Source organism: Mirounga leonina, unplaced genomic scaffold, assembly GCF_011800145.1.
Source record: "Mirounga leonina isolate KUSES-001 unplaced genomic scaffold, KU_Mleo_1.0 Mir_168, whole genome shotgun sequence".
Lineage (NCBI taxonomy): Eukaryota > Metazoa > Chordata > Mammalia > Carnivora > Phocidae > Mirounga > Mirounga leonina.
In genome coordinates this window covers 16,914,587-16,984,292 of record NW_023270426.1, presented here as the reverse complement: position 1 = coordinate 16,984,292, position 69,706 = coordinate 16,914,587, and the positions used below count along the sequence as shown (strand labels likewise).

At 50.0% G+C, this 69,706-nt stretch overlaps 2 protein-coding genes across 14 annotated transcripts in view; one reads left to right on the top strand and one right to left on the bottom strand.

The window, feature by feature from the left end:
• PDLIM4 (PDZ and LIM domain 4) overlaps nt 1-6,312 on the bottom strand; it is a 15,093-nt gene extending 8,781 nt beyond the window's left edge. For all 3 annotated transcript variants that reach the window (XM_035014089.1, XM_035014091.1, XM_035014093.1), the window contains exons 1-2: nt 6,137-6,312; nt 1,146-1,297 (exon numbers count right to left, since the gene is read on the bottom strand). In XM_035014089.1, the coding sequence (XP_034869980.1) occupies nt 1,146-1,297; nt 6,137-6,229 (245 nt within the window). In that variant the 5' untranslated portion in view covers nt 6,230-6,312. The remainder of the gene's footprint in view (nt 1-1,145; nt 1,298-6,136) is intronic.
• A 10,992-nt stretch (nt 6,313-17,304) lies between these two features.
• On the top strand, nt 17,305-61,802 carry LOC118016615 (prolyl 4-hydroxylase subunit alpha-2). Of its 11 annotated transcripts, none has more exons than XM_035014081.1 (16): nt 26,945-26,965; nt 28,166-28,302; nt 35,824-35,947; nt 36,579-36,675; nt 37,028-37,179; nt 40,289-40,426; nt 43,966-44,205; nt 45,472-45,665; nt 46,680-46,856; nt 50,751-50,821; nt 51,067-51,166; nt 56,703-56,756; nt 57,277-57,342; nt 59,075-59,143; nt 59,482-59,578; nt 61,330-61,802. In XM_035014081.1, the coding sequence occupies exons 3-16, from the start codon at nt 35,866-35,868 to the stop codon at nt 61,398-61,400; spliced, it is 1,608 nt and encodes a 535-aa protein (XP_034869972.1). In that variant the 5' UTR covers nt 26,945-26,965; nt 28,166-28,302; nt 35,824-35,865; the 3' UTR covers nt 61,401-61,802. The 11 variants fall into 11 exon arrangements, with proteins under 11 accessions (XP_034869973.1, XP_034869972.1, XP_034869975.1 ...); XM_035014084.1 differs by lacking the exon at nt 26,945-26,965 and adding an exon at nt 27,547-27,630 and having other exon boundaries at nt 28,169-28,302; nt 35,848-35,947; XM_035014077.1 differs by lacking the exon at nt 26,945-26,965 and adding an exon at nt 27,547-27,630 and having other exon boundaries at nt 28,169-28,302.
• Nucleotides 61,803-69,706: the final 7,904 nt, after the last annotated feature.

Here is a 69,706-nt window from a genome sequence, read left to right as displayed (position 1 = left end):
GGGAGGACCTCCACCCTGCCCCCATCCTGCTACCCTCCCCTGACATTATTCCCTCTGGGAACCTCCTGACTCAGGCTCCCTACAAGCCCCTGCTGCCACCCCCACCCCACTACTACCAGGGCTTCCCTTCTTTAGCCATGCAAAATCAAGGCCGGAGGTGAGTCAGGGCCCAGGAAACCAGCCAAGTGGGGCGGCCACAGAGGCCACTCGTGGGCAGAGCAGTGCTGATGTTTCCCCCAGCCAGACTGTACCTCAGTCTGGGAGAGGGTGAAGAATGTGATCCTGTTTGGTGGAGAAGGAAACCCAGGCTCACAGAGGTCATCCGGTGTACCTAAGACCCCACAGAGTCTGGATTACACCCAGCTCTGCTGAACTCCCAGGCCAGGGCCCACTCCCTTTGGAGTTGCACTCAGCTCCAAGAGCACAGTCAGGGGTCCTGACCCCAACCCGGACCCAGACCCGGGCCAGACACACGTGGAGGCTATCTCAGAAGCCTTGCTAACATGTTTGATGGCTCCCAGCCCTGCCAGCTCTAACGCATAGTTAGCCGTGTTGTGGTTTGAGGAGGCTTTGCCGACACGCGTCCACAGGGGAATCATGGAAAGTCCCTGTTAACAGTGAACGTGGCAGAGCTGAGCAGTTATGTCTGACTTCCCTGGATCCAAGCAAGACGGGGGGGAAGGGAGATCCCACTCAGCCAGGACCTGGCCAACTGCCTTTAGAGCTGAACAAAGACCCAGGGCCTGACTAGGGCTGCAGAAGCCTCAGGTGCACCTTCCATCCTAGACCATTTATAAGGCACACATGGGGCTTGGGGATCCCCAATCCTCCCCTTCATGTAGGCTGTATGGCATGATACAGGCCATAGCATCCAGATTTACCCAGGGCAGAGGCACGGCCCGTAGCGGGGCCAGCCGAGGCAGGACAGCCGTGGGGTGGCAGGAATGGTCGGCAGCCACTCCTAGGAGTGAGAGAGACCCGAGGACAAGTTTTGCTTCCCCACTCCCTTGCTGTGTGACTTTAGGCACCTGCTAACTGTTCTGAGCCTCAGCTATCTCATCTGTAATACAGGGACCATACCAGGAGACTGAAATCACCCCGCCCCCCGCCCCCCCTCACCCCGGCCCAGCCTGCCCTGTGCGTACCTGCTTACAGAGAGTGTGAGGTGGTCATGGCAGCCCTTGATGCGGTTCTGCGCCTCCAGGTGCGTCATGAGCTCTGTGCTTTCCCCATTGATGGCCTGGATCAGGTCTCCGGGGCACAGGGCGGCCAGTGCGGCCTTGCTGCCGGCGTGAACCTGTAGAGGACAAGCCAGAGGCCTGGACGTCAGTCATTATGTGGCCTTGCTGCAGTCTCTGCCCTGGACCCCCTCCAACCTCAGAACCTGGGCTGTGCGGCCCTCCTGCCCACACGACCTGGGCGGGGGACCAGCCCAGAGACCGGTTGAGTCCCCAAGTGGTCTTACCACAGCCTCTGCTCTAAACATCCCCAGTTCCAGCCCCTGAAGCACTGCTAGGGTGTGAGGGCGTATAAGAGGGGCTTCTTTGGGACTGGGACAAGTGGGATGTCACTCTTGTTGCCTGCATATGTGCCGAAGGACATGCAAGGGACACACGGGGACACATGTGCTCCAGATACATACAAAGCAGGGACATGTCACAAATACCCTCCATAGACAGGGCCCTACCCAGACATACTGCACAGCAGCCCCTTGGCCTGATATTTCCTTGTCTCCCTACTTGTTTCCTTTCATCCCTACTCCCCACCCCACATTCACCTCCACCTCCCCACACTCCATCCCGACCAACCGAATATCCAGGGGTTACCGACAGCCCCGGATAGTTCTCACCTCCACGCTTCTGCAGATGCTCTTCTCTCGACCTGCAACACTCTTCCTTTTGACCTCAAACCCTAAGTACCAGCTTACTCCTCCTCACCTTCATGCCTTAGCAGACAGGCCAGTCCCCTAGGAGCCTCTTCTCTGGGCTCTCACAGTACTCTGTGCACCCCATTTACCACTTTGCTCCCCTAACATTGTTAGAGCTTCGTTCTGGGTCTGTGTCATCACGTCCCCAGCAAGTCCAGGACCACGTACTTCCAGCTGCCCACTTGTGCTCCTGAGTCACAATTTTACCCCCACTTCCTCTGCAGGACAGACACTCTCTCAGGCCACCCCGGTGCTACTATTGATTAAAGGCAAATGGTGTCCAGATCTGGAGCTTCTTACAATGTTGGTCCCTGGATGAGGACCACATGAGGTTGCGGATAGGCGAACAGGGAGGCCTGAGAAGGGGGCCCAGGGGTGTTCAGGCAACAGGGCACCCTTCGCCCTCTCCCTGGTCTCCACACAGACTTTGGAAAGAGACTTTAGGCACCCTCATTAAAAAAAAATTTTTTTTAAGTAATTTCTATGCCTGATGTGGGGCTCAAACTCATAACCCTGAGATTAAGAGTCACATGCTCTACCAACTGAACCAGCCAGGGCCCTGTAGGTGCCCTCATTCCTACCCAGCCTCCCCAGTGGTGCCCTCAACAGCTTCCAGTGACCCCGTTCCTACTGCTGGAGTTGAGAGCTCCTGGAAGCCCAGCTAGGCTCAGCTTATCCAGTTTTCAGTAGTGAGTGGACAAAGCCGAGGTGCTGGCAGCTCCTTGGCTGGAGTCCTGGTGTGGGCAGTGCCTAAGCTGACCCGCCCTGAAATAGGCTGCCCCAAGGAATGTTTTTCTGGAGCATGACCCCCTCAGCCAATAGCCCATGAATGCTTATCCACAGGGCCTGGGCACCCGCACAAGCCTGTCATCCTGGGGGAAGGACCCACTGGGCATTATCCCACCCTCCACTCAAGGCCCAGCTCCAGGCCCCTCTCCTTCATGGACACATGCTCTGTGACATGGCCTGGGCTCTGTGCTTTACCCATAACTAGTTCATGGCAACCTTTCAACCACTGATGAGACAGAGGCTGTTCTCATTCCTAGAGATGAAGTAAGGGAGGCCTGGGGGAAGGGACACCTTGCCCCAGTCCCCACGCTGGAGAGCAGTCTTTTTCTTCAGGGGGGCGGCTAGCTGCAGGATGACTCAGCCAGTACAAGGGGTGCATTCAGGACCCTGTGGGTGGAGGAAGTTCTTGAAAGCTGGGGTGGCTGGGACTCTGCCAGCTCCACTAGCTCGAGGAGTTCTGGTCAGAGAGGGCATGAGGCCAGGAAACCGTGACTCTCCCAACTGCCTTTATATGCATTGTCTCATGAATCCTCCAGGATTGGGTGAGGTGAGGAAACCGAGGTCCAGAGAAGTGCAGAAGGATGCTCAATTGATAAATGGCAGAGTTAGGATTTCATTCCAAGGCAACCGGTTCCAAGTCTTATCCACTAACCACTGTGTGATTTTCTGCAGAAAGGGAGTGAGGGGAGAGAGCATCCCAGGGGAGAGAGAGTGTCGCAGGTAAAAAGATCAGCATGTATAATGGCTCATCTGGGAGAGAATAAAAGCAGTCTTCTGGGGTTGAAGCATCATTAGTGAGAAGAGAGCAGAAGGAAAGTCAGAGAAGAAGCAGGGACCAGACCTGCGGGCCTTGTAGGCCCAGGTGAGAAGCTGGCATTTCTCCTGGGTGGTTGGGAACTATGGAGGGTTCTAAGCAGTTTAACTCAGGCCTCTCCCTCTGGCTGCTGACTGCAGGATAAATAGACAGAAGGAAGGGAGAGGGGTACAGCGAGGTCAGCTGGGAGGCTGGGGCACGAACCAGCCCCCTCACCTGCAGCAGCTACATTCCCGGCCCCTGCTCCACTCTGCCCAGCCTAGACACTGTGGCAGACTGGGAGTCACAGAGTCTGGGGCCGTATTGTCCCATACGGTCACAGCAAGTGCCAGACAGGCCTGGGTTCCTGTCCCTGTTCTGCTTCTCTGGATACACCACCTTGGCCTCTCTGAGCCTTAGTGTCCCCAACTATAATGTGAGGCCAGAGGGAGTCCTTACCGGTCAGGACTCTCAGAGGACTACCTGAGACAATCAGGGTAAAAAGTCCCCACAATGGGTTGAGCACATGGTGGTGCTCACTCCAGGCGCTGGTTGCAGGGGAGCTGGTACCAACACCCATTGGGGTGGGGCCTGGAATGCCACGGATGCTCAGCCAGGGCCAGCAATCACCGTAGTTCATAGGAGAAGAAGCCCGGGGCAGTGTTCTTGGGGGCTCTCTGAGGCTTCATGGGCTGAGGTTGTAAGGCCCCAGCTCCACCAGGCAGCCAGCCTTCTCCCTGTCTGAGTGTGGCTGTCACCGCAGTGGGGTGGGCAGGGGGAGGCCCTGGAAGCATGGAAAAGGTTGGGTCTCGAGCCCCCTTGGTAAAAACACTCCCACATATCATCTGCCCTTGAGGTACCTGCTGGGCAAGCTGTGGCCTGTGTCTCCCAGCCGCATACGTCTTCCCAGATCCCACCCAAATCCAGGCTCAGGCATCCTGGTTCCTTGGGCCTGAGCTGCTGCCGCAAGACTCTGGGGGACAAGGGGTGGTTCTTTCTGGCAAACCTTCTCCCAGCCTGCCTGCCTGCCTGCCTGCCAGGAGCCTGCATCCCGGTCAGCTCCAAACAAGGCCGCCGGTGGCTGCCACTGTGACGTGTGGAGGCCTTTTCTCCACGGGCAGGCAGCCGCGTGGGCAACAGATGTGTCTGCTCCCTGCCGCCTGTGGCCGTCAGCCGCCGCCACTGAGCCTGTCAGCGGCCTCACGCCCAGGGTGCCTGGACTGCTGGCCGGCACAGCACCCCCACCAGCCCGCCCTGGCGGACACACAGCAAGGCATACATGCACACATGCACGCGCACACACACACACACGCACACATGCACACACACAGCCGTCTCCCTCAGGGAAGTGGGAGATGAAAGGCTCCCGGATGTGTTAAAGGCCCACCTCACTCAGCCCCAGGAACCTGGTGGCCATGGGTAAGGGCAAATGTGGGAAGCCTCCCAGGACAGCTGGGCCTGCCTGTCACCCTGGCCCCCAGAAATGGGATTCCATGATTCTCCGCTCCACCGGGTGCCCACCCCCTCCCAAGCAGTGGAAAGAAGGCTCTGAAAGGCCAGCCAGCTTGGTGCAGACTCCACGGAGAGGTGGCAGTACAGTCGGGGAAGGTGGTTCTCAGTTCTCCTGACTCAGGCCCCCGAAGGCAGCCTGTGTGGGGATAAAGGATGGCCCTCAAACGCCCCCAGGGCCCCTCTGCTCTTTCCTCCAGAGTGAGAGCTTTGTCCCCTGGTTCTGGGATCCCCAAAGGCAGAGTCTGACTCCCCTGTTTTAGCCCTTCAAACTAAGGGACCCTGAGGCGGGGCCAGGATCCTGTCTCCCTGAGACTGGGCACCCCTTCTGACAGGGCCTGAATCCCTTCCTCAGCTCCTCTGTCCTCCTCAGATTAGCCACCACCCAGGGCTGTGCCCACTCCTCTCTCTCCTCTGTCCTAAGCCTGGGGCAATGCATGGCCCTGGGAACCGGAGGAACTGGGCTGAGGCTATAGTGGCCCCTGGCCTTGTGTGGTCTTGTGGGGAGGGGGTCTCACAACCTCACAGTCAAGTCTCCCCATCCCCTGGAAGCCCAAAATTCCTCTTGGTCACTTCCCCTTAGGACGATTGAGGTCATAGATGAGAGTCTAACCAGAACTAGAGTGAGGAAGTGGATGGCTCTTCTTTTCACATTCAGAGAGGACCCCAGACCTCCCTGGGGTCACCCAGCTCTACTGGCAGGGACCTTTGATAGGAGAAGGGGCTCTCAGTCATTTTGCCCCAAATGCTCAGGCTGGGTTCAGTTTAAGCAGCAGTGTTTCTGGGCCTCTGTAGATCTGTCCAGACCCCTGGCCCAGTGCACTCCTTCCCGGGCCTGCAGCAACTCCCCCAAAATGAGACCAGCAGGGAGGCTGGTGTGTGAACTGGGGTGGGGGGGGGCGGATCCTTCAAGGGATAGGGCAGGCAGGCCCCGCGCAGGGAGGGAGGGGGTTGGGGCCGCACTGCCCTGCCTGGAAGCCTCCAGAGCCCGTGTGTCGCACTGGCCAGTCCTTGGCTTTCGAACGTCAGGGACGTCGGGGATCCGGGTCTCGGATGGACCGCGAGGACAGGGTCTCAGATCGAAGACCTCCCCGCCGCCCCGGGGCCGCCGGACTCACCCGCGAGATGGTGAGGGGTGCGCTGAAGTCCCGGCCGCCTACTAGGCGGAAGCCCCAGGGCGAAGGGCCGCGCAGCGTCACGGAGTGGGGCATCGCGGGCGGGAGCCGCAGCCGGAGCCTGAGCCGGACACTGAGGAGCCGGAGCCGCCGCCGCCGCCGCCGCCGCCGCCGCCGCCTCAGCCTGGACGCCGCGCCCCGCCCCCGGGCCGCCCGCCCCCGTACCCCCCTCCACCCGGCCCCCGCCCCCGCTCCCCTAGCGCCCGGATTGGCCCCGCGGCCGGCCCGCCCCGCCCACTTCGGGGGGCTCTGAGGACCCGCCCCTCGGCCCGCGCGTCTGGAGCCCGGCACCCCCCGCCGCGGTCGCGGAGACCCCGGGACCAGGACAGCCCCGACGTCGGGATCCTGCCCTGGCCTCGCCCTGAGGGCCTGGACCCTTTCGGGCACAGGCCCTTTGAAGTCCCATCTACCCGGCGGCGCTCCAGCCTGAGGAGGGATGGGGGGCGGCCCAGATGCGGGATGGGGCCTGCCTTGCCCCGAAAACTCCTCAAGGTCCTGGCAGGCCGACCTGCCTCCTTACCCCTCGCTGTGGTGCGAGTCCTCCTCTGCACAGCAAGCGCTGACGAGCAGCCTCCGGCCTGAGGAGGCCCGGGCCAGGGACACAGCCCCAGGATGACGGCAGGCAGTGCCAAGTACGGGGTGAGAACAGCAAGGTCCCCAGACTCGTTCTGGGAGGCCAGGAGGTCTGTCTGGAAGAAGCGGCCCCTGACTCGAGTCTAGAAGCAAGGTGGCGTCTTGTCCTTCCAGGTGTCCCTCCTTCCCCAGCTTCCCTCCTCTCTCAGGCCCTCTACCAGGCTGCACTGCCTCTTCCCATCCTCCTTTGCAGGGAGTTTTGTTTCCCAGGCTTCCGAGAAAAGGAGCAGCTAAGGTGGTTGGGGTAGTAGCAGCACCACTGAGGGGAGTGATGTATTTGAGGGGCATGGAATTGTGGGCAGGCTTTCGCTTGAACGCCCTTCCTGGTGCTGTCTTCACTCTCGGCCATTGTGCTCCACGGATGTCCTTGAACGGTCCTTGCAGGTGCCATGGCTTGGCTCCCCTGGACACTTCGTGCCTGGCTGTGTCAGGAAAGCACTGTTTGTTTGGCATTTTTTCCCCAGGTTCTGAGGAGGCCCCTAATTTAGCCATTCTTGACAACCCTGTGTGCCCTCTTAGCCAACTTTTTGTAAGGGCTCTGCCCTCTGGAGGCTAACAGGCTATGGGGTGAGATGTGTCCATGGGGTCTCTAACAGCCCCAAGAAGGGAGGCCACATAAGAGGCACAAACTCGGGTGCCTGGGTGGCTCAGTCATTAGGCGTCTTCCTTTGACTCAGGTCATGATCCCAGGGTCCTGGGATCAAGCCCCGCATCTGGCTGCTTGCTCAGCGGGGAGCCTGCTTCTCCCTCTCCCTCTGCCTGCCGTCCCCCTGCTTGTGCTCTCTCTCTGTCAAATAAATAAATAAAATCTTAAAAAAGAGAGAGCAAGAAACTTAGGGTAGTCCAAGGAATGGGGGGTGCCTTCACAGTGGAACATGGGTTCCTCTCTGGGGGGTGGGGTGCTGCTGTCTGTTCAGTTGGCAGAGAAAGTTGAGCGGTATGAGTGGCAGTGGTATGTATTGGGGGGGCGGTGTTCATACCCACAGAGTGCCAGCCACAGTACTGGGCTCTCAGTCCTGTGAGGTGGAGGTTTCTGTTCAGCCCCATACAGGCCTGGAGAGGAGTGGACTTGGACAGAGTGGAGGGGCCATGGTCTCCGGATGGTCTTTCAGAGGTCCTTAGGCAAGAGGCTCCACAGACCTTGGATCCCACTGAGTAACATGGACAGTGGGGACAACCATCACCTATCACAGACTGTCCAAGTGTTAGATGCACAGAATGGCTGGGTAGTCAGAGACCCCTTATCTGGATTCTAAGAACTATAGTGAATGTAAGTGGCACAGAGTCATGCTGGGGGAAAGGGATCCTTAAGAGTCTGTGGAAGTTCCTACCTGAGACATCTAGTGGATTCTTGAAAGTCCTCCTTAGCACTGCTTCCTTCACCCAGCTTACACACCTCTAGAGACTGTCAACCCCCACCCCCACCCCACCCATCCTGAAATCACTTCACTGCCTTCCTGTTTACTTCCTTTTGGGGGGAGGCATATCACTCCCTTCCAGAAGTAGTCCTCCTGAATATGACTTTCCTAGCCCTTTATGATCTCGTCAGTGTAATCCGTCTGTGAGGGCTTCTATCACAGGGTTGAAGATGGGGGTGGGGTGGGGAGTGGCTCTTCTAGAATCTGTACATAAACTTACCCATTTCAATGTGCAGTTTCTGGGTCCGTTCCAGGGTCCATGCCAGTTATCCTGCACAGTGGGTCCTTGATGGCATCCCTGACTTGAGAGGGCTTCAGAAGCCCGTTCCTGACAGTGCCTTCCCACAGGACACAGCCCGGGCAGGCTGTGCTCCTGAGACTGGGGACAGACCTGAGGTAGCCTGTGTCCTGAAGAGCAGGCCAGACAAGTATCCCTGATACTTCCTCCAGGAAGTCTTCAGAAATTCCTTTCACTCTTAATGGCCTTATTCCTCGGGGTTGCTGTGTTGTGGAATCCCTATCATGCCAGGGCACCACATCACAGGGCAATTACAGCGTCTGGGAGTCCTCTCCAAGGTGGGGATGGGTGGCAGCTGGGTCATGCCTCACCTTTGCCCTAGTGGACTTCACTTCTTCACTGCACACCACCAGGCATCTGCTGTTGGGTATCACCAATGCGTTTCATGCATTCTCTATTCATTCAACAAAGATGTATGGAGTGCTTTTCCTAGGCCATGGCCTGTGCCTGCCTGGGGCTGGGGTCAAGGCATCAGTGTGGGGCAGGGCCTGTGTCTATCTTATTTATGTTTTCCCGGCACCCAGCAGAGAGCCTGGCACACAGAGGGTGTTCAAAAACATTGGCTATTCAATAGCATTATCTATGTTATAGGAAATATCATCTCAGCTCACCCCATGGCCACCACCCAGAGAGAGGCAGGGAGGGCATGAGGGGCCAGGAAGGGGGAAGACTTCTGCTCCTGCTGCCGTGGAGGTCACTCTCAAGGGCCCCAAGTGGCTCAGGGAACTATGCCCAGGCACTCTGTGAGCATCAGGAGAAAACACAGTGCTTTTTCCTCAATGAGCTGGCAAGCTCTAGCAGGAGCAGAAGCGGTTGGAAGATGCCCTTGGGGCTCAAGCTACAGTGCAGGGGAGGGAAGCGCTAGGACAAGAACAACCTCAGACCAACCTGAGTGTGAGGCCAGCCTAGGGGACTGCCCAGCATAGGAAGCAGACCTGGGTTAGGGGGTGGGGGTGTGGGGTGAAGCTAATGGAGCTGCCCATGAGGATACCTTCCTGCGAGGTTAGTCGGAAAGCTCAGACCTGGACTTGCCCCATCCTGGCCCAGTGGCCACAGGTCTCTGAGTGGAGTCTGCCCCATTCAGACTCAGCTCCTCAGGTCAATACCTCCCTTTCTGTAGGCCCAGCTTCCTCCCCCAGTCAATAGCCTGGATTCCAAGGGGATTTAAATCCTTGATGGGTCATCCCCTCTTCATGAGGTACCCAGTCCACAGTACTGACTACTGCAGGACTCCAGAGGACAGCGAAAGAAGAAACTGAGAAGCCCCCATTTTAGGGGTGGCCTGTTTGGCCTTGCTCCCGATCCTGTAGCTTCTGGTCACCCAGGGGTCTGCTCTCCACGAGGCTTGCTGCTCAAGGTTAGGAGTCTCTGAGTCTGCAGGGTGGAGAGAACAGCAATCTGTGGCAAGGCTGGATGAGGAGGGGCTGTGGGGGCCTTCTGGAGGGCTAGGACTTGGCCCTACAGTAGTAGGGAGCCAAGGTGGGTCCTAGGCAGGGTTTGAGGGCTCTGAAAGGAACAGAGGCATCCAGGAGCATGGGCACCAGGCAAGATCTAAAAGGAAATCTGGGGTCGTGTAGCCTGTGAGGTGCGTGGAGGGCTGATGCACCACACATCCTGGGTGGACAGGACTCGGCCAAGGAGGTAATAAAGCTGGCCTTTGAGCTGGGTGTGGTGCCACAGAACACACGGGGGAAGGTGTGCCTGTGACCGAGGGAGTTTCCCAGCTCTAGTTTTGTGCCACTCGATCCCTCAACAAACACGGAGTACCTGCTGTGTGTGTAGCCTAGACCTGATTAACAGAACTTGGAGGTGTGGTGGGGACTTCCCACCCTGCCGCATCTCCCCTGGGGGCTGAGAGGCTAGGGGCTCCAGGGGAGGCCAGTCTCTGAGGGTCCAAATGGAGACAAAGCTGATTTTGACAATTGACGCCTAGTTCCTGGCTCTGAGCCAGGTTCCAGGACAGGCACAAAAGCAGAACCAATTCCGGTCAGGAAACTCAGCCCTGGGGAGGGCAAGTGACCAGCAGGCTCATCTACCTTCTCGGCAGTTGATTTGGGGCTTAGACCCTACCCTGGTGGCTTTAGGCCATGCCCCTTGCAGCAGGGACTGGACATGTCTCAGTCAGACCTGCAACCCCCAACAGCACCCCTGTCAGACCTGCTCTGTGTCTACTTTCACAGAGAAAACCTGTCTACTCTGGGTCCCAACAAAGGTGCTGCCAGGCAGCAGGGCGGGGCCAGGTTTACCCAGCTGGGCCCAGGGAGGCCCTGGCCCTGAGGCTTGGGAGTGGAGGACGTTGGGAGGAGCGCCACCTCACACAAGGGGGAGGCAGCAGACAATGGGAGAGGCAGCTCAGCCAGCTCAGGCAGGGAAGTGACAGAACAGGCCGGCGGCCCTGGTGGTGAGATCAAGTGGAATTGAGTGCTGTGCGCCGGGGCCTCAAGAAGACTGCTTCTGAAGACACCATGGTCTTGCTCGGCCACAAGGATACCCCCGTCCTTACCTTCTATCCTACTTCTCATATAGGCCAGAGGGTGCGGGCAGCCTGCCCTAGATTACCCAGCCTCCCCTGGCACCAGATGTCTCAATTCTACTTGTATCCTCCAAATAGAAGCCCAACCCAGGGGTTCTCAGGTTTCCAGCTTCCCCTGACAGGTGAGGGCCAGCCATGCTGGGCCTTGTGCAGAGAAGGTACCTCCTTGTCTAAATCAGCTGCTCCGACTGGAGCAGCAGAAGAATCGGGGAGCAACTGGACCATGTTCTGTGCCTTGGACACTCTTGGCCTTGGCCTGATCATCACCATGCTCTGGCACAAGCAGGAGTGCAGGACCCTCCCCCTCCTCAACCCAGGGAGGGAGACATGGCTGTCAGGTGTGGGTAAGTTTCCACCAAAAGCAAAGGGACGACAAAGAGGAAACAAGCACGGGATGCATGGAATCCTGTTACCAGGGCTCCGCATACACACACCATCACTCATCCGTCAACCTGGACTGCAGCCCTGCCCCAGTCCACACATCCACAGACACATTCAGCAGTGCCCTGGCCAGCGTACTCTGGTCTCTTGGCTGAGGACCCTCCTCTCCTCCTGACCACTAGAGCTGAGATCCAGGACCTCTCAGAGAGCTAGAGGCCACTTCCATAGTTCTAGGCTCCCAGAAAAACAAAATGGAAGTAATGTAAAAATAGTGTTTTAAGAATTATGGCCTATGTTGTTTATGCTTTGCTCATTTATTCCACAAAATATTTTATTCAGTTTTACTCAGTAAAATATTCAAGAGGCTTTTACGTGTCAGGCACCGTTTTAGGCCTAAGCATTGAACAATTAAATGTCTGTAACCCACATACAAAACATATAACATCATTTGGAGATAACTTCAAAGATTTAAATTCTAGACTTCCTGGCTCTCTTCCTCAGGCTGGACCTCCACAGTCCCCATCCCCCATGATTTTCTTTTTTCTTTCTTTCTTTAAGGAATCTCTACACCCAACATGGGGCTCGAACTCATGATCCCAAGATCAAGAGTCGCAGGCTTTACCAACTGAGGCAGCCAGGCATCCCCATGATTTTCTCACTGGTATGGGTTAGGCTCTGTCCCCTGTTCCAAGAGGTCCTGTGGCCCACAGTGAGATTAGTGGAGTCAGCAGAGGCTTCACTGGGAGTCCAGACAGCCTAGACCTGTCTCTAGCCTGTCCTCCCAGCCCTGTCCTTTCTATATCTTACAGCTGCCTTCCCCTCTGCAGCACCAGCTCCTTTAGTCACTGATTGGTCTTGGTGAAGTGTCCTGCCTAGTGGTGCCCAGCACCGCCCCGTGGTGCCTGTGGTTCCTCTCGTGGCTGAGTCACAGGCTGGCAGGACTGTTCGGACTGACCTCACCTCCGGGCCTGGCCTTGGGACACCCCAGCTGTGGCCACCTGGTGTGAGCCTGGCTGCCTGTGTTGCTGGGAGAGTGGGGTAGGGCCATGCCACCAGTGTCCTGCAGTCTGGGAATCCAGGTGCAGGGGGCCACGGGGATTAGAGCAGGAAGAGCCAGATCCAGGCTGGCAAGGCTGAAACTGGGCTGAGGCTGCTTTAGGCCCATGCTGAGAATGGACTGGAGCAGGACCCATGAGGCAGTCTCATGTCCTGGGTGGCTGTTTTCTTGGCTCCTAAGAATCTTCAGAATCCTTTTCCACTTATTTTCCCTTCCAAGGTTAGGTCGATAGCTGGGCAGAGCCCGGCTCAGCAGTGGGGAATGAGTGGCAGAGCCCAAAGGGGTGGGGGAAGGGCTGCATTTGCACCCCACATCTCTCATACCACCCCACAATGGCAAAAGCATACATCTGACTTGAGCCCCCACTGATCAGATCATTTGCTGCCTGTGAGGTCAGCGAATTTGTGGGAAGGCAGTCTTGCCTAAGCCACAGGGAGGGGACATGCCTCTCCCACATGAGAAGCCAGAATCACTTCAAAAGAATGTATAATGACAACTTCTATGGGCTGAGAATTAAACAAGAACTGTCTCATCTCAGGGAAGAGAAAGAGAAAATGGCAGGTCTGGACTGGGGATGCACTGAGTGTTGGAATGGGTGCTGCCCAGAACCCTGGGACCAGCAGTCCATGAGAAGTAGCTGTGTCCAGGATTAAGACAAGCTAACCACAAAGAGCTGTAACATTTGGCATTCAAGCATGAAGCATTGTTGGCCCAGAGAAGGAGCACACACGTTCTCCCTCACAAAACCGTGATGTTCTAGAGCCAGGGAGAGATGAAGTGCTTCCCTAATCCTTGTGAAGGTCTATTTGTTATTGTAACACCAAGATAGCCCCTGCAAGAAAACGACAGATTGGTTAAATTCTTGAATATAACAAATTGTCTTCCATAGTATGTTAAAATAGTTACCAATTTGGAGATTTTCTTGGATTACAAGGTTAATTTAATACTTTAAAATCCATTGACTAAGAGATTAAAAGGAAAAAAAAGAAACCCTGTGATCATCTCGAAAGGCATTTGATAAGATTGACCAGTCATTCACGGTAAAAAGTTGGAAAACCATGAAGAGAAAGAAATGTTCTTGGCACTTTATTTATTTATTTTTTTTAAAGATTTTTTCAGACGAGATCAGGTGCGTTCAGTGCACAAGCAGGGGGGCAGGGGGTAGGGGGAGGGCCAAAGGCAGAAGCAGACTCCCCACCGAGCAGCCTGAGATCATGACCTGAGCCAAAGGCAGGCACTTAGCTGACTGATCCACCCAGGCACCTCTTGGGATCTTAAAGAGCATATACTGGAAAGCAAAATCCAATATTGTACTTAACCTCTAAAATTCCCATTAAATGTCAGGATCCAAACAATGTCCCTTTCACTGCTCTTGCTCAGTATTGCTCATGTCCTAACTAGGACAAAAGGGTGAGAAAAAGAAATAATGCTTAAGCACAAGAAATAAGTAATAGGAATCATCAAAATGATCATTACTGGCAGATGATATTACGATTGTGCCTCCATAAAATCCAGGAGAATCAATTGAAAAACTATTATGACTAGTAGAGGGATCGAGTCACGTGGCACAGAATAAGATAAATTTGTATATGGGTACAGATTTTAATAGTTTGGGTTTTTTTTTTTTTTTAAGATTTTTTATTTATTTGACAGAGAGACACAGCGAGAGAGGGAACACAAGCAGGGGGAGTGGGAGAGGGAGAAGCAGGCTTCCCGCGGAGCTGGGAGCCCGATGCGGGGCTCGATGCGGGGCTCGATGCGGGGCTCGATGCGGGGCTCGATGCGGGGCTCGATGCGGGGCTTGATGCGGGGCTCGATCCCAGGACCCTGGGATCATGACCTGAGCCGAAGGCAGGCGCTTAACGACTGAGCCACCCAGGTGCCCCCAGATTTTAATAGTTTTTAAAAGTGCTAAACCACAACTAATTAGAGAATATGATGAAAATAATTTACGATTCACAATAACAGTGACTCATAAGAAATATATGGAAATTCATTTAGGGCACACAGAAAGCATATAAACTTTGTTCTAGGGTAGATATAAAAGAAGATAAAATAAATAGACGTATATGTCACGTACCTGGAAAACTCGATATTTTAAATTTGTTATTCAGTAAATGCAATTACAATCAAACTTCATTTGGGTGGAGGGAATTGACAAGATGACCCTAAGGATCAGATGAAAGAGTTAATATGGATGTGAGTATTGTGATTTATAAAAATTATATATTTGGTCATTCAGATGACTGAAATCTATTTCTCCTATGTATTTGGTCTTCATCCAGTGTCCCCGGCTCACGCCTTAAAACCCTTGGAATTTCCTGCGATAAAGGCAGTAAGTGTGTCTTTTGTTATGTTCATGAAAGTGACTTTTGGTCTTCACCCAAGGGGGGCGGGGAGCAGGAAGGCCACTAGTTGCCAGGGCGACCAACCAGGTGATTAGAAGATTGGAACCTTCAGTCCCACCCCCTCTGCTCCCCCTCTGGGAAGCAGAGTGGCGAAGGACAGGTTGAAGTAGCCAATGTTCAATGACTTATTTAATCATGACTATGCAATGAAGCCTCCATTGAAGGCCAAAAGGATGAGGTTCTGAGAGCTTCCAGGTTGGTGAACACATGGAGGTAGGGGAGAGCAAAGGGTCTGCAGAGGGCCCCAAAGCTCTGAGCCCTTTTCCCATACCTTGCCCTATGTATTTCTTCATCTGGTTGCTGATTCATTATCATTAATCATATCCTTTAATGAACTGGTAAATGTTAAGTGTTTCCCTGAGTTCTGTGAAATACTCTAGCAAATTAAAAGTACTGAAGGAGGAGGTCGATAGAACCGCCACAGTCTTTAGCCAGTCGGTCAGCAACACAGGTAACAGTCTGGGGCTTAAGACTTGGTATCTGAAGTAGGGGGTGGAGGGCAGTCTTGAAGGGCTAAGCCCTTAACCTGTGGAATCTTATGCAATCTCTGGGTAATGTCAGAATTGAGTTAAATTCTTGGACACCCTACTGGTATCTGAGAATCACTTGGTGTTATATTGTTGGGGGCGGAAAATCCCTCCACACTGGAATTGGGTTTGGCAACACAAACAGAAGATGAAAAACCAGAAATTGGGTTAAAAGACTAATAAGGTAAGATTTGCCCATATAGGCATCCAGTGTGTGATAAAGCTAAAGTAAAGTAATTAAAGAATGTGGTGGCTCCACAGGGGGGAAAATATATCAGTGGAACAAAAGAGAGTTCACAGCAAGTGATAAAGGAAACATCTTAATTCAGAGGATAAAGAGTAGTTTATTCAATAAATCAGGTTGAGCCATTTATTATGGCCTACACACACAAAAACTGATTACAATCCTACATACTATGTACTTCTTCACACTAAAATGAATTACAAATTGGTTCACCATGGGCTTCTGGGTTGGCTTAGTCGGTTAAGCGTCTGGTTCGGCTCAGGTCATGATCTCAGGGTCCTGGGATCTAGTCCCACGTCGGGCTCTCTGCTCAGCGGGGAGTCTGTTTCTCTGCCCATCCCCTGACTGGTGCTTTCTTTCTCTCTTGCTTGCTCACTCTCTCTCTCTCAAATAAATAAAATCTTTTAAAAAAAATTGATTAACCATCTTTCCAACATGTATATTTTCATAAACTATTTATATACTTAAATACAAGGTTTGGTAGAAAATATAGACAAATATTTTTATAATGAACATCTTTTTCATCAAGGTAAACATTTTACTTTTTTGTTTTTTAGAAAAGATTTTATTTATTCATTTGACAGAGAGAGAGAGCAAGAGAAAGAAAAAGTGGCGGGGTGGGGGGATGGGGAGAGGGAGAAGCAGACTCCCCACTGAGCAGGGAGCCGGATGAGGACAGGGGCTCTATCCCAGGACCTCGGGATCATGACCTGAGCTGAAGGTAGACACTTAGCTGACTGAGCCACCCAGGCGCCCCAAGGTAAACATTTTAAATATGTTTTTCTATTACACAGAGATAAAAAGTATCAGAAATACAGTGTAAACTATTGATAGTTGTTATTGCTGATAATAGCACTTTGGGACATTTACATTTTCTAGGTTATGTATTAGTCTAGTTTTAATTTTATATAAATAAATTTGTATTATGGTTGTAACTAGAAAAATGATAATAAAATGGAAAATAAAGGCAAGGAATAAAGGATAAATACTGCTTCTTATATAATGTAAGAACCTTGCCATAACACACTTACCTTTACCCCTCTCTATGTTAGTGTCCTTGTACATTTACTTGTACAAATGTCATCAACTCCATAGTACATAGTTACTGTTTTCACTTTAAACAGTCAGTTGTCTTAAGTAATTTAAGAAACCAGAAAACATTTTATATTTACTTATTATATTTAGTGATAGTCTTGGTTCTTTTTTTTTAGAGCCGAATTTCTGTCAGGTATCACTTCTTTTCAGCCTTAAAATTTTCTTTTCACATTTCTGGTGGGGCAGGTCCAGTGGTGATGAATTCTCTCAGCAATAACTTTATTTCTCATCCCCTTTTTAAAGATAATTTCTCTGGATATAGAGTTCTAGGTGGTTTTTTTTCCATAGTATATTTATTATTTAACATATCATTCTATGTTTCCACGTTTCTTGGTTTGCTTAACTTTTTTTTTTTTTTTTAAAGATTTTATTTATTTATTTGACAGAGAGAGAGACACAGCGAGAGAGGGAACACAAGCAGGGGGAGTGGGAGAGGGAGAAGCAGGCTTCCCGACGAGCAGGGAGCCCAATGCGGGACTCGATCCCAGGACCCCAGGATCATGACCTGAGCCCAAGGCAAACGCTTAACGACTGAGCCACCCAGGCGCCCCTGGCTTGCTTAACTTCTGATGAGAGGTAAATAGTAATCCTTATCATTGTTCCTCTTAATGTAATATGTTTGTGTTTTTTCATTGTTTTTAAGGTGTTATCTTTGGTTTTAAGATATTTGACTATGATGCACCTAGGCGTGGTTTCCTTTGCATTTATCCCACTTGGGGTTTTAGAATCCTAAACTTCTAGTGGTGGTGAGTTAATAATTTTTACAACCAAATTTAGAATTTAGCCACTTTTTTTTTTTTTTTTAAATTTTGCTTCAGTCTCTTTCTCCTCTCCTGGGACTCCCATTTTATGTACATTAGATGGCTTGATACTGTTTCAAAGTCATTTCACTGAGGTTCTGTTCTTTTTGTTTTTGTTTCATTTCTTTTTCTTTCTATTGTATATGTTTCTATGTTTCCATTTAGATCGTTTCTATTGCCTTGATGTCAAGTTCACTGAACTTGTTTTCTTCAGTGTCTCCTTTCCTCTTAAGCCTACCTAGTAAAATTTTAATTTTGATATTTTCCAATTTTAGAATTTCCATTAAGTTCCTTTTTAGTTTCCATTTTTCTGCTAAGATGACTCATCTATTTATTATATCCATCTTACCATTTAAAATTCTTGGAGGGAGCCCAGGGAACAATAGCTGTTTTAAAGTCTTTATCTGCTAATTCCAATATCTCTATTATCTCTGGATCTGTTTCTATGCGTTATTTTTTTTTCCTGGTTATGGATTATATTTTCCTGCTTCTTCATGTGCCTGGTAATGTTTGAATGTATGCTGGGAATTGTAGATGGTACATTGTTGAGAGTCTGGATTATGCTGTCTCCTTTACAGAGTGCTGAGTTTGTTACGGTAGGCAGTAAATGTATTTGAGGCTTGATGTGATCCTGTTGAGGCTTGATTTTAGGCTTTGTTAGGGTGAGTGTGAAGTAGTGCATACAAAATGGCTAGCGTAGTTCCTATTCCTATGGCATGGACTTTCTGTGATTTTAATTAAATGCTCATCGTGTTCAGCAAGGTCTTTCCACTCTGGCTGGCCTGTGTGACCTCTGGAATCCCCATTTAGTTCACAGACCCAGAAGTTGTGGTTTGGTTTGGTTTGGTTTTTAAGTAGGCTCCACATCCAACATTGAGCTGGAACTCACGACCCCAAGACCAAGAGTCACATGCTGCACTGACAGCCAGGCACCCCACAGACCCAGAGTTTTTAACCCACCAGTCCTCATAGAGCCTTCCCTGCACGCATGCAACTTAGGCGAAATCTCAAGACAACCTCTACGCGTATTTCTAGAGCTCCTTCTCCACGTGGTTCCCTCCTCTTTGTTGCCCTGCCCCTCAAATTCATCCAACTCTTCGTCTTTTATCTCTGATATCTGTTTCTTCACCCAGTGAGACCATTGCACCATATGGGTTCCACTTTCCTCTGCCATAGCTTGGAAAGTGCCCCAGGCAAAAACTTCAGTGCATGTGGAATTCACCTTTTGTTTTCCTTCTCAAGGATCAAAGCTATTTGATGTCCAATGCCTGTAATCAGTTGCTATAAATGTTTTATCTAGTTTTATAGTTGTTTACAGTAGAGAAGTAAGTTTATTACCAATTACTCAGTCATGTTTGGAATCCAATAAAAGTTTAAAAGAAGAAAGGAAAGGAAAGGGAAAGGAAAGGGAAAGGGAAAGGAAAGGAAAGGAAAGGAAAATAGGCAGCCCTAATTCAGGATGTGGATCTGATGCCACACATGTCTAGGAATCTAATTTAGCTGAAAGCAGCTGGGCCAGTAGGGGCTACCCATCTCCAGTTCTTTCTAAACTGGCATCAGAATTGTACTGAATAAAACTTCCATTTCTGGCCATAATGGTAGGTTATATCAGACTAATCCTCCTGCCAAAAACAACTATAACAATTGAACAAAATATATAAAACAACCATTTGTCGTTGCATTGGAGAACAACCAATACAGGTAAGAATTGAAGGATTATGGTCCTTGAGAAAAGGGAATAATGTATGTTGAGTTCCACATTTACCCTGTTTTTTTCCCTGGGGGCATTTCCTACATTGTTGCATGGTGGAGGAATGGCGGGGAGAGACCAAGCAGAAAGCATCAGTCCTACCAGACAGGGATGGGGTGCGGGGTGGGTTTGGAGTTCAGGAATGCCAAAGAGGCTAGAACTTAGGGGCAGAAGATTGTGGAAAGGAGGAAATATCAGAGAGGGAGCCCAGGGAACAAATTTATCTGAATTTATGGGTGAGTGAGGGTGTAGTGGGCTTCTGAGGCCTCAGGCTGAGTGGCCTCGTGCGGAAGCCCTTCTAAAACAGATGGGCCTAGCCGTTCCTTAGCATGGCCAGGGCAGCTCAGAGACAATCCTGAGGCTACACAGATCACTGAGCCAGGCCCACAAATATAGGCAGTAGGCAACTTCCCCAAAATCCATTTCCTCCCTCTGATTGGTATTTCCTTGGTATTCCCCATTGGCTGGACCCAATTAGAAGTCACAGAGCAGGAGAACCTGTTGATGTCATCCACACAGGTCAGCATCCAGGGCACAGAGCAGGGGCAGAGGTGGGAGAAGAGGACAGATCTGAAGAGACTAGCAGAGGTTGTCCAAGTCCGTCAAGTGTTAGTTATACCTGGTACAGGAAAAGTGCTCCATATGTTAACTGCCCAATCACAGAAGCAGCTTGGAGCATTAGAAGAACCCACATAAGGACTGCCTGTTGCTGCTCCTCTGGACCCTCTCCTCCAGGGGCTCATTTCAACAGGAGCCAGAATATTCTAGATATGGCCAGAATCCTGTCGGTTGTCTCCCCTATCTGCTTCCCTAACCTCACAGCACTACTAGCCTTTGTTTTTTCTTTAGGCCTACTGGCTCCCATGCCCTGAGCCTCCTGTAAAGCTATAAGTTAGCTTAACTGGCTGTGAAAGGCCCTGGTCCACCATGGCTGAGTAAGGGCTTTGGGACCCTCCCCACATCCTCCCTGCCTTCCCCACCACTAGAGGTCGCAGCATTGGTCTTTGTCTATGAGAATAGCTCTATCTGCCCCAGTTGCTCATGCTTAGTCAGCTCTAAGCAAGGGTTCTGGCTAAACGTAGTCAGGTGGGAGAGATACAGCATTGGATCAGGCCCCAAGGGGCTTTTCGAAGGAGACAGGGACTGCTTCTTTAACTGGGTGTCCTATGGTGGGCTCCAGGCACCCTCTACTGGCCGTCCTCATTTCTGCAGATGCAGCTCCCTGGGCAGGACTGGAATTCCCCCAAAGGGTTCTGAGGCCCCGTGTGTCTTTGCCTGGGGACACAGATAACTGCAGGTGTCCCGGGATGGAACAAGAGAAAATCTCAAGTCTTGTTGAGGGTAGGGGAACAGCCTGGCCTGGAGCTGTTGGGGTGGGAGAGCACAGCTTGCTTCTAGGACTGCTGAAACCCCAGAGTATCTAATGGCCCAGCCATTGTGGGAAAGCCATCTCTCCGCCTTCACCCCCTGGATTACTTACTCTCCAGCCAGGCAGAGTCCTTGCCCTAGGCATGCCTGCTCCCCTTTGGGCTCTGGGTCCTGAAGATGATGGAGGTGGACATCTTCCTGATTCCAAGCCTTATCTGGCTGGCTCAGGATCAGGGATAAGGTCAGATTCTGGTTCAAAGACATCAGGTTCTGAGTCAGCATCAAGGTTAAGGGCAGAGCCAGAGTACAGAGCAGAGGGCTCCTTCCTCCTCGTGTGGGAGGCCAAGTTCCACAAGCGTGTGCATTCATGCACATTCCTGTGTGCATATGCGTGTGTGCACGTGCCCGTGTGTCTAGTGGTAGAGGACCCTTCCACCAAAAGCTGTGGCCAAGTTGTTGTGTCTTTCAGGTGCCAGAGGCACAGGGATCACCAGGCTTCTCATAGGTTCACACAAATGCTGGGGACAGGAAAAAAAAATGTAGAAAACTACGAAAAGGAAGTCTAAATACTAAATGCTAGCATTATGTCATGGAAACTAGTCCATTGTGGCTCAGCCATGTTCTTGCTGGATACGGATAAAATGTACTTCTGTGGGATATGGGTGCGTTAGAGTATGTTTGATGTGGTGTCGGGTAGTCAGGGCCTCTAGAGGAACGAGTGCTCTGGCCTTTCTGTGGTAGGTAGGTTGGAGTCCCAGGCAGTGTCCCCCAGGGGCAGAGGACAGGGCTCACCAACAAGTTTGGATGATAGTGTCTACTCAAAGGACTGGGGGAGAGTCAGAGTCACAACCAGACCTGATACAGGCAGGAGAGTGGAGGGCAGGAGAGAGCCCACAGGAGAGGCTGGGGTCTTTGAGGCAGGTGTAAGCAGGCCTCTGGCACAGGGGTGACTCAGGTGTCTGTGGAGGTAGATCTACAAAAGCATATGGTGATTTTGTATGAATCAGCAAAGGATACCTGCTTTTCACCTCACTTTATTTTTGATCTACTGGAAAGTTGTAATGAATGTGTAAGTCTATAACGTCTGTGATGCGAATGGAGCGCCCCCACTTACACGGTACAGAATTTGCACAAATTAGACTGGGCTGGGGACACTCACAGATGGAGAGACTGACACCCATCGCATCCATCCAAAAAGGACAGAAGGTGCCTTATAAACATGTATCACTATAGCAAGATGGACTCAACACTTCTGAGTCTTTAAAGGGTTTCTAAGTGTATCAGTGTAATAGAAGAGTGTTTTATCACCAGCTGCCTTTGTTCCTCGTTAGTGTAACAAATATTTCATAGATGTTTATTAATTTGTTTATCCAAGCCATTAATTTTATTTGTTTCTGTTCTGTCTTTGTAATGCAATAAAATTAGAGTAACATGCAGTGGTAAAAAAAAAAAAAAAGAAAGAAAAGAAAAATAGGAGGGGATATGAGGCACAGGGAGAGGAAGGGTAACATTAGTGAACTAGTGTTGAAACCATCACTAAATGGGTGGTTACCTTCTGGTGGAAGGAGTCTGGTGATTAAGGAAACCAGACATTGTGATTACGATTCCTTGTCAGTCTGAAAGCTCAAAGGCTGCTGGTGTGTTCTCTGTGGGTAGCCAACTCGCTCCCCATTCTTGTGCTGTCTGGGGGCCACCACTGGTTCCCTTTAGCAGGACCTGCTCTGGGAGCAGGGCAGAGGTGGAGCCGCGGGTGAAAAACCCTCATTCTGGACAAGACATAGGTCCTCATCCCCAAAAAGGAGCTCAGAATAGGGAGCAGAACATTTAATAAATGTTTGGGTTTTTTTTGGTTTTGTTTTGTTTTGGATTTTACTTATTCACTTATTTGAGAGAGAGAGAGAGAGCAGGAGAGGGAGAGAGAATCCGAAGTAGACTGCACTGAGCATGGAGCCCGACGTGGGGCTCAATCCCACGAAATCAAGAGTCAGACGCTCAGCCGACTGAGCCACCCAGGCGCCCTTAAATGTTTGTTGAATAAACAAATGAGTGAACGAACACAGCCCTTCCTATTTTAGCTCTTTATAATTCTCAAGTCTGCCCACTTCTCCCTGGATGCATTGCCATTTCTCAGTTCGGGTCACCATCAGCTGTCATCTAGACTGTGCACCAGCTCTCTGCTGATCACCCCCAGGCTCTGCTTCTCCTCCTCCTCTCTCCTCAGGGCCCTGTTCCTAAACCCCCCAGTGCTCTTCCCAGGTCATCTGCCCCTGGGACCTCTGCAGCCTTCCCTCTCATTTCTCCCCTACCTTCTCTACTGGCTCCCTGACATTTTGACAAGGCCTAAAAAAAATAGTAAAACCACTGCACTCTCAGCCTTTTAGAAAGTAGCTAAGTCAGATGTCCAATAGCTATCCCAACCCTCGCTCATCCATAATCCCCACCCAATCTCAACTTGGGCTCAGGGTTCGGGGAGGAGGAATAAGGGGCCTCTGTATTACAATAATAATGACTTTTAAAAGTGTGATTTATCTGTATATATCAAAATATCAGGATTTGTAAGCACCATACCTAGCTAACTCCCAGCCCTCTGGGCATCTGCACCAGCTGAAGCTTCTTGCCAAAGATGGAAGGGAGGCGTGCGCAGTGAGGAGGGAAGCCAAAGTGTAAGCCTGCTATCTTTATCACAAGGGCTTGCCCTGGACCTGCTGGGTAATTACAGCTCCGAAGGCCCTGGGACTCCTCTCTCCACCCTGTAATGACAGCCCAGCTTGTGGTGGCTCTGCTCTTCTGGGCTGCAGAGATCCATGGAGGAGGCAGCTGGCAAGGGACTTTCCATGGGGCCTGTCTTATTTTTTGTATGCACCACTTGGGCTCAGGGATTTGGGGAGCACTTTCTGGGGACCTACTTGGCTCTGTCCAGGGCTGGCCCCACAGAGTCCTGGGGATTCTGCCAGTTTCTCTCTCCTGTCTCCGGGGTCATGCACCAAGCTGGTCCTGGACCAGAGTACCTGGGAGACCCTGTTTCTGAAGCAGTAGGGCCACCACTAGGTGGCCCCACTCAAACTGCACCTCCTACCCTCTGTTGCCGGCCTGGAGTCAAAGTACCCTTCAGTTGAGACACCCGGTCTCTCCTCAGTCCCCAAAGGGAAGAAACTGTGGAGTGGGGAGGGTGGCAGTCCCAGAGTCCAGTGGACAGCTGTATGCTGAATGTGCCGCAATGTACAGATGTGCGTCAACATATACAAGGCCTTCTGTGCAGCATTGGTTGGCCCCAGGGGCCCTGCTCTGGGGAATTTCATGGTGGGCCCAGGCCAGGCCACCATCGCTGCTGTGGTTGCCAGGGTCTGTGAGAGTCATTAGCAGCCAGGGAGGCCTCAGTGCCGAGCAGTGCAGCCTGCCCCCCTCCCCTTCCCCTGAGATCACTGCTAAGCCGGGGAAATCAGGGGCAGTCTGAGGAGGCCTCTGCTTAGAGGCAAGTGCTATACCCGCACACCTCATCCAGTTCCCTGTCCACTGAGTAGGGGGTAACCAAGTATTTTTGACAACCTTCCTGGAGAGACACCAGGTCCTTCCCTTGGGATAGCGGTGGTGGGCAGATAAGTCTAGTCTACCAGGTGACATCTATAATGGGGGAATGTGGTGGGGAAAAAGATAGAAATGACTGGGATACAGAAAATGCTGGAGCAGAAAGAGCACCGGGGTATGGGTAGGGTGTGGGGAGATAATTAATTCACCGATCAAGAGGCTGCAAATAAAAGGCTATGCGGGTCTGGAGTGGGCCTGGGCTAGAGATTCAGACCTGAGAGTCATGGATTTCACCCAGGCCCAGTAGTCCCTGGAGGGCATGTTGGAATGTCAGGGGTAGTGGGTTGAATGGTGGCCCCTAAAAAGTTATGATCATGTCCTAATACCTGGCCCCTGTGCGTGTGAACTTATTTGGAAAGAAAGACTTTACAGATGTAATTAAGTTATGGATCATGAGATGAGATCATCTTGATTACCGAGGTGGCCCTAAATTCGATGGCAAGTATCCTTATAAGAGACAGAAGATTCAGGCACTAAGGAATGAGTGGGGTGCAGGACTCTGAGGGCCTGTGGAGGACTTAGCCAGGCCTTTGGCTACTGGTGTGTGGTGGAGCAAGGCATTAAAGAGACACCCATCCCTTCATGTAGTCAGCAAGTATTTATTGAGCCCAGTTCTGTGATCGGAGCTGAGGATATGATATGATCATGGGCAGAAATACACAGTTAATGTACTCCTGGGGGTCCCAGGCTGGTGGAGGAGGCAGACATTAGTCAAACAATCAATCAACTATATCGACTGTGGCAAGTGTTACAAAGCACATAGGCCAAGGGAGGCTGTTAAAGCAGGTTTTGACTTGGCCAGGGACATGAGAAAAATCCCTCTAAGGGTAAGGGAAGGATTTAATTGGAGAGGAGGGAAGATTTTCTAGACAAAAAGAAAAGCATGTACAAAGGCCTGGGAGTGTGGTGGGGAGGGAGAATGGTCCGTTAGAGGGATGGGAAGAAGGTCAAGCCTAACTAGAGAAGTGAGCAGGGCCCAAGCCATGTGGGGCCTTACAGACCACCTCTAGGATTTTTCCTAAGAACAATGCAGTTTACTAAGCTGGGAGTGATGGGTTCAGACCTGAACTTTGAGGAGACGACCATAGCTGCAGTGTGCATGGATTGGAGAGAGATTTAGGTGGTAAAAGTGAATGGACACGGGATCTGGAAAGACAGGGTCTGGGGGCAAGGCAGAGGGAGATGCTGGGCGTGACTCCCAGGCTTCTGGTTAGGTACCTGATGGGGGGTGGCTCCTTCACTGAAGCAGGGAGTTGGAATGTTGGCCGTGTGGAGAGAAGGAGAGAGGCCATGAATTCAGTGGTGGGCATGTTGTGGATGAAGTGGCTGTGGACACTCCATTGAGATGTGGGCTCAGCAGGCAGTCATAGGAGTCTGCAGCTTGGGAGTCAGGGCAAGTGTAGAGAAATACGCGAGCCATCTGTGTAAAGGAAGCAATCCGAGAGGAGGAAAGTAGGGTGCTTAGGCCTGAGCTTTGAGGAACCCCCAAACTTTACTGAGTAAGGAGGAGAGGGGGAGGGGAGAATGTACTGGGAGGGCAGAAGCTGGGGCAAGTGGTGGGAAGAGAGGGCCATGGAAACCACGGAAAATGAGTGGTCCAGGGAGGCAGTAGTCACACAGTGCTGGGGAGTCAAATGCTGCGGGGGGCTTCCGCAGAGAACTGAAGAGAGGCTATTGAATTTTGAGACTTGGAAGTTACAGAGAGTTAACTGAGACCTGGTTTGGTGTTGTGAGGACTCCAGAAAGCCCAGTGTCGGAGCCTGCAGGATGGGAGAAGTGAGGACAAGGACTGACTGTTCTTTCTGGGGATTTTGCTGTGGTGGAAAAGGAGAGAGACATTGCAGTAGCTGGTGGAGTCAAATGAGGGTTTTGTTTCCACAGTAGAGTCTTAAACATATTTAGAGGTCAAGGGAAGGATCCAGTTGAGAAGGGGAGGTTGAACCTTCAGCAGAGACAAAGGATGATCCACAGGGCAAGCTCCTGAGACTGGGGAGAGGTCGGGGAAGTCTGGGCAGACAGAGGGAGGCTCCAGTGGCATAACAGGATGTAGCAGATGCAGGAAGGTTTCTGTTTGGTTTTAGCTGAGCTCTGGCTGGTGGCCGACGCAGGCCGGAACAGTGGCTTGTTCCTTATTTTATATGTGCGGTGTGTAGTTCTGTGTGTGTGCTCGCGCCTTCTGCACCGCTGGGCGGCCAGCCTGGACAGAGTGCCATAGGGAATATCCCCACACAGCCGGGGCGGAGGCTGGGCACCTCCCACTCCGGGCTAGTTCCCTGATGAGATTCTCAGACCGTGTTTCCCCTCATTCATGACCAGAGGTTCACAGAGCAGGCGTGGGAACCTGCTCGGCCGGCCAGGGCCTCCTCCAACTCAGGCTGAGATTTTTGCTGCATCCCAGCCTTCGTTCCCTCACACACCGGCCTAGGTAAATGAGCTGTCCACTGTTTTTGGCCCCTGTTGAATGAAAAGGTTTGGGCAAACCAAGAGTTGGCCCCAATATGCCACCCCCCACCTCAGTCTTTGATTGGTCCACTTCTCATCAACCCATCACCCCCCCCCCCACACACACACACACGTCACCAGGAGGAGTGCCTAACACAGGAGCTGGGGACAGGCAGAATCCCTTCGGGAGCTTGGTCCTGTGGGTGGACCCCAGGTCTCTCGTCTTCTTCAAGGTCTTCTCCACTGGTCTGTCCAGTCCACTGATACCCGGACCCTCGGCCCGCGTGGCCCCCCCTCCCCCTGTAACCCGGGGGTGGTGATGATGGGGAGGGGCAGCAGGAGCCCGTGCGCCCAGCAGGACCCCTGAAGAGATGGGCAGGAGCGGAGGCCGGGGGAGTCGCACGCGGGCAGGGGCGCTCCCCACCGCACCGGCGCCAGGATCGGGTGGCGGGCCCTTCAGCAGCAGCCGGGGGGCTGAGAAGGAGGGAGGGCCGAGTCCCGCAGGTGGAGCGGGCTGAGGGGAGGCGGGCGCGGTGTACGTGCGGCGAGCAGCCGGCCGCATGAAGGGCGCGGACAGCGGCTCCCGCCCGGCCCCCGACCCGCTCCCGGCGCCCGGCGCCCGGCGCCCGGCCCCAGCGCGCACTGCAGCCCGGACCTTCCCTGGGGTCGCTAGTGGGGACGGCCCCCGGCCGAGGCGGTCAGGGCGCGGAGCCGGGGCGGTGGGGGCGCGGCCGGCGGGGGGCCGGCCGGCGGGGGGCGGGAGGTGGGGACGTGGCAACAGCTCAAGCGGGCGGGGCCCGGCCGTGGTGGGAGGCGGAGCCGCCCGGGGAGGAGGCGCCGAGCGGGCCGGGCGCCGCCGCGGGAGGTTGTGGAGACGCCGGGAGAGGCGCGTGTCCAGGTGAGCGCCCCGCCCGCGGCCGCCGGGGCTGGGCTAGTGCGCGGGCCGGGGGGCGGCGGGCCGTGCGTGCTGCCGGCGCGGGGCCGAGAGTTGGGGGCCGGAGGGTCGCGCGGTCCGGCCCGCAGCCCCGAGCCCTCCGCCCTGTGTCTCCTCCCGTCTGGGTTCCTGTCTCGCCGCCTGCGTGCCCTCCCCGAGCTCAGGGTGGGGAGGTCAGCGGCGCCCTTCCTGCCGGTCCCTGGGCGTCCGCGCCGGGCGGGGCGGGGAGCTTGGTCGTCCAGCCTCGTCAGGCTCCCCGGGAACGGGAACGGGCGGCCCGGCCCCGAGGGCTGCCAGAGGTTGGAGGCGGAGGCGGGGCCGTCAGCCGGGCCCCGGGGGGCCGCTTAATGTTAGCGAGGTCCGCCTTCCTCCCTCCAAAAGGCTGGGAGTCTCTGGCCTCGGCCCGGCGGGGTCCAGCTTGGTGCTCCTGAAACGGGCTCTTGGTTGAGAAAGTCCCCCGCCCCAGACATCTCTTTCCAACGTGCTTGTTTTTCCTCAGCAGCTGCGCAGACCTGTGGTAACTAGTTAACTAATTCAACAAACGGACCCTTCTGTGTGTCAGAAACTGCAAGGAGTTGCTAGCCCAGTGAGGCAGACGGACTGAACACTGGGCAAGTCCAGGTCCAGAACAGTGTGGTGAGTGCTGTGCTGGGAGGGAGTACCAGGCTGTGGCTCCTTGGTAGAGGACAGGTGCTTCAGGCCAGAGGGCTTCCTGGAGGAGGTGATCTATGAACTGGAACTGGTCAGAGGGAAGGTTGAATAAAGGGGAACAGCGCGTGTGAGTGGGAGCAGACGTGGGCACTCCAGTAGAGGCAAGGTGAGGAGGAAGGGACATTTAAGGGGATGGCTGCCCATGGACCCTATCCACAAGAGTTTCAAGTGAGAGGGCAGTGCCTGGTACTGTGTCCTGCATGTGGATGCTGCTCAACATGAGCAGGTATCAGGGCACTTCCTACTTCAGGACACTTGGGCCCCTGGCCTTGTATTCTAATGTGACATCTTTAGGATGGTGTAGAACATTCGTGTGCCTCCCAAGACTGAGGCTGGTGTCTTCTGCTGTAGAGGGACACCTAAGGCTTGTGCTTCTTAATGTGAATTGTCTGAGACCTGAGAGCCTCAGCCCCCTTGCAGGAGCTCCTGGTTCTGAGAGCAAGGGTTGGGGCACATCATTTTGTAGCTGAGGGCATTCTTGCATGTCCCAGATTTTGCCAAGATCCGCTGTCCACCTAAAAATTTGTAGAATGTTTTTGCAAGCTGCTACTGCGGCTTCTCACCCTGTATCACATCTGGAACAACAGGTTCCGTGATTTAGTTCTCTGTTAAATGAACCGAGATCTCCTTTGGCCTGTGCTTAAACTGCCCCTGAAGTGTCTAGGGTGCAGTCTCTCACTGTGGTTCCGGGACTCAGAGCCCAGCTTCTTCTGTTGACTTCAACACGCTCGCAGGAGTGTGCTTTGAATCCTTTTCTTCTAGGGCTTTCTTATTCTCCGATGGCCAAGTATGTCCACTGTGCGGCCCAGCCAAGGAGGCCACGTAGCAAGGATGGAGTGAGTTGGCTGGGGGCCTCATCCCAGAGATGCTGTCATGTTGGGCCACCCTCGTTCTCTGAGAGCTCAGCAGGCAGACATGATGACAACTAGGCATTGCCTGTGACTTGTGATAGGTCCTTTTACCCAGTAGGAGGCTCTGAAATGGGGTTCCTGGGAGAGTGCTTACTTAGCCACTGCTTTAGCCTGTACACAGCTGATCTCTGTTCATTCCTTGTGCCTGGCTTCTGCTTGGAGTGTGCCTTGGGGTGGAATTAGGAGGGAGAGGAGGAGGGGAAGGTGGTGGTGATGACACTGTCCTTGCTCGTGGGTAGCTCATAATCTCCCCGAGATTGCTGCTTCAGGCTGGCAGCTGGCCATGTGGCAGAGGAGGAGCTCAGAGTGTGAATACTCATCAGAAGGAGAGACTGTGTGGGTGCAGCCCTGAGGAATGACTAGGGTGAGGGAGTCTGGGGTGTACTCATTTCCTGACAGAGCCTCGCTTTTTACTCTGCCCTCCCTCGTCCATGGGAGGTTCTGAGGCTGGACGCAAGACCTTGGCCGATTTGTGGCCACGCTGGCCGATAGTGTACATTGGGCTGGTGGGTGTGTCCTGGCTCTTGGGATCTGTCAAGAGTTTAATTTTATGCAGATGGTCATTGGCAGGAAATGCTCTGATGCAGGCACGTGCAAGCCTAGACAGAATGCTAGAGCAAGAGTTAAACTGAGATTGCCTGAATCTAACCGTTTGGACTTTTGAAGTGCCCCAGAGTGGGACATCAGCCTGACTTAGAGTGAGAGGGCCAGTGCTCCTGTGGTGTCTGGGGTTTTTGGTGGCGGTGTGGACTGAAGGATATAGTTTTTATTCTCAGAAGGGGGAATGAAAAGTCTAGACTAGACTTCTTGGAGCCTTAGAAGAGAGTTTTTGTTCAAGTGGTGTCGTTGCCTGGCAGAGGATTAAGTATTTGGGGAGTGAGTTCTCCAGCTCAGATTGGATCTGTCTGAGCCTGTTCACAGACCAGTACGTGCTCTAGACCTTTCAGGAAGTGCTTGCTAGAGTAGAGCCTGCTCCGTACCTGGCACTCCCAAGGACCAGGGTGTGGCCGAGATCCTGAGGCCTGGTACTTGTAGGAACTCAAAACCAGTAGATCAGAGGTGTAGGACTACAAGAGATCCTAGAGTATTAGTCCGGTCCCCTGCCTTTTGCTGGAGAGCTTTCTTCCCTTGATGAGCTGTAGAGCCACTATTTGACCTGTTCCAGGGTTATTCCCTGATGGTCAGTGTGCCGCATTATGTCTGACTCTGCTCTCTCCTAAAGTAATGTTTCATTTCTTTTGACCCTCGTGGGAATTGGAGACTGCCCAGTATCTGCCTCGTTTTCATCTTCACTGTCCCCTAGACTGGACTCTTCTTCTTTGCCAGGGATCAGCCAGGCAGCTGGCCGCTTAAGGTCTGCTGATGTTATTCCAGTACCCTGGGTGCTGATGTCTGGTATAAGCTGTGCTTGATGGTAGGCTGCCCACGGATAATTGCCATCTCATTCAGTCCTCGAAACAACCCTGTGAGATGTAGGTCCTCATGTTGTCACCATGATATAGATGGGAAAAAGGCTCAGAGAGATCTGGAACTTGTGTAAAGTCACAAAGCCAAGAAGTGATGGTGGAGCTGAGATTGAAGTTGGGGTTGTCTGACCCCTGACTAGACTGTACTGCCTTGCCCTGAGCGGGGCTGGGTGATCATTGCTGGGTGCTGGGATGTCTGAGGCAGGACTGACTGCTCACCTGAACTCGAGGCCCCATGTTGCTGTCCACTTTTGGTGGGATCCCGCCCTGCATGTCATACACCTGATTTGTGAACCATGATAAAGACCTTGACCTGGGCAGGCCTGCTCTGCTAGGTCAACTGGGCTCCTCCTTGTGGGAGACCCTTGTGCTGTAAGACAGTGGATGTCACTGAGTGGGACAGAATGGTTGCAGTAGCTAATGGAAAGTGTGTTTTGGGTTTGAGTCTCAGCTCTGCCACTCATTTGTGGTAGCATGTCAGGTGTGCAGGAAACTCGCTCAGACTCACTTATCTAGCTTCTGTATGTGAAGCAGGGATGATTATCTTGTTTACAAGGTTTTGGTGAGGATTAGATGGTAGAAATGAAAGATTTTTGGAAATACAAGTAGTGGTTAGCTTAGTTCCCAAAAAAGCAGAGCCTGAGGTGGTGCTTCATGCTTTATTGGAAGGTGCAGGGCAGCAAGGGTAAGGGAAGAGAAACCCGAGGGAGAGAAGGAGGGAAGGCACAAGGTGGTGCTTTAGTCGGCTGGACAGTAGCTGCCATGCAGGGTACGTCTGGGTGAGCTCTACAGAAACTCCATGCCACAGAACAGTTTGTCAGCAGAGGCCTGGTGGGGGAGTTTATCTGCCCACCTCCTCCTGTCTTCTGTCTTCATTGGTCAGAGTTGCCTCATGGGAGTTAGCTCCCTCTTGCTCCTTGGTTGCACTACCAGAGTCCTCCGGCAGCCACTGGGGAGGCCAGTGTGGCACTTCTGTGGAGTTTGGAAGTAGCGGGAGGAGCCAGAGATATGGGGCCTGCACACACACCCCCACTGACTCTGAGGCCCAGCAAGAGACCCAGGGCCCAGCGGACTGGTGAGGCCAAGAGCCTGTGAACTGGGACATCGGAGGCATCCTATATATTGCTTTGTGGATTTTGTTCTCATGTGTAGTCCCTTCTTATGAGTTAGTCTCACTCAGATTGCCAAGCCTCTGCCAAGACCCTGACTGAAAGTCCGATTTGGACTTTGCATGTTGATCTTTATAGCCTTCTCTGCTCCTCCACTGCCTAGCTACGGAAACAGGAGACGCTGTGGTTTTGATGGTACCTAAGTGGGAGGTACAAATCAACATGTTCGTATACCTGATAGAGAAGCGTAAGGATGGATACAGGTGAACATCGAGGTTTCAGTGAAGAAAGTCCTCCTTGAAGAATATTTTTCCATGTGATGTAGCATCTGAAGCTGGGAAACCTAGAGTCATGAGATAGGGCTGGAGAGGACTGTAGGACCATGTCATGCAGAGTCAAAAAGGCCCTTGGGGCTAAGGAGTTTGGACTTGATTCCGAGGGCAGTGGGGAGAGAGACCAAATGAGGAGCTGCGGTAAGCCATGCTGGCTGCCTTGTAGGGCAGAGGTAGGGGGGAACACCAGATGAGAGGAGAGACCAGGACAGGCAGGGGCCAGGATGGCTGTGGGAGGGAATTGGGGGTGCCTCAGACCAGGGTGATGACTGAGGCCTGATGTCAGGTAAGGAGAGTAGGGTGCTTTCCATCCTCCCCGGGGGTCAGCTTCTGGGCCTGAATGGACTTCCACGTGCCTAAGTTCCGAGGCCTCCTGAGCCTCTCCACAACTCACAAGTCCTTGTGGCTTTGGTGGTCCAGAGTTGGCCACACCACTGGGAGGCAGGGCCACTGGGGGGCGCCCTTTTTGGACAGGCTTTTGCTCCTTCACAGAAGGCAGGCAGCTTCTTGATTAGTGCCAGGCAAGACCTGCTTGTACTCAGCAAACCCATGTTCTGTCTCTAGGCTGTTAAATACATTGTTAAAATTCAAGCTGTTGCATTTGGGTTGCAGCTGGGAGCTTGGCAGAGGTTCATGCTTGATGAGGTAAGGGGAGAAGCTAAGGACGCTGCTGGTTTGCAGCTGGAAACCTCTTTTCATGGCCATTTGGCCAGATTGTAAATGTCCTTTCCAAAGAGCAGGCTTGTGGGGCCTCTGATTATATGTCTTGGAATTTGCTTGTGCTTAGAAACAGTGCTGGTCACCTGGTGAGTGAATCATTGTCACTGGGGTGTTGGTGGGCTTTGGATAACTTCCCTGTGGGGGTTCAAACTTGGGACTTAATATGCATACAGTGTCCCTTCTTAACAATCCATTATGTGGAAAAATTGTAAAATTTTTTGTTGTTGTTTCTAACTTGAACAAGTCTGTGGTGAAGCATTATTTGTTGGATGCCTGATATGGGGCAGACGTTCTAAGCTTGGGATGCAGTGCAGATAAAACTCCATGTTGGTTTTCTCCTCAGGCTTGGTGCCACTTTGTGTTTTGTTTTTCATAAAAGGAGGTTTGACATTGCCCATTTCCAGGTCTGTTCAGCATGGATTTCTGAGGGTTCCTAGAAGGGCTTTTGGCAGCACTGGACACTCGGTGGAGGTGGGGGCGGGGGGCACCAGGCATGCACACACATTCCCACCTGCTCTGTCCTAAGCAAACTCTGGGTATAGGTATGAGATTGGACTGGGGGCAAGGCAAGTAGGGGCTTCCCAACACTGTGGGACAGTCCCTCTTGGATGCTGCCTCTTCCCAACCTGACCCTGATTAGATAACTTTTTATACAAAGCCTTTAGCGTTCAGGGTCAGGATCCGGAGAAATGTTGGGACTCTAGGGCATCTCTGCCTGAGGTGGCAGTCTAGGGGCTGCTTGGGGGTACCTAGCTCTCTGGCCAGTGGAGTTATTCCCCCCTCCCCCCATCAGAGCAGGACTTCGCAGGCTCTTGGCAAGCCATTTCCCAGAACCCCATCTGTGATTCTTTGGGGCTCTGCCTCCGGGCTGGTATTCGTGGATGGGCTTAGTCTAAGCCGGATAGTACATTCCAGAGAGATAACAGCTAGTATTCATGTAATGAAGGGACCTGGCTGCTTTTTCCTGAGTGCTGTAAGGCATGAACCCTGGACAGTATCACCGGGAGGATTTGAGAGGAACAGAGAGGTGTCTCCCTCCGTTGAACTTGTTACCCCGTCTCTGAAGAGGTATGCCACCGCAGCCAGTGACAGCAGGGGAGAAGCGCTGGGTTCCCCTCCTTCCAACCGTGTCCGGTCTGGTCTCTTGCCTGGGCCCTGCTCTCCCACCATCCCAGCCTGATAGGCAGTTGGCTGGTCCCTCACTGTCCAGATACGACCTCTTGGCCCTGGATTTTACTGTTCCTTCTTTTCACGTATAGAAGGTGCTTTCCTGAGTTAGTTAAGCCTCTTGAGGTGTAAGGAACAGACACTACTCCCTGTAAAGGGGCTTATGTAAGCAAGACGAGGGGTCTTCAGGAATCCTGGGCTGGAGATGCAGAGGATGTGAGACCTGGGAGCAGACCTGCGGCTGGGACAGGGAGGACCTGCGCTCCACCTCGGGGCCGATGGCCTGCTCACCTTCTCCCAGTGACTTGCTTTCCTCTGCTGCCCTAACTCCATAGTCCATCCCTTAGCCTGATACTCCGTGCCCTGCAGCAGGTTCTGGCCCAAAAGCTCTTATTCTGTGCATCTCGGCCCCCAACACCTAGGGCACCGATGGGCATGCTGATGGCTCAGCAGATATCTAGCAGGGACATGAACAGAAGCAGCCATTCACTTATTCTCTCCTCCTGATAGAGGAACCCGTTTGAGGGTGGACCTTGTGGTTCGGCTTCTCTGAGCCTAACCTGGAGCCACGGTGGGTTGGAATTTCTTGTAAGGCGAGGAATGGTAGGCATGACTGTGTGTCTGATCAACCAGAGCAGGCAAAATACTGATGAACTGGCGTTAGCTCAGACGTGGAATTCTGTCAGGTAAGGCTTACATCTTGGGGAGAAGCCTTTGTATTTTCTTCATCGTCCTTGTTTTCTCTTAGTATATGTCTGGTGGGGTTTGGCTGACGTCGAGCAGGAAGAGAAGGGACTGGTAGAGCTGGGGCTCCAGTGTGCCCTGGGCTGCTGGCTGAGCTGGGAGACCATGTCCAAAGTTCCCGTTATGTACTTAGGGCTGCTGCCAGTGGGGCTTGCCCCAGCTTGTGCCTCCTGCTTTCACAGTCGAGCCTGGCTGTTTCTAGGCTGACGAGAAGCCAGAGGCTGGTCTTGCATCCATGTCAGCAGTCCAGCCCATCCCAGGGTTTTGGCCTTGCATGGCTGATTGATTTTTATATCCCAAGTGCCTAACTCGGTGAATAGCCTATGTGGATCTTCAGCAAATATTTGTGAGTGGTGACTTGCTAGTGAGGACAGTGTCTGGTGAGGTGGCAGGCAGGAAGAGCAATGTCTGCCCAGAGTGCCTGCTCCCCACACTGCCTTTGCTGTGGCCAGCTGCAGTTTTACTCCCCTCGTGGCCAGCCATCTGCTGTACACCTCATTTTGGGGGGTGGGGTCCCTGCAGCCTGTTGGGTCAAGTTCTCTGTCTGTCATTGTTTCTCCTGTACTTTCAGTCTTCTCGTAGGCAGGAGCTACATGTTACCTGTGGGTCCCCAGCACCTGGCACCGTCCTGACACACGTATTGGAAAGAAAGAAATAAGACAAGCAATCTGTGAAATGAGAAGGAGTGGGCCAGAATCTTGGACTGACTATTAGAAGCAGAGGGGACTGTCTCCCACACCATTCAGCCTTTCCATGTTGCCGGTGGTTATCGGGAATCTGGGGGGCAGGGGCTCTCCCAAGGGCACATGGCCTCCCGGAGCAGGGGCCAGAATTGAGCACATATCACTGGTTGCACACCCTGGCCTCTTTCCACTGCTGGTGCAGAATATCCTTAGTTTCTGTGTGCTAGGTCAGGATTTTGGCATGTTCGGTGTATTTATGTGCACATGTGTATGTATCTCTTCACCTAAGTTGCTTTTTTCACCTGTTGATCCAGTGGCTGTCACTGAATGCCTTGCAGACACTGCTCTCTGTGACCATGAAACGCTGGCTGTCCACATTGCTAGTGGCCTGGTTTGGTGTCCTGGGCTGTGTGCAGGCTGAAGTCTTCACTTCTATTGGTATGTTGTGCCAACAGGACTGTCTTCTCCCTGAGAGATCCTTGGCTCAAGTGCCGGGGAATGTCACCACCCGAAGCCTGTTCTCACTCAAGGTGGGATGGCTCACCCACTGGTTTTGACCAGTTCTGGGGAAAGGGGGGCTTGCGGAGCTGCCGTTTCCCCTTCTGAGGCCCTGATGACCTGACTGTCCTTTGCTGGGAGCCAGCTGTCTCAACTGGATCTCCTCCCTGAGAAGCGCAGGCTGCTCCTGGGTTCCCTGGCCTTTCTGACCATCTTGTCCAGGGCCAGAGAGTGGTTCTGAGCAAAGAAGCCCTTAGGATGTCCAGGCCCAGGTGCCATGACCCATCCGGGTGCCAGTAGGAGAATGAGATTTGGGGCTTCTTCCTTAAGGCACTCCCAGTGCGCTCATCTCCCCCTCCCCTTGGAGTCTCCACCCCTGTTTTACGAAGCTGGGGGCCAGGACCATGTGAGTACCTAGGTCCCCTTTAACTCCCAAGTCCCCATGATCCCAAGAGAGTTGACATGCCAGTGATCCAGAGGACTTGCCTCTGCGCTGGTGTTCTGTGCCTCAAGGAAGGGGGATGGATGTCCCTCATCCATTTCTTTCTGGCCCTTTTCTCTTTCCCTGCAGGGCACATGACCGACTTAATTTATGCGGAGAAGGACCTGGTGCAATCTCTGAAGGAGTATATCCTTGTGGAGGAAGCCAAGCTCTCCAAGATTAAGAGGTATCTGATGTCCTAAGGCCCCACCCCCCAGAACCTATCCAGGGTGCCCATAAGAGGAAGCCCTTGAGAGAGCAGCGAGGGGCTGGCCTGGAGGTTACTTCATGCCAGTCCTCCAGAGTGGCTCAGTGCATGGGCTAAGGACTTCCTGCTTTTCCCTATTTAAGAGCGTTTTTGCATACATTAGAGTTCCTACCTCTTTTCTAGATTAAGGGACTGCAAGTGTCAGTGGGCAGTTGCTCTATTCATTCATACTGCCTCTTGATAGAAAAGGGAATTTCACCAGGGAAATTACCATAGGTCAAGACCTGTGTGAGTGGGTGTGTTACGTCTTCCTTTTCCTCTGTTTCCAAAGTTGGGCCAACAAAATGGAAGCCTTGACCAGCAAGTCAGCTGCTGACCCCGAAGGTTACCTGGCCCACCCCGTGAATGCTTATAAACTGGTGAAGCGGCTGAACACAGATTGGCCTGCGCTGGAGGACCTTGTCCTGCAGGACTCAGCTGCAGGTGAGGAATGGTGAGCAGGTGCTTGGGGAGCTGGTGTGTCCGTGTGCTTGTGTCTGGGGAGTGTGCGTCTGAGCCTGTCACAGGTCTGCAGGTGTTGGTGGGCATGTACAGTGTGTGGATATGCACCCTGCCGGGCCTGTAGCCGTCTCCCTTCTCTGTGGGCACCTAGCAGTTGGCTGTCCTTGTTTTTAATATGTAAGAATAATCAGTTCTTGCCTTGTCCTAGTGTTTTCATTTCCTCTTTTTTAAATCATGCTTTACTAATGTGTTTTTGTAGAAAAGTTAGAAAACAAAATGATGTAAGAAAATTAGAATTCTTAACCCGGTTGTCTAGTGATAAGCACTATTCAAATTCCAGTCTTCCTACGCTTGCATTTACATTACAAGAAGAAATGGACCCATTCATATAGTCCAGGGAATGCAAACTCACTTGCTTTGCGGGACCAAATGAATTAACAAAAGTGAGTCAAGTGGGCTGGGTGATGGGGCCAGCGTAAGCTGGGGATTATGGGCCTCATCTAAATCCATTCCCATTCATACCTTTTAAAAATAAAACATATCTGTAGGCAGATTTGTGCCATAAGCATACAGTGATTTCCTGAATTTTCCAGCTTCTTTAAATGTCCATTAAATGTTATACAAAATGATTTTAATGGCTACACAGTAATAAGTCAAACCTATGTAGTATAAAACTGGTCAAATTAGTGGACGAGGGATTGTTTCCACATTATCAGCAATCGTGCATATACATCTTTGTGCCTACCTTTGATTATTTTTTTTTAAATTCATTTTTAAATTTATTTATTTATTTATTTTTAAAGATTTTATTTATTTCAGAGAGAGAGAGTATGTGAGCCAGCACAAGAGGGCGGGGAGGGGGCAAAGGGAGAGGGAGAGGGGCGCCTGGGTGGCTCAGTTGTTAAGTGTCTGCCTTTGGCTCGGGTCATGATCCTGGGGTCCTGGGATCGAGCCCCGCATCGGGCTCCCTGCTCCGCGGGAAGCCTGCTTCTCCCTCTCCCACTCTCCCTGCTTGTGTTCCTGCTCTCGCGATCTTTCTCTCTGTCAAAAAATAAATAAAACCTTAAAAAAAAAAAAAAAAAAAGGAAGAGGGAGAAGCAGGCTCTCTGCTGAGCAGGGAGCCCGACACAGGGGCTCGATCCCAGGACTCTGGGATCATGACCTGAGCTGAAGGCGTCTGCAGACGCTTAACCGACTGAGCCACCCAGGCACCCTCTCTGATTATTTTCTTAGTTTAAATTCTTAGAAGTGGTATTTGCAGGTCAGAGTATGAACTTTTTTAAAGCTTTAAAGCTTTAACCGTGCTTGGTATCTTTTACTGTGGTGGTATTTTTTATGCTCGAACATTTTCCTCTCAGCAGGAGGTGGTGGGGCAGGCATGGAGGTGGGCCCTCCTGACTCCAGCCAGCCCTGGGCTCAGCCTCCTGGACCTGCTGCCTTTTCTCCCCGAGTCGGGAGTGCTGATTAACTTCAGACTGGCTGTCTCTGGTTGAGGCAGTTCAGCCCATGTGGCCAGACTGGGCTGGGCTTGGCTGGGGGCAGGGTGGCCTCTGGGGAGGGATTGGTGAGTTCAGCCCCGCTGGAGCTGTGCCCAGTGAGCTCACCGCCTCCAGAAGCCATGGCTGCCTTTCCCAGCCCTCTGTCTTCCAGCCTGGGGCTGTAGCTCAGAACGGGCTGTTCCGCCGCCAGCATTGCCTGGCGGGGAGAGTAAGCCTGCTGGGATGACCTTCCGCTCCCTCATCTTGCTCTCCATACCCCGCCCCCACCGTCAACATCTGGTTCTTGTAGGAAACCTTGTAATTACCAGAAGGCAGACAGGACAGGCCCAGAGAGCAATAGGTTGTTTTCACCTCTGACTTGAGAGTTCTTGCCTCTGAAATGAGGGGGACATGCTGACGGTGTGGCTTTTTCTGGGGGCATGTTTTCTTCTTCCTGAATTCCAGACTCTTAGAATCCCTGACTGGGCAGCCATGAGGAAGGCAGGATTACAGCTTCTTGATCCCTGGGTCCCTAGGCATGGTTAGAAGTGGGTGTTTGAGCCTGGGGTCCTGAGAGTAGGTGGCCATGGGTACTGCAGCCCTGAGGAAGAGACCAGGGAAGAAAGGGCCCTGCGGTTCCCCTCCCAATTCTTAGCTCACAGGCAGCATTGAAACTCCTGAATCAGCTTGGGAGGGCCTGGCCTCCACCTGGAGTCCTGAGATATAAGAGGTGCATATCTTGCTTAAGAGCTAGGGCTTGGAGTCCCAGAACAGCCTCCTTGGGCATGTCTGAGGTCAGGGGCTGTCCTAGTTTCCAGGCTGTGGTCTTGAGCACTACATTCAGGAAGCTCATGCCTTTCAGCTCATGGCAGGTCTGAGTTGTGGGGGTCCCCTAGAGCGCAAGACCAAGAGCCAGTTTGGTCTCTCAGGGTCCTATGCTGGGCTTGGGCAGTCCCACTTCAATGCTTGTTCTGGCCAGATGGTCCCCCAGTCCCTAATCTGGGGGGTGGAGACAGCACCAAATCCCTCCCAAGACTGTCATCATCACCTTTCTGGATGATAAGGGCCAGTGGTCAGTAATGAGTGGCCAGGTAAGGTTCCCTGAGTTGACTACCTCTGTCCCTTGGGCTCCTTGACCTGGAATGTGGGCTGGCGGTCTGTTTATCTGCAGCCCCCCAACAGTAGTGATTCTGGACCAAGGTTTTCCATGTGATTCATTTTCCATTAAGTGATCAACAGGTCCTTCTTGAGTCTTCTCCTGTGTCCTTTTCAATTACTGTTTCTGTCCTCTGTCCCTTCTGTCTCCACCAGGGCTGACTGAGTGCTTTGGAGCCAAGACTCTCAGACTCCCACATGTTAACCAGTTTGTGGGGTGATCTTTGTTCAATCCCAAATGAGCAGTACAGGCAGTCCGTTCAGTGAGGAGGAAGTAAAGAGGACTTCATGGACTGAAGCCATCAGGGAGGACTTCCTGGAGGAAGGGGAAACTGCCTGAAGGAAGGGGCACGGAGTTTGCACTAGCCAGAAATCCTCCACTGGGTACCTTTCTGGTCCCGGGGGGAATTGTACCCTTGGATCAAGGGTAACCTCTTGTTCTCACTCTCATTTGGAAGGTTTTATTGCCAACCTGTCTGTGCAGCGGCAGTTCTTCCCCACTGACGAAGACGAAATGGGAGCCGCCAAGGCCCTGATGAGACTTCAGGACACATACAAGCTGGACCCAGACACGATTTCTAAAGGACAACTTCCAGGTACCTTACCACTCCAGGCTTTGCCCATCCAGTGAATGTGCGTCTACTAGGGCGTCTGGACAGGGTTGGAGCGACCAGTCTTGTGGTCTTTACCCTCAGGCACACCATCCCTGCTGGTGGTGATGCTCTCTTGGGTTTCCGGTTGGTGCCAGTCCCCCTCATTCACATGACAGCCACCTCCTCTCAGCCCCGCCCCTTCCCTCCCACACCCTCTCCTCTCTCTTCTCTCCCCTCTCAGAGAAAGCCAAGGCTGCTGCTCAGGACCCCTTGGCCTCTGCCTCCAGAGCACTGCTCAGATCTGCTTCCAGACCTGCTTCTGTCCCCACACCCTCTGATTTCTTTTCGATGAAGGCTGATCTCTGGACTCCCTGCCCTGTGTCCTCAGTTACAGTCTCTGCCCTGTTCGTTCTTGGCCCACCGCACTTGGCTCTACCCCCTGATCTCACACACACCATGGGTTCTTACTCATCTTACAAACCCCTCCCTCAGGACCCAAAGCCCTTTGAGTCTCTGCTGTTGATGGATCTCTTGGTTAGCCTAACCTGGCTAGGCTGCTGGACAGTCAGCCGCATGCTCTGCACTTCTTTGCTTCCCAGGTCCTCCTGAACATGCAGAGTCTGGCCTCTTTGCCCACCATCCACTGCTCCTGTCCCTGCCAGGTCACCAGTGGCCACTCAGCTGCTAAAGCCAGCAGTGGGGTTTCAGGCATAATGTCCTTAAATTTTTCAGCAGTATTTGGCACATTGAGTGTCCCAGTCTTCCTGATGCTCTCCCTCCTTTGAATTCTGGGGCACTGATCTCTATTGCTTCTTTTTCTGGCTTTTCTGCTCTCATTTTTTTTTTTTTTTTTTTTTTTTTAACAGGCCCCTTTCTTCTGATTGCGTCAGTATGCTAAGAAGAAGATATATTGGGTCTGGGGGACTGTTAGAGGCCAATAAACCCAGGGGTTCAGTTAGACCCCATTAGACTTTGGATGCCACTCGCCCATGGGGCCCCAAAAGAGGCACAAACCCAGGGAATCACAGTGTGTAGGAGAAAGAGGCAATCTGTTGTCGGCCAGGAAAGGCCTAGAATCGGGCACTGAGGAGTCTGGTGAGCCACTGGGAAGGAGTGTAGACTTCTTAATTCCTGCCTCAGTCAGGTCTTGGATCAAGCCAGGCCAGAGCCAGTGAGAGGAGGCCCCTCAGGGCACCTGCAAGATGTGTTCACGCTGTAGCTGTGACAATGGTTGGTAGGAGGAGGGAGCCACACCCAAGCATTGACGTTGTACATTCAGTTAACAGATCCTTGCATGTCCTGGAGGAGCAGGGAGGGTGGAAGGGAGTTATTCCCCAGGATTCTCTTACTTAGAGTTTTCCCTAAGCACCTTCTCCAGGTGAGCCCAGCCATTCCCATAGCATGTACATGGATGATAACCACATCTCTGTTTCCTATCAAGGCTTACAGCCAAGCCTCCAACCAGTGAAGGCAAATGCCTTTGGGGCATCTCTACTTGGGTGTTCTGTGGACTCCTCAAAAGTCACATGTTCCAAACTGAAATCCTCATTGCCTTTTGAAATGTTTACCCTCCTCCCTCGCTCCTTGCCTGAGCAAACAGCACCTCCGTCCACTGGTAGCCCACGTCAGAATCCTAAGGCCCGTGGATCCTACCTGTCTTATGTCTTCTTCTTTACTTGGAGTCCCTGACTCCAGACTCATGGTCACTCACTTCTCAACTGGATTATTGAAATAACGTTTTGACTTGTCGCGTATCTCCAGCTCACTCCTTAAAATCATTCTCCGTGTGGTCTTAAGCACATCTCCTATTTACATCAGTTCCTGATCACAAAGCTTAACTTTTAACTGCTAAACCCAAGTTCCTCCTATGTGTGGTCTTTGAGGTCTTGCATGGTGCCCTCTCCCGGGCCCCCTTGCCTACACTAAGTTAAGTTTGTACTAAGCTACCCCTCACCTAGCTTCCTTGTCCATCCCACACCCTCTGCAGGAATAGCTTTACCCACATCAGCTGAGTCTCATGTCTGTCTGATTGCTTTTCAGCACTCAGTGCTGGCACTCTCCAGAGAGTGCTTTCCAAGGGGGTAGACTTTTGATGGGCTTCTGGGGAGGATGCTGAATATGTGGGAGCTGTTCTTGACCTCGGCCTCTGTGAGACATTTGGCATCCTGGGGATCATAGAAGACATCTTTACATGTCATCTCATTGAATTCTTGCCAGGAGTTCTCTAAAATTGATGGTATTAACTCTAGACCTAAGGGGACTGCGACTCAGAGAGGCTCAGTAAATTATCCAAGGGCACACACAGCTGGTGGGTGCCATAGCGAGGCCCACACAGACCCAGCTTTGTCCAGCTAGCTCAGCTGCGGTGTTACAGTGCCTCTGTCATTGTGAGTTCCTGAGAACTGCATAGCTAAAGGAGATCTGTGGAGGCCCAAGGGATCAAGGAACCCCTTGATCCCTAGCCCGTCTACTAACTCCATCTTGTGTTTACTCTCCTCGCCTTCCTACCCCACGTTGCCCTATTGCTGCAGTATCACAGTGAGCAGACCCCAGTCTCTGAAGTACCCGACCCATTGCAGTAGGGGTTTCATTGTGGACAGAGCCCCACCTTGGACATCAGGCAGAAAGAAGCCCCTCTAAGGCAGCTCTTCCATGTCACCCATGCCTAGGTTTCTGTTAATGGGGTTAACAGAGATTCCCCTGCTTTCCAGGGAGGGTCACAGCCCTTCCTTCCTCTGCATGGGGCCTGATTTTTCATTGTTCCCTGAGGAGTACACTCATGGCCCCTCCCACCTCACCCCTATCCTAAATCCTACATTTTCCCAGAGGTAGCATACTACATCTCATCCTTCTTGACTTGAGACTATCTTCAGGTCACTTTCCCGTGCCAGGCCCATGGCAAATAACCTGTGCTCATAGGACCTGCAGAATTGATGCTCACCGAGGTCCCCGCCACCTAACCATCAAAGCTGGCACTGCAGTCTTGGCTCTGACCTCCCTTGGCGTCTGTTCGCGCTACCTCTCAGGTCCTGCTCAGCGTTCCTCTTTGTCCTTTCTCTGGAGGGTTCTGGCCTTAGCCATGTTCTCTCCTCTCTCTTCATACTCTTGCTGGAAGTAGTTATCCTCATCCGTGGCTTTAGCTGCCACCTAAGTTCCATTTTTAATATTTTTATGTATTTTTTATTCAACTAATTTTTCTACCTTCCAGACTCCTAGGGCCAGCTGCCCAGCAGACATCTCCTCTGTGGCTCACAGGACCTTCATACTCTCCTGAATACTATTGCTTCTTGGGCTTCTTCACAACAGAGGCCCCTTCCCACATGGGAGAAGGGGAGTCTGTGGCCAGGAGATTGGCTGTGAGCCCCAGTCTGAGGCAGGCCCAACCTGGTTGTGCTCACTTGGAAGTGCATGGCCTGAAGCCCCAGTGGGACTCTGCTGGGATGATGCCCCCCTTCCACTGGCTCAGGCTTCCTCACTGTGGGAATCTCTCTCCATAGCCCAGAGGCTCTTTAGAGCCTGACTGTATGCCCTTCCTGCTGCAGGAACCAAGTACCAGGCCATGCTGAGTGTGGATGACTGTTTTGGGATGGGCCGCTCTGCCTACAACGAAGGTGACTATTACCACACAGTCCTGTGGATGGAGCAGGTGCTGAAGCAGCTCGATGCTGGGGAGGAGGCCACCATAGCCAAGGCTGAGGTGCTGGACTACCTGAGCTACGCTGTCTTCCAGCTGGGTGACCTGCACCGTGCCCTGGAGCTCACCCGCCGCCTGCTTTCTCTTGGTAAGGAGGTTCTAGGGGAAGGTCAGAGCTGATGGGGGGCCGGCACGAGAGCTAGTCACTAGCTCTACCTATCGGCCACTACCTGGCCGATCTCCTGGGACTGAGCCAGTTTGACATGTTGCTGGCCAGTGACCAATGGCTTACTGCTCTCAGGCCCGTTCTAGCTGCTGGTTAGCTCTTTACCCACCTCGTTTCTGGCCCTAGTCCTTGCCCAGTTGCTTATGGATACACTCAGACCTGTGGCCTTACACACTCCCTTTTAAAATAGGAATGCAGTGGTGCAGTGCATCCGCTGCTCTGCAGGGTGAGCCTTCACATGGTCAGGAGCAGCTCAGGAAGCAAACCGCGCTTCAGGATTGCTGCAGTGACCATGGCCTGACCTGTTAGTTCGAGGTCTGAGGTCTTACTGGGGGACTTGCTGTGGCATTGGTGTTGTAAGGGTCTTGGACTAAAGGAGATTAAAAGCACTGTGTCTTTAAAACCTGTCTGTTCCACCTCTTACTGATAGATGGGATAATCATAGTCTGGAATGTCACAGATCAGCAAAGACTTTCTTTTGCTGCTGCTTTTCATGGGCCTTGTGTCTGATGCCCGCTACCCTATGAGTGTCCTGCAAGACTGATGTGGGAGGAGAGCTTCATAGATGCTGTCATGTTAGTAAGAGCCTTGGTCTGGGACTCAGGAGGCCTGGCTTCCTGTTCAGTCTAACCTTAGCCTGAATCTATTAATATCTTTGGGCCTTGGTTTCCTCATCTATGGAGTGGCACAGTAATCCTGCCAAGCTTGCTCCTCTGTGTTGTGAGGCCCACAAGATGAGGCTCTGGCATTGTCATATGGTTGTTCTTTTTGCTAGGATTTCAGCCTGCCTTGTCATTGTGGCCAGCATGTGATCTGGTCACCGGTAATGGATGTACTCTAGGGAACGGATGTAAGTGACTCACGGCCAAGTCAGGAGGAGGCGGCAGGAGACTGGACTGCTTTTCTAGACCTGCACCGTTGGGCCCTCCAGGGAGGCCTGAGAGGAGAGCCCCCTGTGTGGCTGGCTATGCGACCTCCTCTGTGGCTCCTTTCCCATCTCTGATAGCCGGGAGAGCCCGTGTTGGCTGTTCAGCTCCGACCAGCGAGCCCGGGTTAGATGCTGTGGAAAGCACAATACTGCGTGCAAATGAGCTGCTGGGAGAGAAAACCGCTTACAGAATAATTTCTCTAAATGACCTAACAGATGTTTGTGGTTTCCTTTTCCTTCTTGTTCTTTGCTCTTTCTAGACCCGAGCCATGAACGAGCTGGAGGGAATCTGCGGTACTTTGAACGGTTGTTGGAGGAAGAAAGAGAAAAAATGTTATCAAATCAGACAGAAGCTGGACTAGCCACACAGGAAAGCATCTATGAGAGGCCTGTGGACTACCTGCCTGAGAGGGACATCTATGAGAGCCTCTGTCGTGGGGAGGGTGTCAAACTGGTGAGACGCATGGCCAGGTCCCACATGTGGACCTAGACTTCGGCTCTGGATGGGCAGCTTTAGGGAGGATGTTCCTCTATGTGTAGGCTGTTTCCTCAGTGTCTTGCCCAGTTCTTTGTAGCATCTGCTGAGGCTGACGGGTGGGTGTTCTCTGAGGTGTAGGACGGGAGACTGTCTCCCCCGATGTCCCAGGCGGGGTTTGAATCCTCTGAGTTATTGCTGAGCTCCCCTCCCTACCGCAACATGCCCAGCTTCTGCTAGACTCATGCTGTGAGGAAAACCATGGGTGTGGATGTGCCCCATGGGAAGTTGTGGTCTCCGTCGTGAAGACGCGGCAGTAGCTAACAGCTCAGTCTCTGGTGTCACTGATTTTTTATTTATTTTTGTTTAAAAAAAATTTCTTTTTTAAGATTTTATTTATTTATTTGACAGAGAGACAGCGAGAGAGGGAACATAAGCAGGGGGAGTGGGAGAGGGAGAAGCAGGCTTCCCGCTGCAGGGAGCCCGACGAGGGGCTCGATCCTAGGATCCTGGGACCATGACCTGAGCCAAAGGCAGACACTTAACGACTGAGCCTCCCAAGCGCCCCTGGTGTCACTGATTTTTGAGAGCCCTGGGACTCCAGTGCTTCCTCAGCAGGCTCTGGTATGAGGCGGTCTCTGGGCCTCATCCGTGTCTATATCTGTGTGCCTCCCAGTGGCTTCTCCACCTAGAAGGCCTCTCCCCCGCCTCAGCCCTTCTCACCTACTCATATCTCTGTGAGAAGAGTTAGGGATTAAGCTTGTGCCCCAGGACTTGTGGATGAGAGGAATTCTTGCAAGAGAGGAAACATTACATGATTTGTGGGGTATTGTTTCTCTCAGTCAAGCTGTGGGGCTTTGTTTGCTTCTGTGGTGAGGCAGGAGGGAGCAGCTGATGGGCGCGGGCTCTGAGACCCGGTCTGCAGCCAGCCAGCCTGGGGCCAAGGATTAGGACTCACTGTGCTCAGAGCCTGTTGCTTTGTATGCTCCCCAGACTCCCCGGAGGCAGAAGAGGCTTTTCTGTAGGTACCACCATGGCAACAGATCGCCGCAGCTCCTCATTGCCCCCTTCAAAGAGGAGGATGAGTGGGACAGCCCACACATCGTCAGGTACTACGATGTCATGTCTGATGAGGAAATCGAGAGGATCAAGGAGATCGCGAAACCCAAAGTAGGTGTCTCTGCAGTTCCTTCCTGGGCTCCTTATCCCCGGGATCATGGGGTGGTTTGTTTGCTTACTCCACTGGCCTTTGCCAGTGTCTAGCATGAGTCTGCTGTCTGGGTCCTGAGGTACTGCAGACTCAGTTTGACCTTGTGGGTTCACGGTCCAAGGGCAAAGAAAACTGAAGGAACCAATGTGGACAGCCAGGTGCTATGACAGAAGGACTCCCTGGGAGCAGGGCAGGTCCACAGGGGGTAGTGTCAGCTCACCTGGTCGGGGGCTGGTGTGTGGGCGAGTTTTGGAGAACTGCCATAGGGTGCTGCCATCCTGGGTCGTGTGGAGCTCCCAGTTAGTACTGCGAAGAAGTGATTGACTTGGAGAATGAACATCTTTACACTATTCAGTCTTATCCACAAGCACTCCGGGTCTCTCCATTTATTCATATCTTGTAAAATTTCTTCATACATGCCCGGCACATTTCTTGTTAGGTTTATTCCTAGGTAGTTTTTTTTTTGTTTTTTCATCATATTTTTTACTGGTTACCTTGTTTTATTAGCTTACTATATCATATGCTGAAGTATTGAAAATAAAAGTATATTTTATAGTAACAGGTAACGTTTACTGAGTTCTTTTTTGAAGATTTATTTATTTATTGGAGAGAGAGAGAGCAGAGTGAGCGAGAGAGAACATGAGTAGGGGAGAGGGGTAGAGGGAGAGGGAGAAGCAGGCTCCCTTTGGAGCCTGACATGGGGCTCAATCCCAGGACCCTGGGATCAGGACCTGAGCTGAAGGCAGACGCTTAACCAACTGAGCCAGCCAGGCGCCCCTGAGTTCTCTTTTTAAGATTTATTTATTTGAGAAAGAGCATGCGTGAGTGAGTTTAACGCGGTGGGGAGGGAAAGAATCTCAAGCAGACTACTGCTGAATGCGGAGCCTTCTCGGGGCTCGATCTCACAACCCTGAGATCGTGACCCTGGCTGAAATCAAGAGTCAGGTTCTTTTTTTTTTTTTTTTTTTTTAAGATTTTATTTATTTATTTGACAGAGAGAGAGACACAGCGAGAGAGGGAACACAAGCAGGGGGAGTGGGAGAGGGAGAAACAGGCTTCCCGCTGAGCAAGGAGCCCGATGTGAGGCTCGATACCAGGACTCTGGGATCATGACCTGAGCCGAAGGCAGACGCTTAACGACTGAGCCACCCAGGTGCCCCTGTTTTCTGAGTTCTTAAGTGTGACAGGCCCTGTTTTAAGTGCTTAACATATATAAACTATCTCGTCTGTTAAGTACACTGTCATTGTCTTCATTTTACCCACAGGGAAGCAGACCTGTACGGATTTGCAGCTAGTTGTTCAACTTCCTTATTCCTCTTTCAGGTTTTAGCTGACTCTCTCGGTCGTTCGGACACCATCATCAGCTGCAAATAAGGAAAATTTTGTTTTCTCCTTCCTAATAATCATAGTTCCTTTGTTTTTATCATCTTGTTGAACTGCTTGGAACTCCTTGAGCATTGTTAACATTTGGCATCCTGGTCTTGTTCCTGAATTTCCTGGAGATTCCTCTGGTATTTCATGTCTAAGTATGCAGTTGGCTGTTGGTTTCATATATACGTCATTAGGCTGTAAAATTATTCTTGTATTTCTAGTTCATAGAAGATTTGCTCCCATTTGACGTCATTCAAGTAGAACCACTTCCAGCCATGTCCCCACCCTTTTCCTATCACTGGTGATTACAAGGGGGGCATTTAGCTGGATCCTCTGTTGCTCTGCACCTAATAGACTTGTAGTGGCCAGGAGGCCCTACACTCGTGGAGAGACGGAAAATAGGTTCCTATCCTGGCCCCCCTGCACCTCATCATGAAGCGACCTTGGCTTGAGGTACAAGGACATCTAGCGCCCAGACTCAGCCATTGAGGTTGCTGAGGGATTGGTCTAGCCAGTGTGTGTGGAGAATGGGGACCAGGACCCACCCTTTCCACTCCCTGGGTCAGCTGCAAAGTCCTCCAGGGAAGAAAACTGTTTCCCTGGTTGCCAGGTGAGAGAGGCTTTGTTCTGCTAGGACCTCCTGAGAGGTTCCTCAGTTGTCCCTCAGGCCAAGGCACTGAAACATTTCTGTGTGTGTATTCGTGTTGGGTGTGTGGTGCACATGTGTGGCAGGGGCGGTGTGGGGGGAGTGTTGGGAAAACTTGTCTTTGAATAGAAGCCATGGCATGGGCCATTACAAACTGACCTCTCCTTTCCGGAGCCTGTGAGGGACAGATGCTATTATGGCTTTGAAGTAGGGCCCATGAGCTTAACTTGGCCTGCGGGGAATGCCTGGCAGCTGCCTTTTTGGGTCCCTGGCCTGCTTTCAAAATAGCCGTGCCTATCTCTGGGAGCAGAACACGGCTGCCCACAGCCTCCTTGTGGATGCCAGGCCAGCACTGAGGCTCAGATGTTTGGATGGGGCTTAGTTGCAGCTGCACTTGTCATCGGGAGCAGTCATAGCTGGGAGCTCAGGGAAGTCCTCTGTCCTCGGTGCACTGCCACAATGCCTGAGCTGGGTGCAGTGTCCTGGCTAGGTGATCTCCTGGCCAGTCTTCTGCTCTGCCCACACCTCCCCATCCCTTCTGCCATTGGCTCTTGCCTTGAGCTCTGCCTTGAGCTCCTCTCTGGCTGCCTTGTTACCACTCCAGCCCTTCCTTAGTCAGCTTTCCACGAGCTGTCCACATTCTGATTGTGAATGTCCGTTACCTGCCTTCCCTGTTTCTCATTTGCCATGAGCTTGCTTCCAGGCCGTCTCCACTTGCCTCTTTGGCCTCTTCTTATCCACAGTCATGGTGTCACACCCATTTTCGTGCCTGGACCTCTGCATTGCTGTTCCTTCCCTGTTCCTATAATGTTCCCCTACTTGGCTAACTCCTGCTTACCCCTCAGGTCTCAGCTGGGTGGTCTTGCCCTGACCATTCTCGACTGTATAGACTGAGCTCCCACAGACATGAAGCTTACCCTGCTCCCAGCTCTCCCCCCTGGGGGCCATGTCTTGGTCACCCAGTGTAACGGCCAGCCACATAGTAGGCACTCAGTAAGTATTTATTGAAATTAGGGGGAAGTGCTGTTGGGGTGGGGTCTATGGTCCCACCCATGTGAGGTCATTAGGACAGTACACAGCTGAAGCATGGTGAGCTGCCTTTGGGCAGCAAGTGCTTCCTGGGAGCGTCACTGTACCTGTCTTGTGGAGATCGGGAGGGTATGAGGTAGGTTAGGGGTGTTCGTGGATGTGTGTGTGTTAGCATACATGTGGAGGTACGTGGCTTCCAGGCAGCAGATCACATATTTCAATTTGTACAGTCCTTTCCAGATTCTATCATCTGACCCTGTGAGGCTCCTAAGCGAGTAGAGAGTGTGCCTTCTATCTTTGCTCTTCACAGCAGTGGGAGCCCAGTGTGAACTGCTGCAGCAGAAGGGTGTTTGGGTAGGTTTCTTGGCAGAGGAAACTGCTGTGGTTGAGAAGGAGCGGGTCAAGAGGAGCATACAAGGTTGAGGATCAGGGACGGGGTCTGAATGTGGTGGGAGTAGCTGCGCACAGGTGGTGCTCAGGCAGGGGCGGTACGTGTGCCTGGTGAGAAAGCAGTCTGTCCAGGCAGGTGGGTGGGTGGACAAAGGGGACTCCAGAGGCATAGTTCTGCAGACAGCACAGACCTGGCTGAGAGCAGGGCAGTGGCCAGGGCGTGACAGCAGAGCAGGAAATGTGGGGGCCTTAGACTCCTGCCCTTGCCTGGCTTGCAGGATCACGGTGCCTTGTCTAGGGCCAACTGCCTGAAAAACTCCTTTCCCCCACTGGTCTGAATGGCAGATCTGGTCCAGTCTCTCTAGGAAAACACTCAAGGCAAAAAAGGATAAGTCTGCCCTCTCTTCCTGCCTTCCAGCTTGCACGAGCCACTGTTCGTGATCCCAAGACAGGCGTCCTCACTGTTGCCAGCTACAGGGTTTCCAAAAGGTTAGCAGAGGTGGTTGCGGTGGTGGGGTGGTGGTGGTGGGGTGGCAGCTCAAGCCCTATCTCCAGGGCTTCCTCGTTTCACTCAAGGGAGCTTGGCTTGGCTTGTCCTTCCTGCCGACACCTTCCTTACTTAGAATACTCATCCTGTGCTGCTTGTTCATGCTGGCTCTGACTCTGGGGGGAGAGTACGAGACCTCATCTAAGCTGCCTTCCCCATCTTCCTTTCTCTCCCTCTTTTGGCTTAGCTCATGGCTGGAGGAGGACGATGACCCTGTTGTGGCTCGAGTGAATCTTCGGATGCAGCACATCACAGGACTCACAGTAAAGACTGCAGAACTGCTGCAGGTATGGCTGGCTCCCGGGACCCTGGGGTTGGGAAGTGGGTATTTCTGGCTAGGTGGTCTTGCAGGGTGCCCAGAGCCAGGCTTAGGGGGCTTACCCAGTGAAATGTATGACTGCACGGTGCTTTGGATATGGAGTGACCTCACACAGGGAAGCTAGAATTAAGCATGCCCACTGTCATTCCAATAGTTATCATTCAACAGATATTATCTTTTGTGTGCCCAAGTATCATACTAGGAGCTAGGGGCCAGGGGTGGGCATGGCAGACCCATTTGTATCTCTTGACTATGGAAGCTGAAATCCTGAGTTGTTTTAGGGACACTTCTAAGAGAGCTATAAATATCTTTAGAGGTCATAGTTCCGATGCACCTGGTTCACATGCACTTGGAGGTAAAGTGTTCTGTGATACATTGGTAGGAAAAGTGAGAGGTCAGGAGGTGCTGATGAGAGTGGAGAGCTTTGTAGCTCCTGTGGAACCCTGGCTTTCTGCCTTTATTTCAAAGGTGATTGTGAAGACACATGGCAGCCGGGTAGAGCTCCTAATAATGTATCCTCTGGTATATATTGAGTTTAAATCAGTTTTGGCCATGCTCCCTTCTGAACGTTGGAACTTCTGGGTTCTATTGTAAAGTGGTGACCTGAGACACTGCTAGAGAAGTTTCACTGGCATTTTTTACATTTTATTAAAAAGATTTTATTTATTTATTGAGAGAGCGTGTGTGTGCGCACACAAGCAGGGGAAGGGGCAGAGGCAGAGGGAGAGAGAGAATCTCAAGCAGACTCCACGCTGAGCGCGGAGCCCTATGCGGGGCTTCATCCCATGACCCTGGGATCATGACCCGAGCTGAAATTGAGAGTCAGATGCATAATCGACTGAGCCACCCAGGTGCCCCTTGCTGGCATTTTTTAAAGAGTCCCCTGGGTCTGTCTGGCCAGAGTTTCTGTGTATTTAAGGATTGAACCTTTGACCTTTAGGCTTGGCAACCATAGATTTCATTAGAATATTGAACTGAAGATCATTTGGAAGATTCTCTGAACTTTTGCCTGGATACACTCAAACAAATCACTGATTTTTTTTTTTTTTCTCAAGCTGTGTCAGCAATCAGAAAACCAGTTTTGAAGGTCCTCTTTATGGATTTGTGTGAAATCTACCAGTTTTTAAAAACATGCTGATTACCTTTCAGTCTTGTGAAAATTTTATATAATCTTCAGTTCAGTCCAGTTTAGTGTTGAGTTTATAAACTTAATCTTTTTTTAAGATTTTATTTATTTATTTGAGAGAGTGCATGTGCACATGAGCTGGGGAGAGGGGTAGAGGGAGAGGGAAAAGCACACTCCCCGCTGAGCAGGGAGCCTGACGCGGGGTTCCATCCCAGGACCCTTAGAGCATGACCTGAACCAAAGACAGATGCTTAACCGAGCCACCCAGGTGCCCCAATTTAATTTTTTTTAAAGATTTTATTTATTTATTTGAGAGTGTGAGCAAGGGGAGGGGCAGAGGGAGAGGGAGAATCTCAAGCAGACTCCGCACCGAGGGCAGAGCCCAACATGGGGCTCAATCTCACCAGCCTGAGATCGTGACCTGAGCGGAAATCGAGAGTTGGATGCTTAACCAACTGAACCATGCAGGTGCCCCAAGCTTAATTTAATTTTAAGGTGGTCCCATAAACAAGCACTTCAGTAGAGGACTTCTGCCACATTTCCCACTTCCACCATTTCAGGAGCAGTAGGGACTGTGAGTGCACTAGGTACATCTCTGTTGGCATTGTTGTGATTCCTGTCTTCATGGAGCAGGACTATTGTTAGGACATCTGCCACTGTCAGAGCCAGTGATAGGACTCTCTTGGCCCCCATCGAGGACAGCATTCTGCTTGACTGGCTGATTCCATACCCTGACCGGTGGGCTGAGGAGACGGGATGGGACCTGTGTCCCGGTTGCCCTCCCAGCTGGCTCCCTGGCTCCACGCTCTGAACCCTATATCACATGCAGCGGAGAAGGCAGCAGCTTCGTACTTGGACGGGCTTCTCTGCCACAACCCTGCCTCCATCTTGTCTGGCCTGTCATCATGTTGTAGGTCAGTGATCAGTGGGATCTGAATGCCAGGACTCCGCGTGGAGGGGCTCTTAAAGTCAGGGCTCTTCTGGAAGACCCAGACCACAGCTGCTCAGGGGCTGAGGCCCCATTTTTGTTTGCCTTCTTCTTCTTCTAGGAACTGTCTTGGCATTTCCTTTGCCCCAGCCAGCAGTGTTGAAAGCTTTGACCCTGCATGGTCTGAGGGACAGGAACCTGGGTTTCAGCACCTCCCTCTAAGTGTTCATTCAGTGTGGACTGGTTGCAGTATAATCAGTGCCTAGGCACCAGCAAGAGCCTGAACTCCATGGTCCCTCAGAATGTTACAGGTTCCTGGAAAAGAGCTAGTTCTTCTGCTTCCTGTTGACCCTCTTTCACCTGTAGTCGATGTGTTTGCAATGGATCATTTGGAAGAAAAAGAGCAATTAAGGCTTTCTTTTGAACTGGATGAAGGCTTGTCTGATAGTGGAAGAGATGCCACACTGCCAGAATTCTCTAAGACTGAAGGCACTTCTGACTTGATGTCTTAGCCTTAGTAATTTCTGACCATTTATTTTTTTTGTCTTCACTCTGACCTCAGTACCATAAATACCCATGGTTTTCAAATGACTGGCTCTTATACTTTTATAACAACACACTTAATGATTCAAATGAATGCCTCCCCACAGGAATCAGTTTTTTTTGGTGGGGGATTTATTTTTTTTAATTTAAATTCAGTTAATTAACATATAGTATATTATTAGCTTCAGAGGCAGAGTTCAGTGATTTCATCAGTTGTGTATAATACCCAGTGCTCATTACATCATGTGCCCTCCTTAATGCCCATCACCCAGTTCCCCCATCCTCCCACCCCCTTCCCCTCCAGCAACCCTCAGTTTGTTTCCTAGGGTTAAGAGTCTCTTAAAATTTGTCTCCCTCTCTGGTTTCATCTTGTTTTATTTTTCCCTCCCTTCTCATACATTCATCTGTTTTGTTTCTTAAATTCCACATATGAGTGAAATCAAAGGATAATTGTCTCTCTGATTGACTTATTTCGCTTAACATAATACCCTCTAGTTCCATCCGTGTCATTGCAAATGGCAAGATTTCATTTTTTTGATGGCTGCATAATATTCCATTGTATATATACACCATTCATCTTCTTTATCCATTCATTTGTTGATGGACATCTGGGCTCTTTCCACAGTTTGGCTATTGAGGACATTGCTGCTATAAACATTGGGGTGCACATACCCCTTCAGATCACTACATTTGTATCTTTGGGGTAAATACCCAGTAGTGCAATTGCTGGGTCATAGGGTAGCTCTATTTTCAACTTTGTGAGGAACCTCATACTGTTTTCCAGAGTGGCTGCACCAGCTTGCATTCCCACCAACAGTGTAGGAGGGTTCCCCTTTCTCCGCATCCTCGCCAACATCTGTCATTTCCTGACTTGTTAATTTTAGCCAAGGAATCCATTTTGATGTACAGTTGCTTGTTACTAAAGTTGTGAGTCTGGGCCCAGAGTTTGCCCAGATGGTGAATCTGATTGCAAATCCACAAGCTCTCATGACACTTACACTCTTTGGGGACAGTGTTAAATAGTGTAGACACAAGAGCATCAGCACGTGATCAAATGTGATTCCCAAAACTGTTAAAAGATGAGCCCGCTATAACGATGCGGCTTCTGTCACTCTGTGGGGTCTGCAAGTTTAAGCATCCCATCCCGCAAATGGGAGTATTGGAAAGTACAGTCATTCTCTGCAGGTCCAACAGCAAGCGGTGATCAAATTTTGCAGAGTGCATTGGCACGCTAATCCCAGTCATGTTTAAAAGTTTCTTCCAAGTTCTCAACAAGTGGACCCAAGGAAAGTGTTTGTATTATCGCTTTATCAACTGCTGAAGCCCTTCCTTCCTTAGATGTGCTTCCAGCCTGAGGGCCACCTGCTGAACCTGGCCTCCTGGCACTGTTGGCAGGATTTCCAGGTATTCTGGTGCAGGCACCTTGAAGGCTGAAGCAGCCTATGATAGCATGTTTTCGTCCACCGATTCTTCATATCAAAATATTTAGTTTTTGTTTTTTTTTTAAAGATTTTATTTATTTATTTGAGACAGAGAGAATGAGAGACAGAGAGCATGAGAGGGAGGAGGGTCAGAGGGAGAAGCAGACTCCCTACCGAGCAGGGAGCCCGATGCGGGACTCGATCCCAGGACCCTGGGATCATGACCTGAGCCGAAGGCAGTCGCTTAACCAACTGAGCCACCCAGGTGCTCTCAAAATATTTAGTATTGCGCACACTGAAAATCATGCTGTGCAGATTCTGACACTACATCACATTTGATAGATATTGCTTTCTTTTGCAATAAGAGGATTTCCTTTCTTGTAAAGTATCCCCCCTCCTTCTCTCTCCCTCATGTCTCTAGGTCTCCATTATTGCCAGTTTTGCAGAATCTCACATCGGACTGTTGGAATCGCCAAAAAAGGATATGCAAAAAAATACCAACTTCCTGAACACCGATAGCTGAGGCCCAGAGGTTTTTAGGGTTTCAGTACAATACAGTGCCAAATGTTCCCAGATGGACATTGGTGGTACCACTTGATCTATCAGCTTCCATTATCAGATACTGTACTTCGTCTTGAACTCTGTCTCTCATTCTGTCCACTGAGGCTAGAATAACTGTTTGTGACTTAAGACTTACATTGTGCGGGCGCCTGGGTGGCTCAGTTGGTTAAGACTTACATTGTGCTGATAAACTGTTCAGTCAGGCGTTTACAGCTTATAAATCCAGTTACTGACGTCTGGTAGTTGCGGAAGCCAAGATGGCTCCGGTCATGCTCCAGGCCCAGGCTCCCACCAGGGACGCTGAGGCGGTCATCGGCTGCCCAGGTCCTGTTGTTTCACTTGGATGCAGAACTGACCGTACAGGGAACCACTGTGAGAGGGAGTGGGATCTGTTCCCTCTGCTCCCTTTGACCAGGAACAGCAACCAGGGCGCAGTGACCTGGGGCAGGAGCAGTGTCAGGCCCTCAGGAGCTCCCAAACTAGTATAAGAACAACGTTCCTGTCTTGAGTTTCTTGTTGGATTTCCTCTGGATTACCTTCCTGTTATCTTGCAAACACACAGGGCCCCGGCCAGGGCCTGCCTCAATGGAAGGCGCTCTCTTCTGCCCTCTGAGTGTCCCTGAAGGGCTGGAGCTTCTCCGCCGTGGCCCTCTGCAGGTTGCCCATTTTGTTGTGTTTGGGAAACCCCGTTTATGCTGCGGCCAGACTCTTGGACACAGCCGTGGATACATTTGATGCGTTCGGTGTCCCAGTGCTGGCAGGGTGTAGTTATCATCCACCTTCGAGAGGGTGCACTTGGGGGTTCTGGTTATTAAGGAATGCAGGTTGTTTTGGTTGTTGTGGGGAGACGGTATCCCTGGGGAGATGGGCTGCTTCAGGACTGTTCATGCTGCTGACAAAGTCCAATGCTGTTCTTTCCCACCAGGTTGCTAATTATGGAATGGGAGGACAGTACGAGCCACATTTTGACTTCTCTAGGGTAAGGCCCAAACCATGGGTGTTTCCACAGGGCCCCGTTCCAGCTGATTTGAGAAAGCTGGGAGTTTCTCGGAGTATTTCAGCCTCTACATCAGCTCCCCCCACTCCCCGTGCCTTACCAGGACCAAGTCTTTGTTCCTGGAAAAGTCCAAATCAGGAAGCACGGGGCCTGTGGAGCCCAGTGCATCCTGGCTGTTTCCCTGTGCCATGACTTAGCATCAGCCCTGACTAGGTCTTTGTGAAAGCTGTTCCTGCCCCCCTTCCCCTGTGTTTCCTTTGCAGCTCTGGTCCGTGGTCCAGGCTGATGTATGGAACACACGCTTAGTGTCCTCCCTTGACCCTTTTGCTCCCAGTCCTGTGAGTGGGGGGTGGAACCGTCTGCAAACGTGGGTGAAAGTTGTTGTTTGTTGCAGCGACCTTTTGACAGCGGCCTCAAAACGGAGGGGAATAGGTTAGCGACGTTTCTTAACTATGTAAGTATTGGGGCCAGGTCCACTGTTCATTCTCACTTAATTTTATAGAAAAATGAGCAAGATGCTTTCAAGCGTTTAGGGACGGGGAATCGTGTGGCCACGTTCTTAAACTACGTGAGTATGATGCATGCAGCAAATGGGCCTTCGGGGACCCTGGGTCCAGAGTGCTGTCTTATATCCACTCCTGTCAGGGCTGATACCACCAGCTGTCGCTCAGTGGCTGGGTTCCTTCTGGCCCTCAGCACTCTTCTTGGCTGGAGGAGAGAGTTGGCCTGTGTTCCCATCTGTGTGCTCACCCATATCCCTGGCTCCTTTTGATGGGCCCAGTGCTAGTCAGGATTTTTGGGGTGAGTGCTCTGGAGAGTTCCCTCCTTGGCGGCAGAGTGAGGAGGCTGCCATGACGTGCTCTTAAATGAAAGATGCCTTTGTTTCCCCAGAGCTCAATGGCCTGCCTCCCGTCTGCTGCCTGTGCTTCAGCCACAGGCCATTGGGTTTACCTCTCACACGAGGAGCAATTTGCTTTCCCCTCTGCTTAGAGAGCCCGCTCTAAAGAGGCATACAAACTGTCAAGTAACTTAGAGGCAGAAGCCTGTGGCCATCTTTTCCTTTGGTGTCTCATTTAAGCTTTGTGTGTGGTTATTATGTTCTGGGGCTGGCCATGAACGTGCTGGTGAGCAGGACACGTGGAGTCTCTCATGGGGTTTACGGTCTAATATGAGGGACTTGCTTTAACCATCGGAGAGGTAATTTATTGAGTTACCATGGTGACAAATACCTTGAAAAAGTGGCTCAGGGTTGAGGTTCAGAGAAGGCCTCCCTGGGGAATAATGTGTCCGTGGAGACTTGAAGGTTGAGTGGAAATTAGTTGGTGGAACATGCTTTCTGGCAGAGGGGAGAATGTGTGGAGACCTGGAAGAGGGAAGGAGCTGGGGATGTTGGAAAAAGGGAAGAAGACTGGTGTGACTCAGAGGCAGCGCTTGAGGCGAGAGTGGCTGGAGAGAGAATGGCTGCTGAGACTGACAGGGCCTTTGGGTTCTAGAAGAGAGCCTGGATTTGATCCCCAGGGCTGTGGGAAGCCATCAAAGGTTTTCATCTTATTCGTTTACCATATGTCTGTTGAGTGCTCTTTAGTCTGTCTGGCATGCATCCTGTGGAAATATTTTTAAAACTCCACATTTTATTACATTATAGACAAGAAACTTGAAGTAAGACAGCCAGATGAGAGCGAAGTGGTGCCTTGGGCATGAGCTGAGGCACATTTTGTGGGCATAAGTGTAGCCTCCCTACTGTGGAGCTTGTGTTCTATTTAGTTTGGGGCCTCCCTGGGAGAAAGCAGGGCCTGTGGAACCACACCCTGTCTGCTCACCTAGCTGGGCCTGGGGAGGGCTGCTAGAACCAGAGAAACAGAGCCCACAGTGGGGGCCACAGATGGTGTTGGGAGCAGCAAGGAGCTTCGGGCTAGGGCAACTCACAGGGCACGGTGCCTTCGGCGTGGCCCAGGCTGGATGGTGATGCAAGAACGGGGGGTCAGTCAGGCATTTTCCATGTCCAGACTCAGATTGTTCCCATCCGAGGACAGCCAGGATTTGGGTCTCCTGCAGGGCTACCACTCTCAAGTGCCCCTGGCCTGGGACTATCCTGATGAACTGCGTAGATTAAGCAGGGTTTAGGGAGGGGTAATGCATGGGATGCGCTTTTCTTGGCCGAAGGGCCGGCTGTGGAGCAGAGCCTTCAAGCAGTGCCACTCCGGCTCAGAGAAAGGTAATCTGCATGCTTGTGTCCTTGTGGCTCAGCTGCTCTGAGAGCTTTGAGTACAAGGGCCAAGCTCTATGCCTTGTGTTCTCAGATGAGTGATGTAGAAGCTGGTGGTGCCACTGTTTTTCCTGATCTGGGGGCTGCAATTTGGCCTAAGAAGGTAAGTGGGTCGCTGGTTGAAGCTCCGTTCCCATTCCCTGGCCTGCTTGACTCTTACTGTGAGAGGCCTTAGCCCCTTCCTGCCTGAACTCTGACATTGTGGCCTCAGCTTCCATCTGGGGAGATGGGCTGGGAAGGGAAGTCCCTTTGGGGGAAGGTGGATTATTAGACATCTGCCCCACCATGAAGGGTGGATACTTCTGTGCTGTTGGAATGCCAGAGCCCTGTCCCTTTGTACATGGGAAAGTGAGGGTGTTTCTGCTTAGGGAGGTGTTCAGGGTCGGGTCCTTGAGCCCCAAATCTAAGAGTGTTGTCTGCCGGGCTGTCTCTTTTTCCTAGGGCACAGCCGTATTCTGGTACAACCTCCTGCGGAGCGGGGAAGGTGACTACCGTACGAGACACGCTGCCTGTCCCGTGCTTGTGGGCTGCAAGTGGGGTGAGTGGCTTGGTGGTCTCAGCCTGGGCTCTTGTGGTCAGCCTTAGACTCTGAGTTGGGAGATACCTGCTGCCCTATTTTCACAGTGCCAAGACTGTCTTCCTTTTTGAGTTTTTCCTTTTCTCCCTGCTAACTGGTTGTCTCATCCAGCCATGTAGCTGTCCACAGAGCTGATTATGGGCTGGTTGGGAACATGCTCAGAGATGCCCACAGAGCTGAGGAAGCTCCAAGGAAGAATAGGTACACAACCATTGTAGGTCCAGGATGGCTCCCAGAGGAGTGGACTCTGGCAGGGGTTCTGAGGGAGCAGTGGGAGAGAACTGGAATCAGAATGGGGAAGGGGTGACCCAGGCAAGCAAGGCTCACTTGGAACAAGGCCTACACTAAAACTGGCATAATGGGTGTGGGGACCAGCTGCCTTTGTCACTTGCATTAGGGAAGGCCTTTGGCACAGGGGCCATGAGATGAGGCTCAAGGCTGGGACCAAACTTCAGAGGCTGAAGCTGGAGCTTTGTTCTGGAAGCAGCTGTGGTGAACCAGGGAGAGACTTGGGCCAGGATGATAGGAAGTGATTGCAGACAGAGGAGTTTATACCCTCTTGGAGAGTTTTGGGGGTAATAGTGGTAGGTTCACAGAAAATTAAGCAATTAGAAACTAAATGAAGCAATTGCTGACTTCAGGGAAAAGAAAAAGTTGTACGAGAAATGTCAGCATACACTACTAGGTGGCTCAGGCATGAGCAACATTTATGTGACATGATAATGTAAGCACTGAATGTTAATTTAATTAAAATTTGTGATTTAATACTATTGGGAAGATAGGAGGTGATAAGTATGTGTTTTAGGGGTAGTATAAAAGAATTCCAAAATTGGAAGTCAAGAGATAGCAGCATAAGCATGTTATTTAGAAATATGTGGTTGAGTATCAGAAGAAACAACTAAAGGAGGTGAGTGTCCTCTAGAAGTGGGGTTTGGCAGTGGAAGGGGTGGGTAGGAGATTGCTGTTTATCATTATAAGCTTTGTAGACACTTTAATTTTTTTCACCTAGGTACATTTATATTTTAAAAGCTCTGTGGCTTCAGTAGTGCCTCAGGATAAATTTGTTTTGTCATTCTAAGAGTCTTGTGTTAAGGAACGAACTCGTGGCTCGCGTGGATTGGAGGCCCAGCTTTAGGTGACAGACAGTGCTGGCCAGCTCGGCGCCTCTGCTGCCCACAGCACACACACCGGGTCGGCTGGTCCACAGGTCTTGAGGTTGACGTCGAGGCCCTCCACAGTCCTGACAGGAGTCTTCCTCGTCCTTAGCTTCTGTATCTCAGTTCTTTCCCAGCAATACAAGCTGCTTGGGGTCCTTGATACACACCAGGGTGGTTCATGCCTTGATGTCTTTCTCATCCTGTTCCCACTTCCTGGACCCCCTTGATAAAGGAATCATCTGGTATATCCATCTTCTCCCCTGGATAACTCCTGTGCAGCACCATGTCCCAGCCTGGAGTCTCCTCTTCCCTCACATGGTTAGGTGCCCTTTGGTTCAGTTTCCATGGCAATGTACACATATGTATCTTTTATCACCTTTGAACAGTTACCTATTTATACATAGGTCTTCCTTACCAGCTCATGAGCAACTTGAGGTATGAGAGCATACCTTACTCATGTTTGAGTCCCAAGGCCCAGTGCAGGATTCATCATGAAGGAGTCATTCTGGCTGCTAAACTAAACAGGATTGTAACATATTTTCTTTCTGTTCACAGTCTCAAATAAGTGGTTCCATGAACGAGGACAGGAATTCTTGAGGCCATGTGGATCGACAGAAGTTGACTGACTTCCTTTTCTGCCCCTCCCCTTCCTGGCCCTACAGCCCATGTCATCCTCAAGTTCAACATGACAGACACCTTTGTATGTTCCAGGCCCTGTCACTTGGGTCTTTGTTGGAGTGAATGTTTGTCTGGAGCAAAGGAGAGCTGACTTGGGAGGGTCCCAGGTGACCTGGGTCCTGACCTCCCTGGTCACCCTGTGCCACCTCTGGCCACAAAGGCTGGGTCAGAGTGGCTGCAGCAGAGTCAGGCTGTCTAGCACCTAGCAAGGTGCCTTTGTACCTCAGATGTTTTCGGTGTGAGCGGTTTCAGTGAACCAAAGTTCTGATACCTTGTTTACATGTTTTTATGGCATTTCTATCAATGTGGCTTTAACCAAAAAATAAAGTGTCCCTGCCGGAAGCCTTAAAGAGCCTTACTTGGAGTATTTTTTAAGATGGGGGAGCTTATACGAAGTTCACTATTTCTCTCCTATGCATCTCTGTGCAGGCAGAATCTGGGTAGTGAGTACTTGATTGGCAAAACCTTGACCTTGGGTTCTACACTGGTTTCAACACTTATATTTCCAAGCTTCGGTATCCTTTCTGGAAAGTGAGGGAAACAGTCTCTCCTTGCCTTCTAGGGAACATAGTGATCACGTATGTTCATAACTATTTTGCTGTTAAAATTTGAAATTTTTTTTTTTGGAATTTATCAAAAAATTTTGATACACACACAGAATTATGAAACATAAATGTACAATTTAAAGAATATGAAGGTGAACACGAGCATGCATATGACCACCACCCAGGTTAGAGAAGAGATCATTTTCAAATTTGCACCTCAGGAGCCCCTTGTGACCCTCTTCTGGATCCATCTCTGGTCCTTTCACTTGGTGGTAGCTATTGTCTAGTGGTTTGTGGCAGTTATTCCTATGTGTTTTTAATTTTACTACCCATGTCTACATCCCTAAATAAGTATTTTGTTTTCCCCAGTTTTGAATGTTTTGTAAATGAATTGTGCATTTTTACGGGTATTGGGCTTTTGTTTGACAGTTCTTTTTAAGATTCATTCCTATTGTGTAGCTCTAGCTTGTTTTAATTTATAGAGTTGCTTCAGGTTTGTTAATGTATATTGTAGGACAGTACATAATACAGCCAATGTACTGTTGATAGTTGAATTGGTTTCAATCTTTGTATATTATAAAAATGCTGCCATTTGCATTTTTATACATGATTCCTGGTACACATAAACACATTTCTGTAAAATATATATCTAGCAGTGGAAATGTGGAGTTTTAGTAGTCTTCAGCTTTAACATACAACGTATTCCAGAGTGGTTATCCATATTCTCGTCAGGAGTGAATGAGAGTTCTTGTTATCCCAACCTTCTCCAGTATCTGGTTATTGTCCTACTTCTGCATTTTAGCTAGCTTGTTACATGCATAGTATTATCTATTTCAACATCATTATTGATGACATTGAATACCTTTTTATTAGTCCTTAGGCTTCTTTAAGTGTCTTTTCAAGTCTTCCTCTTACTGATTGACTGGAATTTTTAGCATATTATAGACATAAGCACTTTGATGGCTATAGGTTTTGCAAGTATCTTGCTTTTTCTAGTTTGTCTTTTCAGTCTTAGTTTTGTTTTTTGATGAACAGAAGTTCTTAATTTTTATGTCAGATTTATCAAGCTTTCCCTTTTTGATTTATGCTTTTTATGTCTTGTTTAAGAAATTATTCTCCAAAATGATGAAGGTATTTCCTATATTCTTTTCCAAAAGCATTATAGTCTTGTCTTTTACATTTATGTCTTTCATATACCTGGGTTTTACTTTTGTTGTTGCAAGGGTCTACTTAAAAAAATTCTTCTTGCGTATTTTGTTATAATAGGCTTATGCTACAGTAATAATAAAACCTCTAAATCTCAGTGGCTTTTAATATATAAAATGATCTCTCTTCTAAAAAAAAAAATCCCTGGGTTTGGGCACCTGCTACTTATCTAATGCCATGTAATCTTCTTCTAGTACCTTCTATCGGCAGATCTTAACAGGATGTCAGCTGGTAAGGGAGTGTGGGAAACAATTTACAGAGTTGCAGCTCCAGTATAACAGCAAGATTACAGGAAGATTCACTTAGAGCTGAGAAACAACGTAGAAATTATTGGCATGCTAGGTGGGTCCCCTTTACCCCCGCTGTTTGACAGTCTTCAAGCTTCTCAAAGGTGTATAATAGTATTTTTAATCAGTTTTGGAAAACTATTAAGCCGTTTTCTCTTTTAATATTTTCTACGTTCCTTCTGGAACTCTGATTAAATGTAAATTAGATTATATCATACTAGTCTTAGCTCTTAACCTTTCATATTTTTTTATAACTATGCTATATTTGGGGGTAATTTTTACAATTATTTTCTAGTTTATTCTCTTTTCCATTAAATTCATCTACATGTTTTTCTTTAGCCAACTTAAGTGGTAATTCCATTATTTCCAGGCTTACACCATCTCTGTTCAAAATTCAGCTATTTTGTCCTTTTGTTGCTCCTTTGAAAGTAATTTCCCCTCCATCCCCTCCCTGCTGTCTGCTTTGTAAGATTTTTGTTATGGTTTTCAGTGGTTTTTCTATGATGCGCCTAGTGTGGGTTTCTTTTTGTTATTTTCTGGCTTGGGGTGTACAGAGTTTTTTGAACTGTGGGTTGCCTTTAATCAGTTTTGGAAATTTTTCAGACATTTTTCAAATACTGTTGCTAATTTTTTTGTGTCTCCTCCGAGACTCCAATAATCTGGATGTTAGAACTTTTCACTGTTTGAAGTTTGCTACTCTTCTCTGTGTTTCCCATCCTTTTTTCCCCACTTGTGTTTCAGACTAAATATTTTCTATTCATCTGTCTTCCAGTTAATTTATCACTTCTGCTAAACCCATCTATTGAGTTCTTAATTTCAGTTCTTATATTTTTCAGTTCTAGAATATCTGTCCATCCAGTTATTTTTAATAGATTCTAATTCTCCAGGGAACGAATCTTTTGTGTTTTATCCATGTTTTTCTTCAACCAACGAATCAGTTATTTGAAAGTTCTTGTCTGGGCGCCTGTGTGGCTCAGTTAAGTGTCTGCCTTCGACCCAGATCATGATTCCTGGGGTCCTGGGATTGAGTCCCGAACCAGGCTCCCTGCTCAGCGGGGAGTCTGCTTCTCCCTCTGCCTTTACCCCCCTGCTCGTGATCTCTCTCTCTCATTCTCTCTCAAATAAATAAAATCTTTAAGAAAATAATAAGAAGTTCTTGTCTGGTAACTCCATGATAAAAATTTTCTGTGGGTTTTTTTTCCCTCTTGGTTGCTGATCATTTAGTCCATTCTGTTGGTATGGCTGATAACTTTTGACTGGATGCTCAACATTGCGTATGACAAATTATAGAGGCTCTGGATGGTGACAGTGTCCTACACAATGGGTTCATCCTTTTCCTTTACTAAGCAGAGTGGGGACTGATCCACTTAATCTAATCAGAGTCTGAGCTAAACTTAATTAAGGCTGGGTTTCAGTTTTCTTGACTCTACCTCTAGTTTATCTTCATTTCCCCCCCTTCCTTAGAGAACTAGTCCTCTAAGGGTTTTCCAGTTGAGAGCCCAGAGTGCTCACTGCGTCGGTCCTCTGGCAGTTGTGCAGCTCAATTTTTGTATCCTTTGTATCCAGATACTGCCCAACACCCTCATTTTTCTTTGTAGGCTTTTCTGCTTAACTTTACATTCTGCATAGCTTCAGAATTCAGAAAATGTCTTAATGGGTAAACAGGCTGAGTGGTTGACTAAGTTCTCCACCTTTCCCTTTTATTCAATATTCAATAAATTAGTCTAATTTTTGCCTTTTAATACCCCTTGAGACTGCCAAGAGGTCTGATGGTTTCTCTGCCTCTTAGCAACTGCCCATTGCTTGGGTCCTTTATCTACATTCCCAGTTTTTATGCCATGCCTATAATCCGTACATGATCGAAGGATAAAAGAGGCTAGGCACTTTTGGCTCACTAACATGAAAATCATGCTTCCCTGGGATCTTGATGGTCAAGTCCTTTTTGTTTCATCAGTCTGTTGATGCCTTAAAACAGATTTTTAAGAGATTTTATGCAGCTTTAATGGTACTGTTTGACATGAAAGCTGGTCTACCAGAAGCTACTCCATCTTAGCTGGGAGTGGACGTCTCGTTCTTTTGAGTTTAAAAGTCATTTCATGGGGCGCCTGGGTGGCTCAGTCATTAAGCGTCTGCCTTCGGTTCAGGTCATGATCCCAGGGTCCTGGGATTGAGCCCAGCATCCGGCTCCCTGCTCCGCAGGAAGCCTGCTTCTCCCTCTCCCACTCCCCCTGCTTGTATTCCCTCTCTCGCTGTGTCTCTCTCTGTCAAATAAACAAATAAAATCTTAAAAAAAAAAAAAATGAAAGTCATTTCATGTGAAATAAAACACAGATACAGAAAAACTTATCTTTGATATCTTCCTTTGTTATATGGCCTAACAAGATGTTCCACATTAATTTTGAACATTTCCTGTGTTAAGCATGGAATCAACCATTAAGGAATCTGTTATGTCTTGGTACTTACCTACCAATCTCATTGTGGTCCTGGAAACAAAGGACAACATTAGAGACAGGAAACTATTTTCAATAATCTTTATTAACTTAGCATTAACATGTTCAATATGACACTTAAAGAGGTGAGCATTTCAGTATGCATTTGGGAATTTGCTAGGCAAACTCACAACCTTTAGAATAACAAGCTGGAGGTCAGAAAGGTTAGGTAACGTATCTGAGGTCACATGAGCTTTCAATGCTAGTTAGTGAAAAGCTTGAATCAAACCCTGATCTTCCCCAAAGCCTTTGCTCAAAATAATTTGTATTTTTGGGGTTGCTGGGTGGCACAGTTGGCTGAGCGTCCAACTCTTGGTTTCAGCTCAGGTTGTGATCTCAGGGTCATGAGATTGGGCTTTGCATTCAGCGCGGAGTCTGCTTAGGACTCTCTATGCCCCTTCCTATGCACACACTCTCTCTCAAATAAATAAATCTTTAAAAAAATTTTTGTATTTTCATCTATGCAACAGTTATGAAAGATCTGTATGGAAGCAAAGATACTGCTTTTACATTTAAATAATTTGGAGTAATGTAAAAGATTCTTAAATAGATGTGTGAAACAGAAGTCTGATAACAGAGAACCAAGCGCTTGAGTAACGGGAGAGTGTCTAAGTTGGCACTACAGTAGGCAACATTAGATCTGGGGCTTGAAGCATGTGTACAATTTTGCTTGCGGTGCTATCCCAGTTAAAAATATGTGCACATGGCTTTGAAATTAAGGAACAACAGCTAACCATGAATAATTTTTCCCCACCCTATTGCTCTCCTCCCCCATCCTTCCTAGAGGAACCTCTTTCCATTGTCTGTTTTCATTTTTCTGACTGTAGATCATATGCTTACAAAGTGCTATCTCCTGATTTTAACATTTTGGAAATTTGAGAGATGATCATCTAGCTATATTCATTATCCTTCATTATATCTCACCCTTTGCTACTTTTTGATAGTTCTCTTATTTATAGTCCTCTCTTGGTTGCCTAGTAACATAAACCTCCTTTTTGTTCTGTAGGCCTAAGGCTGTATGTACGACAGCCTAGTATGTGAGAGGAAGATCCAGACTACTGTTTGACCAAACAACTGGTCACAATAGTCTAGGCAAGTTGACATATAAAATTCACCATTACATGCACTTTTACTTCACAACTTGTCAGTTACACTTTAGACATTGTTTTAGTTTCCAGGATAAGTAGATTAGTACTAAAAGTTGAAAAACCAATTACTACGTTTCCTTATTTAATTGAACTTATTATAATGTTGATGTAGCTATCATAAAAAGAAATCTGTGCCATATGTGTATAATAAAATTCAAAACAAATTTAAAACGTGTGTTTGCTAGGGCTGTTATAATAAAATACCACAAAGTGGCTTAAACAACAGACATTTTTTCACAATTCTGGAAGCTAGAAGTCCAAGATCAAGGTGTGGGGAAGTTTGGTTATTTTTGAGGTCTCTTTCTGGCTTGCAGATGGCCAAATGCTTACTATGTCCTTACTCTGGACACCCCTTGGTCTGTGTGTTGTGTATTGCCTCAACTCCTCTTAAAAGGATACCAGTCATATTAATTAGAGTCCCCCAATAATGACCTCATTTTACCTTAATTAGCTCTTTAAGGCCCTAGGTCCAAATACAGTCACACTGCATTCCAAGGTACTGAGGGTTAGAACTTCAACATATGAATTGTAGGGGAAACATGCAATGCTATTTGGAAACCGTGTCAGGTCTGAAACACTACTGGGAATAAAAGTAACATACTTTTCCTTATTCTTTGTATACCACAGGTAGCCCATCTTGAACAAATGTGTCAGATGATTAAGTATGTTTGCATTAAGAATGTCTTTTTTTTTTTTTTTAAGATTTTTTTTTATTTTTTATTTGCGAGAGAGAGAATGAGAGACAGAGCATGAGAGGGAGGAGGGTCAGAGGGAGAAGCAGACTCTCTGCTGAGCAGGGAGCCTGATGTGGGACTCGATCCCGGGACTCCAGGATCATGACCTGAGCCGAAGGCAGTTGCTTAACCAACTGAGCCACCCAGGCGCCCTGCATTAAGAATGTCTTAACAATAGATCAAAGTTTTACTGATTTTATTGAAGAGATAAAAGGATATGGGCTAGCTAATAAAATTTTTAAACTGGAAAAAGTATTGACAAAAAATCTTGGAGGCCAGGATCATGATAATGGAACAAATATAGCAGGATATACAAACCATTATTTTCCCCCAAAATGATTAAGCTAAATTTGTGCCTTGTTCAGCTCATAATCTAATGTGCAAAAACCCTGCTTTCAAGGAATTCAAATATAGCCCTTTTTTAGTACCGGACAAAGGATATTTATGTATTTTGTGAATTCAATGAGCAGGTAGGATATTAAGCCTGTTCTAAAAACTACACTAAAACACATATGAATCCTAAGGGGAGGGGCGCCTGGGTGGCTCAGATGGTTAAGCGTCTGCCTTCGGCTCAGGTCATGATCCCAGGGTCCTTCGGATCGAGCCCCGCATCGGGCTCCCTGCTCAGCAGAGAGTTTGCTTCTCCCCCTCCCTCTGCTTCTCCCCCTGCTCATGCTCTCTCTGTATCTCTGTGTCTCAAATGAATAAAAAAAAATCTATTAAAAAACCCCAATACATATGAATCCTAAGGGGAATCAAAGCACTTCACACAAATTAAAAATACTAAAATAACATCAAATGACAAAATACAATGTGCTGAAATAGCAAGCATCTTGGTGCAAAGAGACTACAAATTTTTATGCATCTTATCTGTACGGGATGGTATTTTGAATTAAATAGAAATGTTAAAGGTTGTTACAATAAAACCCCCCCATGACTATATACAAAGCACGCTGCCTGCTTAATAGAAGGCCTGTCCCTTTGCTTTTAAGAAATGAGAGCAAGTAACTCAAAGTATGTTTGATTAATGTAAAACATTAGCAAGAGATATGAATATACGTCTTGAACTTGGAGACTGGAAATGTACAAATCACCAATGAGTGTATCAACTATTATAGGAAATATGTTTATCAAATAGAAGTTAAAGATTATAGATGTTCTAGAAATGGAGATATCTTCAAATACTTTAAATTGGAGAACTTATTTTCTATGGAGAAAGGTTATTTTCTATGAATACATCTGATTTACGAAAAGCAGTCAAAGAGTAGTCTAATGATTTATATCCTGTGGAAATTTCATCTGAAGAAGTTTTAGACAGCAAACAATTTTGTAATTAAAAAATCAGCATTGTGTTTGGATCCTGTAGAACAGATTCACAAATTTTTCTTAGTGGAATCCTATCCAAATGTGTAAGTGGTCTCAGGAAATTTTTTAAAACACCAACAGTCACAGTGGTGGCATCCTACAAAGTAAGTCTCAGTAAACTAATGTTAATAAAAATTATTTAGGATTAAAAAATAAAAATTATTTAGGACTGTACTTGGTCAAGAGAAGTAAATCTTGAAAAACTTATTTATGAGCTTCCATTAAATCCAGGAAAATTAATAGTATTTTTTATTTTTGGTATAAATATTTGAATTTTAAAATGTGAATTTCAATATATCAACTTCTCAGTTTTTCAGTATTTAAAAACTATTTTGGGAACATTAGCCATTAAAACGCACAAACACACACAAAAACATGTATGTAAGAAGTACATGTTTCTTTTGCCTCAGGCTCCAATAAGGCTTGGCATAGCACTGCTCCTGTTTCCAAACTTGGTGTCTTAACTCTAGCGTTATGGTT

Coding starts and splice junctions, on each gene's coding strand:
- LOC118016615 (XM_035014088.1), top strand. CDS start 35,866: ATGAAACGCTGGCTGTCCACATTGCTAGTGGCCTGGTTTGGTGTCCTG. Junction 45,666..46,679: donor GTGGGGAGGGTGTCAAACTG/GTGAGACGCATG, acceptor TATGCTCCCCAG/ACTCCCCGGAGGCAGAAGAG. Junction 46,857..50,750: donor AGGAGATCGCGAAACCCAAA/GTAGGTGTCTCT, acceptor CCTGCCTTCCAG/CTTGCACGAGCCACTGTTCG.